Here is a 72,089-nt window from a genome sequence, read left to right on the forward strand (position 1 = left end):
CCTCACAGGTGGGGAGAGAAGCAACCCAAGACTACAAGAAAAATTACAAAGCTAGGCGAGGATGAGTCTCTTGCTAGAGTAGCACTTTAACATTATCTCCTTCCAACATTTCTGTTTGTGGCTTCTTTGGGTAGTATGTAAGGGACAATGAGAACAATTTGCATTTGCCTAAACAAAAGGAGGATAACTTCTTGAGCTGGATGGCAAATTTCATAGCATTCTCCTCTACTTTCAATTGAGAAACAGCTTTAGTTCTTTGATTCCAGCAAGCCCATAGGTAGGATAACCTCCAAAAATTCCATAAAGGTATGTCCAATCTATCACAATCTCCAATCTACAGTTCCTGGATAGAGATATGATTAGGGTGCAACTCCTTACAACAACTGCTTAACATATGGAGCTTTTTTATGTTAGCTAAGAACTCTACAAAAAGATGTTTGATGTCTTCTGGAGCACCACACCTGCTACACAGTCCATTTCCCAATATGGCCTTCAATGCTTTCTGAGCAATCCATACACCTTCATGTATAATTAGCCATTCCAAATAGATATGCTCGACAGAAATAGAGAATCCCCACGAACATTTAAACCTGTAGATCCACTTCTTAGAGCACCAGCGAGTGTCCATTTTTGAACTCCTCATCAAATTTTGGGATGTAGGAGAAAAGCTTGTATGCCTTATTTTCTTTTTCAGCGAGATCCTGATACTCTTGTAATGTCTCAATCTAGCTTGAGCTTGTAATTTCTTCAATTCCTCCATCCTACACAAAATTTCATTCAGACAGCCAGAGGAGATGTTAAATTGGTTAATAATCTTCTCTGGAGTAAACTAAATTCCATTTATTTTGGATATCTCCCTAGGTTCTTAGTCCAGCTTTGAAACACTTGTGGGCTTTGATAGACAGTGTTCTTCCAAATTTCTTGGCACACCATCCTATCTAGATAGAGTACTGACACAACATAGAGACACAAAATAGAGAAGTCAAGTAAAACCTTTTGGGGAAGATGCAAGGATTTTTTGATTGTGAACCAGGCATTCCACATTCTGATAGAGACAGTGGTTCCAATTGGTTTTACTTTTCACTTGGAAGTGATCAGATCCCATACTGAGAGGTTGGATAAGACCTTGCATTTCTACAAAATAAAGTTAGGTAAGTGTCTTTTGATTAGACATGCCCATAAAGCCTCACTTTCTAAAGATCTTACTATCCACTTTCTTGCCATTCTTTCCATGTTCAGGATACCAAGCCCCCCCCTCCCCCCCCCCCCCTTGTATTATGCAAAAAGTTCTCAAGGCTACCTTGGGGATTTCAATTGAATCTGCTGATCCTCCCCACAAAATCCTTTTGGACAGAGAAATAACCTCCAAGATCTGAGATTTGGAAGGCTTCTAGTAGTGAAGGAAATAGATCAAAGATGGCAACAGCAGATAGTGGTTCAACACAAAAGTTCTTGAGGACAAATGGGCTGATAAGAGCGCCACAATTTAAAAAAAATAATAATAAATTTATCCAAAATCCATTCCCATCTTTGATTCATTGTGACCTTAAACCGCACTGATATACCCAATAATCTAAATATTTGCCCATCAGGAATCTCTTGGCATCCTACAAGAGTAACAGAATTAGTGGTAATTCCATTGGAGGCATTAAAACCAATTTTTTGATGGTTTATTATGGAACGGCTGACTTGAAAAAATAGGCTGAGACACCCCATAAAAGAATTAGCCGACTCTTCATCTGCATTAAGAAGTGCATTAGTTTCATGTGGAAACATTTGTAAACACAAATCACTTGGAGAACCATTGACCTTGATCCCTTTGAGACTGCCATCTTGCATTTTCTTCTTGACAATCGACCCAAGAGCATCAGAGACAATAGCAAAAATCAGAGGAGCCAGAGGATAGCCTTGTTTGATAGACCTCATTAGAGCAATTATATCAATCATTTCACCATTGACAAAGATTTTAAAAAAGCGGTACCAAAGAGTACACGCACAAATTTAATGAATCTTCTGCCTAAACCCATGTCATACAAAGATTGCAAGATAAACGACCATTCCATTTTGTCATATGCTTTATCTAAAGAAAAAAATCCTATCCATTCTCAGCGGCATGCTCCGTGCCTTCCCACAAAGATATGATTGCATCCAATATGAATCTACCTTTAATAAAGCCTTTTTTCTCTTGAAGGATAAAATCATACATAAGAGGGTTAAGTCTCCTAGCTAAGGACATGGCAAAAAAATTATAAATAGAAGTCATACACTAAGTTGCATTGTACGTTATACAACGTATGTATAATACGCTTTAAACGAACGTATTATACAACACCTATTTTTATTCGATTGTATTATACGTTGCCACATCAGTAAAACCATCGTATCGTTTAATTTCTTGGAATTTCGATCGAAGAACGTTTTGATTGAAGTATTGTTTTGATCAAAATATTAGTTTGATAAAAAAAAAGGTCATTATATACCGTGAAAAGGACTGTTTTCCTCAATCCATTGAGCTCTCTCTCTTCCCCTTTTCTCATCTATAGGTGAGCGTCAACAACAAGAAAAAAAAATCAGTTTAAATTAGTTATAAAATTTTTAATAGAAATTTGAGCTATGGAGTTTTGAGTTTTATTCTAGGTTTTGGAGTTTTGAGTTTAGTCTTTATTTGATCTGTGTGAAGTATATCTTACACTGAGAGGTAAATTAAGTAAAGTAGTTAATGATTACTTACATTGTGTAGAGGAAACTCACACTTGGAAATGATTCAATAGAGTTAAAGTTAGCCGTTATTTGCTTTGGGTTGAACTATGTTCACACTTAGAAGTAACTTAAGTTAGATAGTTAAAGTTAGGAGTTACTTGTTGTGTGTTGAACTATGTTCACACCTGGAAGTAACTTGGGTTAGATTTATCTAATGATTGTCTATCATGTGTAGAGTAGTACTCACACTACAGATAATCTAGGTAGCTTAAATAACAATCTCTCTCTTTGTGTAAAGGTATTCTCACACCTAGAAGAGAATTATAGAAGTAGTGAATTTTGATTGCTTACCATGTGTAGAGTTACACTCACACTTGGAGGTAATTTAGATAGGTTTTTAAAAGATATCTTGCTATGTGTAGAGTTTAATCGCACTTGGAAGTTATTGAGATAGATTAAGCGATTTATTCATCATGATTCAGGTGTAAAGTGAGAGCTCACACCACTCGAAAAAAAATCTATTTTTGGTATTTATATTTAATTGAAGAGGTTGAAATAAATCTATTTTGGTATTTATTAATTGAAGAGGTTGAAAACGTTGAAAATGTTTGGGGATCCTTGGCATATAGATGCTATCAAAACGATGAGCGCACTAGTTTGGTGGAAAGAGTACGGTGGAGAAAAAGTGAAACTTCTTAGCACTTGAAAAAGAGAAATGGTTTAGAGAATTAAGCAATCCAACTTGAAATATTTTAAAACCTCAACTTGAAGAACTTTAAAGACGTAACTGAAAAGTACGTAGTTTGAAATATCACCACATTGCACACCATTAATGCCAAAAAAGTTGATTATTACTGGTTTAATCATCAATAGGCCTCAAGCCAGATTCGTTTACAATATCATAGCCAAAATTATGGCCTCCATTCAAACAAAGGCTTAAATCCCATATCTTAGGTCTATCTAAGGATTTGGAGGATTTTCCACTAGCAAGATGTTTGTTTACATTTCGTAAAAATTTGCGCTTGAGAACCTCAGTGGGCTCTGGAATACACGCAAGTAAGCGTCTAAGAATATATGAGAGGCTATATATATCATATGCCTTGCTGAATGGAAGAGGATTGGTGCTGATATTTTAAGGGGCAGTCCATGGATAATCTCGCTCAAATTGAGCTCTACATTGAGGGGTGAGATTTGACAGCTTGGGGAATGTTGCTAAAGTGTTTGATGGTGTACTGTGTCCCCAGTCCGCAATGCCAGCATACAGTCCTCGCTTGCCAAAATGGAGTAGAATATTTCTAGTGTATAGATCATTGTGAATAAATTCGTGACTATGCACGAATTTAATCGTCTGCAGAAGAGCTTTGTAGATTGGCAAAATATTGTCTGTGAACTGCTGTATAGTTCCAGACGTGTGTTGGAATTCTTTGATTGTAGGCTTGCTTCCATGATGATGACATGTCTGAATCCATGCTCAAGATGACCTCCATTCCAAAGCGTGAAGATCAGCATAGGTCTTTTGCTATACCGAACAAGAGCACGGGGCAATATCATGCCACAATGCTAAACAGTTGTAGCAGTTGCCTCCTCTAGCACGATCTGTAATGTCGGCTTGCTTCCTATTTGTTATGTGTATATCTTCACCGCATAGACATGATCTTTGAAAAGAGGATGAGCCACTGAAACTTTTTTGACATTTGCAAAACGTCCCTCACCTAATTGGGGTGCTTGCAAGTGAAAGATGGAATGCTCCCCAAGTAAGTGTAGGATAGGAGGACATATCGTATCATTCAGGTGTACAACTAAGGATTGGGCACCTGATGGAGGAGGTACATCCTCTTCTGTCCTAGGACGTTTTGAAGAGCCTTTGATCTTATCTTTGCTCTTCAATTCTGAATGTAGCTGTGCTACAAGCTGCATTCGCTCTTTGATTCCAGGTTTGGTTTTGATTTTTGGATGAACCATACTTTCAAAACTTCTAGTGACCTGGCCTAATACTTGCTTTACTATGTTATGCATCACTCCATTAGTGTGCACAGCTGGGTCAAACGAAACTGCGAATGCACTGCACAGCTTTAGCCAACACCGTTCCACAAGTTCAATCACAAAATCATCAAACTTTTCCTGTAGTGGATCAAATGCTCGAGCTCGTCGCAAATAATCATCTGAAGCTCCATAGAGAGACAAAATCAGAGCATCACTAATGATTTTGCGATGCTAACGCGATAACTTTGTCTCTACCATGACTGCCTGAAAATACATGAAGCAAATATAAGTAAGGTAAATCTAGAATAGATAAAAATTTGACATATATGATTGTAATAATTCTAAACAAAGACATTTCATGGACAATAATAACCTTCAGTAATGAAAGATCTAAATATTTCATGCACCATAATAACAACAGTCATGAAAGACGTGATGGTCTGGGCATTTAGGATTGAAGGATGTAAAATATATATCTCCTCCCTGCAGTGCAACACAATGGTCAGCAACAACAATAGACGAAGAATCTATTAAATCCAATCTCCTTGCACTGCGATGCGATGGTCAGTAACAACCAAGAACGATGGATTTAAAAACTCTAAACCCCTCCCTACAGTGCGACACGATGGTCAGCAACAACTAGAGGCGAGGAAGCTATTAAATCCAATATCCCTGCAGTGCGACGCGATGGTCAGCAACAACCAAGAACGATGGATTTAAAAATCCTAAACCCCTTCCTGCAGTGCGACACGATGGTCAACAACAATCAGAGACGAGGAATCTATTGAATCCAATCTCCTTGTAGTGCGACGTGATGGTCAGCAACAACCAAGGACGATGGATTTGAAAACCCTAAACCGCTCCTTGCAGTGTGACACGGTGGTCAACAACAACCAGAGACAAGGAATCTATTAAATCCAATCTCCTTGTAGTGCAACACGATGGTCAGTAGCAACCAAGGACAAGGATTTAAAAATCCTAAACCCCTCCCAGTAGTGTGACACGGTGGTCAGCAACAATCGGAGACGAGGAATCTATTAAATCCAATCTTCTTGCTGTGCGACGTGATGGTCAGCAACAAGTAAGAACGATGGATTTGACAACCCTAAACCCCTCCCTACAGTGCGACACGGTGGTCAGCAACAACCAGAGACGAGGAATCTATTTTTTTAAAATCCGATCTTCCAATAGTGTGACGCAATGGTTAGCAACAACCAGGAAGAAAAGATGTAAGATAGCTAACTCCTCCCTGTAGTGCGACTCGGTGGTCAGCAACAACTAGGGATGAAAATTAATTGTACAACCTAAGCTACTTCCTGCAGTGCGACACGTAGGTCAGCAACAGTCAAGGACGAAGCATCTACAGTCTAATCCCCTTGCAATGTGTCATGAGGATCAACACAGTCAAGGGCGCGTGTCTAAACCTGCAGACTAACACTGAGGTGTGAGCAAAGCTCCACAACAACGGCACTGGTAAAAAACAAAATACAAACTAACACTGAGGTGCGAGCAAAGCTCCACAACAACAGCGTTAGCAAATAAATTGCACAAAAAAAACATAAAATAGTACAAGAAAAATCACCTGCTCTCTCTCTCTGTGTGTGTCTTGGCTCGCACCTACTCTGCTCTCTCTCTACTACTCTCTCTCTAGAGCTCCAACAACTCTCTAGCTCTCTCTAGCAATCACAATCATGGCAGTTCGTTCGAACTATCGTGATGCCTTTTTTTTATAAGTCTAACCATATTTCGATCTAACTATATTTTGATCGAAATATGGTTTATTCGAATATACGCATATAATACGGATATACAACGTATAACTCCGTATATACGTACAATTTATAATATACGGGCGTAGAAATGCAACTTAGGTCAGACATGTAATGGGTCTCCAAATACTGAGATCATCCCTGCCTCCTTTTTTATGTATAAGTTTAACGACACCAATATTGATATTAGCAGGAAGAGCTCTTTTTCTAATAGCTACTTGCCACACCAAGAGAATATATGGGGCAATGAAATCCTTGTACTGTATGTAAAATTCATTGAGAATGCCATCTATTCCAAGAGAGTTACCACTCTTAAGGTTACAGATAGTTTCTTTAATCTCCCCAAGAGAGATGGGCTGGTCAAGGAAATGTGCTATTCTAGGAGCCATAGTCTTCCTTCTGACATGAGCTACGTAAGCTCTAGCCTCTTGAATATACCTATCTCTCTTTGGGAGACCATAGAAAATATTTGTAAAAAACTCATGGACTATTTGAATATTGTCTTTATAGACTTAGCCAAATTTCCTGAACTGTCTTTCAAATAGGGGATGAAGTCTTTGGATTTTTTCTTCTTCAGTAAATTGTACATGGCCTTAGTAGGCTTGTCTATTTTACTAGCTCAAAATTCTCCAGTGAAAGCAAGGCCACTGCTAGCCTCAAGGAGCTCTTCTTGCTTGAGAGAAACTCTAAGACCTAGGAGTTTGACAAGGGGAGGGTCAGTTTTGGAAAGAGATTCTTCTAGTTGAAGAATCTCCCCACTTGGCCCTAATGTCCTTAGCTAGCCTCTTATATCTCGTCAAGGTATTTTGAATCTCTTTGATAGAGTACTCCCATGCTTGGCAGGAGAGGAGTACAGTGCAAAGGTGCTTTCAAGAATACCTTCCACTTTCTTTTTAATACTTGCAATGCAAAACAAAGATTGATGAAGGTGAGGCCAACCAACCTTATATGCATTCTCAGATGTCAAAAATTCAAACAGCAATGGTTTATGATCATAAAGTAAAATGGATGAGTCAGACTTGCACTTTACTAGCCAATGTTCCTGCAACGCATTTGCAGACATATAAATTTTGTCAAGTCTAGTAGATCTGTAGCATGCACCTACTTCGTTATTGCTTCAAGTGAAACGAGAATCTTCATACACATCAATCAAGTTTAAGGCTTCAACCATGTCAATCCATTGATCTCTTTTATTACAGAGATTACATGTCCTTGGGAGTTGGTCTGTCAACAATGTGTTCAACCATATTGAAATCTCCTGTTAGAACAATGTTCCTAGGAAGATTGACTAGCTCTTGCCAGCAGAAAGCTCTATTTGTAATGAAATTAGGAGCATACAAACTGGCCACAATATAGTTAATGGGCTCTAAGAATGTCACTGCTTACCCAAAACCCTTTTTTGATTGCTACACTTTGGTAATCGTGTTTGACCATTTGCAAGAAATCCCAATAGTTGCACCTCCTCTTCCGGCTTAGTGGTTAGTGTTATACCATTGATAGCCAGAACCAAGCCTTTTAAGATTGTTATCAAGGTCATTACCTTTAACCTTAATTTCTAGCAGACATATGAAATCAAGGTGCATTGATAGATCATGCATCCACTTTTGATTATTAGAGGTCTAGAAGGGTTTGTAAGGCCCTTACAATTGAGAGATATACCTAACAAATCGGAACACTTCATTTTTCTATTGTGTTTTTGAGGTTTGGCCATAGACACAAGAGCTCTGTTGGGGTCAAATTTTTTTTCCACATTTCTTATAGCTTTTGATACTTGCATGTTAAATAGAGATTCCTCTTTAGCTTGGGTCATTAAAATATCTACTGAAGGATCTCGAGAAGAAGTCAAAGCAGGTTTGGTTTGTGCATCGCGTGCTTCCAATTCTTGAGTAACCTGCATGATATCTTCTTTCCCTCCATCAGCTTGTTTATTCACCCGAGTACTTTTGATGCAGTTGTCCTTACAAATTTCCATTGGGACTATCTCTTTACCTTTCTTAGGATATCTGACCTTAGGGATATCTGCATCTGGATTATTCTCTGAGGAATTATGAAGAAGCAGCAGGTTGGAGGTTAGAGCCGGGTTGCACCCTATGCAAGGTGGAAATTTCATCCCACAAGGTCGCACCCAAATTTGAAATGGGAAAAAAAGGGAACACCTAGTTATAAGGGAAACATGGGAGGGATTTGAATGGAGAGGAGAGGCGTATAAACTAGTCTTGCTTGGTGGGACTTGCTTGATGTAGTCATGCATATGTGCTTCATCTCTAATACATGCACCCAAGGTACAATTGATCTTATCTACAATTGGTTTTCTTTCACAAATAATGGTCAAGAATTGAAGCAATTCAGGTTCCGTTGCATGTCTTATAGAGCATGACATCCTATAGAAAGTTACATGTAGACAGTGGACCGAGCTTGTGATATGGCATGTGTTACAAAGCTCCCGTGCGTGAATACAAAATGGGGGTAGTTGGGAAAGATCACCAAGCAAGAGAACACATTTGTTGTTGAAGGGATCTGCCAATGTATTGCTTGTTACGTTGACACTTTGTCTTACGATAAGGTAAAAAGTCGTTTGGATTAACATGGATAGCTCCTCTATAATTATAATATCTCTCCAAATATCGCTCATCGATGTCATGAATAGAGAGGGGTTATTGTTGATTCATGGTTGGTATCTTGAACTGGTAATGTATTTTAGATGCAATGCTGTCAAGTCTTGTTGTTTCCGCAATGATGGCAAAGCGCCCAACAATAATACAGAAGTGAGGACAGTAGGAGTATCTGTCCAAATATCAATCATCGGTGTCATGAATAGAGAGGGGTTACTATTGATTCGTGGTTGGTATCTTGAACTGGTAATGTATTTTAGATGCAATGCTGTCAAGTCTTGTTGTTCCCGCAACGATGGAAAATCACCCAACAATAATACAGAAGTGAGGACAATAGGAGTGTCTATTTTATTTGTTTGCCGACTTGGTTTATTGCTATATATGTGGTATGCCACCGTGCAAGAGGGACATATTTCTAGATTGTGAGCAAAGATGTCAGATTACATGCTCCTAGCATACAGACGGTAAGCTAGTTTTAAGTTGGTTGCAGTTTGCTCCCTACCTTATTGATACTTGAACTGTAATCTTTTAGGTCTTGAGAACTTCATATTGACATCTAGTACGAGAGAAACGAGGACATATATAGTACTAGTACGGCCGGCCGTCTTCGGCGGCCTCTCTCTCTCCCCCTCTCTCCCTCTTTATCGCGTGCAAAGGGGCTTTTTTAGTTTTGGACTTTAGCCTTCAGGTTGCAGATTGCGACACATGTAAAGGGCTCCCCCCTTCCGCCATATTATGTTAGTAGATGATATTAATTATTTCGACGCTTCATTCACTATTGTAATACATCACATGCATTGGCTAGCAATTGCATGTAAAGAGTTGTGTGTGTAACTAACATGTGCAGAGATCGACATCAAGTGTATAGTCTTGAAAACGAGATCCAAATAAATTGAAGCAAAGAAAGTAATGCAAAAAATTCTAAAACAAACAAATAGATAAAGCATAAATGACCTGCAACAATAAATGAGGTGCTTTACTGACTTGCAATGTTGTATTGCTGCTTTTCGAGTGTCCAATCTACAGGCCGATTTTTTAGTCGAGCTACAAAAAATCAATGTGAATAGTTAAACATATCGTCTTGCAATGAAATATCATAGATTGAAAGTGCAACGTATACAGTGCATGTCATACAGAGGTGCCATACAAAAGTATGGTGGAGAGTTGGCACTGTGGTCTCTCCAAAAAATTATAAGAAACGGAAGCCGTGCCTTGCCCCGTAGCATTTATGTGTTGCGCCAAGCAAACGCATGCGTGTGGGAAATTGGATGCAGATAACGAACGTTGCAGTGTTGTCGAGCTGGAGTCGCGCTTGTGCAATTGGATCGTGTAGTGTTGTAAAATGTATGTCCTCCCTGCCATACACAAAACACGCTGCTATAACTTTATGTTCTATGTCCTTTGATCAATATTACCTTCTCTCTCTCTCTCTCTCTCTCTCTCTCTCTCTCTCTGTGCGTGTGTGTATTGTAAGTTGCTTCGGTCAGCAATTATGTCTTCTTGCCATAGAGACGGTATACTCATGCTCGTCATTAACAATTGTAAAAGATCTATTGATTCCTTTGACGGCGATCTCATTTTTAAGAGCAATAGATTTGTTTTCTGTATTGAGCATCTATTGCTGAACTTTTGTGAGTCCCATGCTTTCAGCAATATAGCGAGCAAAAAACAACTCTAAAGATTCATCGATTTCGGGCCTCCAATAACCACTTTCCGCGCGCAAGGGACGCAACAGCCATCCATTAGAAACTAATAGCTCTAGTCAAAACATGCAACTTGAAGGCTCTCAAGGTGCGATCCCTCCAAAAAGATGCAGAAGTCAGACGGACAATATGTAGCACAGGGTTTTTATATGTTGCACCAGTTGCCGGCAACTAGATCGTATGGAGAGCCATCAAACGGACATGGCGTTGATGCAGGGGTGAAACAGTAGCCTGGATCTGCTTGGCATCGCTAATAAGTCTCTTCCAAATCGCTTACAACCTCGTCCCTTGAGAGAGAGACAGGCATTGACTGCTCCATGTTGTAACTCAGAAACATAAAATCTATAGCACACCGTTGTTGCGCACTAGAATTGGGTTGACCCAGCCACCTCACATCCCATAACCACGAGATCCGCTCACCAAGATAAGGTTCAATTGAGCCTTTGCTCCACCATGGAAGTCCCTAAGTTGCCACGACATCTCCTATGAAGAGGACATTGGATTGATTTCTTTATTCGATGCTCAGGATTGAGCCAAGTGGCTTAATGCTGTGGGATTATTTGAAAAAACCACCTTTGCTTACCAAGTAAAACATTCAAACCACGCCTTTTCTGTTGTACTAGTTAACATCCCTCAGAGTCAGCTACTACGGCAAAGGAAGGTTCTGCTAATCGACCTGGGTACCACAAACTCCTGTCGACCTGGGTACCACATACTCTTGTGTAGGTGTGTGGCATCATGATCGTGTGGAAATCAACATCAACAACCAAGGAAACCGAACCATGTCTTTCTAGGTGGCCTTCACTGAAACTGAGCACCTCTCAGTAACCCGGCCAAGAACCAGGTCGCCATGAATCCCATTAATACCGATTTTGGTACGTTCTCATATCCTGATTTGATTTGATTTGATTTCTAGGATATGCATGATCTGCAGCTAGTATGCGCATGGATATGGTTTACAAGTTGTTGGTTGGATTTCCATGCATGATTTGTAGCTCTTTTACTTGTCATTCATGCAATCTTGCTCTGCTCTTAGACTCTTCCATGTTCGGGTGTATTACAATCACCTGGTACTTTTGTATTTTGTTGTTTCCATGTACCTATGTGCGGAAAGTAGTTTCTCATCGGAGGCTGCCGCACGTCCTGTAGCTCTTGCCCTAGCGGTGTATCAATAGTATTTGGTGGGGCAAAATATATTTGACTTGCTCTTTCTGTTGGTTTCTTTTACAGATGCCAAGCACCTCATGGGACGACAATACTCCAATCCTTATGTGCAGAGAGATGTGAAGCTATGGCCTTTCAAAGTAATTGCTGGCCTAGTGACAAGCCATTGATTGAGGTGCACTACAAGGGTGAAGAAAAGCAGTTTGCTGTAGAGGAAATATATTCTATGGTGTTGATAAAGATGAAAGAAATTGCTGAGGCGTTTTTGGGCGCCACAATTACGAATGTCATGATTATGGTGTCTACATATTTCAATAATTCTCAGAGGCAAGTCACCAAGGATGCGGGTGTCATTCTCGGCTCGAATGTGATGAGAATCATCAATGAACCTACTGCTGCAGCGATTGCTTATGGTTTGGACAAGTCCTGATTTTTTACCTTGGAGATGGCACCTTTGATGTCCCTCGTCTTACAATTGAAGAAGGTATGTTTGAGGTGAAGGAGGTGAAGACCGGTAGACAAGGACTTTGAGCATCGCATAGTCAACCACCTCGTGCAGGACTTCAAGAGGAAGTACAATGTAGACGGCTGGATAATCACCATGTGGGAACGTGTTCTTAGAAGATGGGCAGCGAATTACTTAGTAATTACAAGAGTAATTACTACAGTAAACCCGAAGTGTATAAATAGGGCCCATTACATCATTATCGGGGGGTAATTGTTATCACTTGTATTAGCGCTTCGGCCTATAATTGTAATGGAGCATCAATGGCAATGTTGTCGGCTATACTTTCTCTCTGTAATCATATTCGCTGTAATTTTGATCTGTAATCTCAATCATGGTATATATTTCAGTGATACTTACTTCTCGACCAGTCTTCTTAATCTGAATCTGAATCTGAACCTTATTCCAGTCTATAAATCTGATTCTTATTTCAGTATCCACATTTCAGTCTAGTCTCTGATTTCTGTCTAGTCTGCTGTCTGAAATCTTTCCACACTAGCAGCTGAAATCCTTCAACACTGGAATTAGCTGTCTCAAGAGATCGGCTCCAATTCCATTTTGGCGATCACGGTGGCTCGAGCTGAAGTTCGAGCTGAAGTTCGTTAACTGAAAGACTCTTATCCCAGTTGAAGTTTTCAGCAATGGCACCAAAGTCCAATCGTGGCCGGAAATCTACCAATCGTGTGGACCCCATTCCTGAGGAGTCAGGAAGAGAGTTTGACCCCAAGCAAGAGAAAATGACTGACACTGAGGCTCAGGAGGAGCATAGTCATCAGGCTGAGGAGGCGCAGGACTCACAGCACTCCAGTCATTCTCGACGCCGACGGGCAGAACGGGAAGCACGAAAGGCAAAGAGTTCCAAGAGTTCTCAGTCTCGCCAGAGAGATGGGCATACCAAGGGCAGAAAGAGAAGTCATCGTACTTCTAGCAGACAAAACAGAGAAGATACTGATACTGAGACAGAGACAGAGACAGAGATTGATTGGGATGTTGACATTGACAATTGCAAGAAGGCTCCCAAGCGCCATTCTCAAGCCAAGAAGAGAAGTGGTGGGATCAGCAGTAATCAAAATGATTACACAGCTTCCTTGAAGATTTCCTTTCCCATATTCAAAGGAGGGAAAAAGGATGATCTCGATTGTTGAGCCAGCAGAGGATCACACCCACATTTTTGCTCACACCCATCATTTTGTAACCATTGATTGTAATAAATGTCTTTCCGACATTAATTTTGATTTGAGCCATTCATTAAGTAACGGGACTCAATTGAGTTTCCAGCTTGTAATCCCAAGTAATTTCACCTGTTGATGTAAATAATTAGAGATGTTCTCACCTCCAAGGCTGAGGTATATAAGCCAAAGTTTTGTAACCTAGGGGGATTCAATTATTAATCAAAGTGAATTTTTGAGTGCCGTGACTGTGTCTGAGAGAGTGAGAGAGAGAGAGAGAGTCTTATCTTCTTGCTACGCGAGCTACGGAGCCGCCATTGGAGAAGCGACACCGCCATTGTGTTAGCAACGGCGAGAGCTAGGCACAGATACCAAGAGTGCGCGCTATCGGCTTCTATGTGTGGTAAGTTCCTACGAGCTTCGGTGTGAGTTTTCTTCCAACTCGTGTGTCGGAATAGAGCGTGCAGCATATCTATAGAACCACAACGAGTAGAGCTACACATTGGTACCATCGGGGTCAAGTTTCGGTCACCTGTATTTTTTGGCCTGTCTTCATACGCGTTTACCGCACGGAGTGGTTATAGGTTGATTTTGCAGTTCAAGTCTTTAGGGTGTTGTTCTTACCTAGTGTATAGACTTCCCCTTGAGTTTGAGATCGATTCAATGATTCTAGATCCTGTTTCGTATAGCATTCGTTCGTAGTACGGATTTCAGTCACTTGCGTGTTTTAGAACTTAGATTTGATTTCCTTAGTAGTGATTGTCATTAGAAGGTCGAGTAGGTGATTTGACACCCACCTAGTTGTTTCCATGCGCCTGCGGGTCAAGCTCCGTCCTCGTCTGACAAATTCTGTTGTTGGTTGAGTTCTCGCTATTTAGCTTCCGCTAGCGGCGTAACCGCCTTAACATTTGGCGCCGTTGCCGGGGACGAGAGCCCTAAGTAGGTGACCTTAGACTAATCCTACGAGGTGAGTCGTATAAACTACTTTGTATACTTTAGTTAGAAAAGATCTAGGAGTGGTGGACTCCGAAGGTCTCGAGAGATACTAGGAAGTGGGGTATTCCTGGGTCTTCGTGTTGACAGTATTTTTAGTTTAGCTTAGATTAGATTGTTTTTGATGGTGTTTAAGTGGTTGTTGACATAAAAAGCATTTGCTACTCCTTGTGTGGTAGTAAATCTCTTTATATTTTCAATTGCAAAAAATCCATTTTATGATTAGAAGTAGCTTAGGTAGGGCCTGATTTGATCCTGATCTAGAGCTATCAATTGGTGTTCTATTTGCTTGATGTGTTTGATTGCATGTTAGATCACTGAAAAAGTCGCTTTGGTAGTGAAATATGCAATAAACAAAGTTCAGAAAAATTTTCTGTGTAACTGATTGTTGCTGAGCACTTAAAAGAGCTATTGGAAGAGTTCTGTGCTGAAAAACTGGAAATCTGCAACTTTAGACATCATACGCGTATGATGTCTTAGGACCTAAACAGAGACTAAAATTGAAAATTTGACATTGCCAGAGTGTTTAGAAGGGGGGTTTTACCCTAAGATCAACTTAAAACAAGAACATTAACACTCAAAGAAACCCAAAAAGACAAGTCGGAGTCCAAGAAACGCAAAGAATAGGAAATTTTGGATTCAAATCTTGTTTTTACATTCAAACCTGACAAAAACACTTGAAACTCAATTATAAACATTGGAGAAGGCTTAAAACCAAAAATAGTCAAAATCTGGGACAAAATACATCATACGCGTATAATGTCTTTTGGCACATCCACTGCTTATTTTTGATATCTGACCTGACAAGATTGTTACAAGCACTGTAGGAAGCATAAATATCAAGTTTGGACCCAAATTGATGAAAAAGACATCATACGCGTATGATGTCTTTGACCTAATTTTGGACATATTTTGATACTTTGCTAACACAGATCCATTGTAATAGCTGTCTAGAGGTTATATTTCAAGTTTCATCCCATTTGGATCACAATTGACCCAAAAAACAAGTCAAAAGCGGAGAATTGCCAAGAAAAGCCTAAATTAGCCATAACTTGCTCAAACAGAGTTCAAACTGAATTTTGTGAGTGAACAGAGCATAAAGGGGCCATTGAGAGTGAGCATAACCAAAATAGTCAAAATCTGTGAAAAAAGACATCATACGCGTATAATGTCTTTTTCAGCATAACAACAAAATTCTCACTTGATGAAACAGAAGTTGTCCAACTGACAAGATTAAACAATTGACCAAGTATCAATCAGTTTGGATCAATTCTGACCACAAAAACTTGGGGAAAACAAATTGCCGAGACGGAAAAGTTACAGTCCTTTAGGGAAATTGATGAATTTGAGATCGGGCAGGAATCTCCGGAATAATCAACCAAAACAAGGGGAACCAGCAAGTGTCATATCAACCGAGGGAAGTGTAAACCAAAGTTGGGTGCAACCATTAGAGCCGATCTTTGAAGGAAGTGTCTCTGATACTTCTTCGGAGAGATCTTACGAGATTTTCACCGAACACTTGGAACACTGAACAGAACAACAGAAAAATATGGCAGCAGGATCATCAAACCCTTCCGCCACCATGAAGCTATTGTTCATAAAATACCAGTACGACAATGAGCAAGGTGCAAAGATCTACAAAGATGGAATGGACCGCTATTGTGTAAAGATAGAAGAAAGACCTAGTGAGTTCAAGGACTTAGTGCCTGTGAGCTATAGCGGAGATAGATATCTAGATGACGAGGGTACCATGTACTTGGTAGTCCTAAACCCTAACATTGTGGACAAGTGGGGATTGATGGGCACCAAAGCCAAAATAGATGAAGAACTCGAGGAGAAAGCACCAATAATGAACTTCCCTAATGCGAGGTTAAGAAGAGAGAATGAAACTACAAGGATCAACACTGATAACATCTATGTGGGGCTATACAAATATAATAATGGGGAGCAAGATCTCTATTATAGATGTGAAGAACCCTACACTGGAGAGTTGACAGACAAAAAAAGACTCTATGTCTTTACCTACACAGAGGGATCGGAAGTGAAAATTGCCGCTTACGACAAGTATGGGAGGCAATACTCAACAATGGGCAAGAAAGAATTAGAAGGATATACATACTTTGGGGGACCACTACATCAGTATTATGTTACTTCTAGCTCACATAGACCAGCACCAACAACTGGAGTGCAAAACTCAATGACAACAGGAGGACAAAGAACTCAGGTTGCTGACTCTTTCAGTCAACCTTGGGACTCGAAGCTCGGACCAATGGGATCATTACATTCCAGAGAGTCAATGGAGACGAATCGAGGTAGTGCAGTTCCAATCCCCACCTATACCACTCCAGGTCCAAGGTTTGAAGCGGAACCATCACATTTACCTCCCAGTAGTAGATTCAGGGCAGAGGAACCGACAAGGGTAACCCATGAAGTCCATGATGCTAGAGAAAGCTTTAGCCGAGACACAGGAGCAATGAGATTGGTAGCAGACCATAGACGTATGAGACCATCTCAAGTAGCCAAGTGTATGCCAAAGAAGTATGGTGGTTCAGGAGATCCGTATGCACATGTGTCACTCTTTAAGCAAGTCTTAAGAGCTGAGCAGATAACAGATTTCCATACACAATACGAGGGATTTGGTCTTACTCTAGAAGGTACGGCATTGACATGGTTTCAACCACTGAACATAGGGGGATTCCATGACATTGACCATTTGCTAAGAGAGTTTGCTGAGGAATTCTCAAAACGAGGGATTAAGCACAATACGGTCTCACAAATATATGCTTTTAAACAGAGAGAACACGAAAAAGTGAAGGAAGCTTCACTTCGCTTCAAACAATACATTGAGAGATGTCCAGTACGTGAACGACCACAAGATGACAGACTATCTGTTCTCTTTATTGAGGGACTGAGAAACGACACTCTCAAGAAGGACTTGCACTTGAAAGCTTGTACAAGTTTCGAGCAAGTAACGAGAGAGGCATTGTACTTAGTGGATAACTGTACGGTTTATGGAGAGGTGTCAGCGGATACAGATTTTGCATCCAGTAGCTCCTCCTCCGTAGCGAGCGAGACTACCACTAAAAAGAATGTTCAAACAACAACCATGCCAAATGTAGAGCAAATGATAGAAGATGCTCTAAAAAGGATGGCACCATACCAAAAACCATTGCCAAAACCACTGAAATGGTGTGCTATTGAACAAAAATGGACAAATCATCCAACAGAGGAGTGCTATTACAACAAAGGGTATGTAAGGGAGCGTCAGTATGCACCTCCTGCTCAATTAGCACCACCTCAGGTACATCCAGTACCTCGATACCCAACGGGAAATGTACCAGGACCTATGGGGATAGAAAGACCGCAACCGGTATTGGGACAACAACCACCTTTACCAGGAGCAAGACCAGTGGGCATTAGATATGCACCAACCTTAGAGAATCAGGAAGAACAAGCCTTAGTGCCTGTTCAAGCCTATTATGAAGAATCTGGTGCACACATGTCTCCAACTGTATATTACCCACCAGAAGAACCCAAACAACCAGAACCATGGGGCATGATTGGGAATGTTGGAATACCAACAATTACAAGTGCTTCTGATGAAGAGAGATACAATTTGGACGCAAGAACATTGATGTTCATAGCTCATGGAGGGTTAACAGGACAAAGACCATCCTATCCACAAAGGACGAATCAAATGGGACCAAGACCAGCACTAGGACCCTGTTACAAGTGTGGAGGTGACCATCTGATGAATGTTTGCCCACATACGGAAATCATTAGAATTAACGCTTATTGCACTGAGTGTGGGGTTACTCACTTCATTGAGGATTGTTCAAAGAATCCAAACAAAGTGCAAAAGACGACATTGAATATGTTAGAAACTATTCCTACCAGCAGTGGGTCTGAAAATGAAACTCTGATACCAACGCAAGTTGTTACTAGAGCTCAAGCTAAGAAAACCACTAGAGAACCTGAGAATGGAAAGTTAGCGACTGAAGTGGTTAGTCCAGGACCGCGGAGTCAGAAAAACACATGGAAAGCTAGAAAAGCACGCATGAAGTTGAGAAAAGAACGTGAAGACGCTATTCTAGCTGAGGAACTAAAGCGAACTAAAGATAGATTAGAAAAACTTGAGAGTCAAAACGGGAAACGAGAGATGAGCCCGGAAAGAACGAAACAAAAGAGTATCAAAGAAACAACGAGCTTAAGCTCAGGGGGATCAGTGCTAGTCGACAAAGTACACGAACCATTGGACGCACTGATGAGAGCTTACGAAGCTAGGTTAAAGAACAACCAAACACAAGAACAGAGGTGGATGACATACCCAAACGCGGAATTGGAAAAGCAGAGACTTGAAATGTGCCAGAGAATGATCGAGACTGCACAAGCTTTATTAGAACCACCAAGAGAAACAATGAATTGTGGAACGGAAAACCCAATTCAGCAAGAGACTATCGTTTCACGGGTAGCTGAAAAGACTCCCAGTGCACAAAAGCCTGAAAATACACACAAGGATGACCGCATAGTGTTGAACACAACCGATCAGGAGATAGAGAGTTTTCATCCAGTCATACAGAGGTCTTACGGAAGAGATGAGGATTACAATGAATTTTGGAAACAAGTGAGAGAGGCAAACTTTGCAAACGAGCTAAGTTGCCAAGCTAATCAGACAAATGGGGAAAGGGACATCAGAAATCCTCCCATTGTGGAATTTGAGGCAGGATCTCAAGTGGACTTGGATCTGCAATCTTACTGGGGAGATGGGGGCTCTGTTAGAACAATGGAGAGCAAACCTCATTCACTGAAAACCTTACCTTCATACTTAGGAGAGTATGAAGCAAAATCCGAGATTAGAGCACTTCCCTCACGAAAAATCTCATCAGAAAAAGTCATGGACTCACAAGGATTGATAGAGATCTTGTCAACACCAGTGACATGCACTATCACTTTAGCTGAGCTTTTGAGGCTAAGACCACATATGTGGACCACTGTAGGAAAATGCTTGGAGAAATTCGGGATAAAAGATCCAACATCGAGATTGCAAGAGGGCATACAAGAGCTGAGCAAACCACAAAAGAACGCTAAGCCTGTACCCTTAAACAAGGTCGGAGAGTATTGCGAAGGTGAAGAGGGGAATACAACCTTACCAGTTGAATTCCAAGGAGTAAACACGATGGCAATGCTAGACAGCGGAGCTGGGGTAGCCATTGCTACAAAAGAAATCTGGAAAAAATGGGGGAAACCAGCAATAAGGAAGACTAGGTTGAAACTCCAATTAGCAGATGGACACATGGAGAAACCTATGGGGTTATTAGAGAAAGTCGTAGTGACTTCTTGCGGCATTGAATACGAACATACTTTTGCTATTGTCGATTTTGGCAAGGAGAATAACTATGATATCATACTGGGAAGACCATTCATGAGACAGTTGAAAATGGTCCAGGATTGGGGCTACGATCACATATACCTGAGAAATATGGAAACCACTACACGTGTGAACCTGAAAGACCATAGCTACAAAGATGTGAACCGAACACCGGTAGAGGAGTTTGATTCAGCTACTTTGGCGGGATCCGAATTTCCAGCTTGGTTAGGTAAACCCAAGGAGTTATGGATGTGTGGAGCTTCGAAATGTGGAAGTCTGAAACGAGAAGAATGTGTTTTAGAAAGGGCTATCGAAGACGAAACTTATATAAGAGAACCCTTTCCAGAGGACACGTTTGAACCATTAGAATGGACACACATTCTAGCAACCCTAGATGTTTGTGCAATTCCGGATGGTCCCACAACGAAATTTTGCGACAAGGACGGGTACGACGTGGTTCCGTATTTCATGTTGAGAACTGTACTCGAAAAAGAAACTGAAAAGAACGATACACTGGAAAAGGAAGATGAAGAAGAGGTGTTTCACAACATTCCCAATCATCCAGAGTGGGGAAATGAAGCAGACAACGAGTCAACAGACAATTCAAGCGGAAACGAAGAAACTATAATGGATGTTCGATTTTATGATTTTCCGAACCAAACTAAACAACGCCAGAAACGCTATAGAGCAAAGAGAAAAACAAAGGGGGTTAGAACCAATCCGATGCCTAGAATAAGAGGAAAAAATCAATTCCTAATACTAGTAAAGGCTGAAGATTGTGTTAAGGATAAGATTTCTGGAAGAATGAGAGGCAGTGATCAAAAGAGCTTACGAAAAGACAAAAGAGGCTCAAGAAATCAAGTTCAAAAGAATGGAACGAAAACTGAAACAGAAAAATCAGAAAAGAACAAGCGCAACAGAGAATACACGGAGTCCAAGTTAGAACGTAGAAACAAGTACAGAGAGCTCAAGAAAACTCTGAAGGAAGTTTGGACGACAGAAAGAGTGGAGAGGACGAAAACGTCAAAATCAAGGAAAACATGGATGTTCCCTCTCACTATAGGAAATTCACAATAGAGGATAGGAAGGTGGTATTAACCCCACCTATTCGAGAGAGAAAGGAGAACGAATCTTATGACGGACCGGAGGATGCAAAAAAAGTTGATTTAGCAGCTCCAGGTGAGCCACCTAGACCGGTGTACATAGCCACAGATTTGTCTCCAGGCGAGGAAGAGAGACTTTTGAGTCTTCTCAGAGAGTATAGGGATGTGTTTGCATGGTCTTATAAGGACTTAAAGGGAGTTGACCCATCGATATGCCAACACTCAATCCCACTGAAACAAGACGCAAAGCCTAGCTGACAGAGACCATACACATATAATGATACTTTTGCTAAGCGAATCAAGGAAGAGATAGATAAGCTAATGGAAGCTGAATTCATATACGAGATTGAACACACCGATTGGGTATCTCCGATTGTGGTAGTACCTAAGAAGAACGGAAAACTCCGAGTGTGTGTCAACTTAAAGAAAGTGAATGCTGCAACAATCAGGGACAATTATCCCCTGCCGATAACTGATCATGTTCTAGAGCGTGTATCAGGGAAAACAACATACTCCTTTCTTGATGGTTTTTCAGGATATAACCAGCTAGCCATAGCACCAGAAGATCAACATAAAACAGCTTTTGCAATGGAGTGGGGAATTTATGCTTATCGGGTTATGCCTTTTGGTCTAACCAATGCTCCCGCAACCTTCCAGAGGCTGATGACGCATGCTTTCAAAGAATACTTAAGGCTGTTTCTAGAAATATACATGGATGACTTATGTGTACATTCTCTACTGAGAGATGAGCATCTAGAACACCTAAGAAAAGTATTTGAGAAATGTAGGACATATCGCATTTGTCTCAATCCTGAGAAATGTGTGTTTATGGTCCGACAGGGCAGAATTCTGGGACATATTGTCTCACAAAACGGAATATCCACGGATTTAGAGAAGATAAAAGTTATAGTGGATATGCCTAGACCAACCAATGCGAAACAAGTACAGAGCTTTATGGGACATTGTGGATATTATAGACGATTCATTTACATGTACGCTATAATAGGCCAACCACTTTACAGGCTAATAGTGAACTTTGAATGGACAGAGGAGTGTGAGGAATCGTTCAAGAAATTGAAAGAGGCACTCATTACTGCTCCAGTCTTGAAATCACCAGATTGGGAGAAGATATTCCATGTGCATATAGATGCTTCGGCATATGCAATAGGATGCATTCTGGCTCAGCCAGAAGAAGGAAACATGGATTTTCCTATTTGTTACGCCAGCCGGCAGCTCAACAATGCAGAGAAGAATTACACCACAACAGAGCGAGAAGGATTAGGAATGATATATGCTGTAAAGAAATTTCGGCATTATCTTCTAGCCAACAAGTTTGTGTTTTTTACGGATCACCAAGCCTTGCTCTACCTAGTGAATAAACCATGCAATACCGGGAGAATAGTGAGATGGTTCATTATCTTACTGGAATTCGACTTCACGGTAGTTGTAAAGAAAGGCAAAACACATCTTAGAGCTGATCATCTTTCGCGATTGACGAATGGAGAAGACCCTATAGGAGTAGATGACGACATGCCAGACGCGTACTTGTTCAACATAGAAATGATACCGAGGTGGTCTCAAAATGTCGTTAACCTGTTAACCTATGGAGGAGAGTTTGATAGAAGAGAATACAACCAGAAACATATTGCTATTCAGCAATCCAAGAATCTTCAATTGATTGCAGGAAGGTTGTATCAATTGGGAAATGATCATGTTTTACGACTATGCATCAATCCTGAGGAATATAGTATATATCTGCGCGAAGCACATGTTCAGGAATGTGCATTTCATTGTTCAAGAAGGAACACATATAGAAATTTGTTACAATTGGGAGTCTATTGGCCAGGAATGAAAGAAAGCGTACATGAATATGTCACTGTATGTACTGTATGTTCATCAAGACCGCCAGCAGAGTATTCGACATTATATCAGATAATGATTTCTCCGGAATGGAGTCAGTATATTGTTGAATATCTCACAAATAGAACTTTCCCAGAAGGAACGTCAAAAGCTCGTCAGAAATCTGTAGAGACAGAAGCTAGAGATTACACTTTCATAGGAGATCAACTCTATAAGAGAGGTAAAGACAACCAGCTTAGGATTTGCGCATCAGAGTCTGAGTATGTGATAATCCTAGAGCAAGCTCATGGAGGAGTAGGTGGAGGCCATTTCTCAGGTGATAAGACAGCAAAACTAGTCTTAGCTGCAGGAATATGGTGGCCAACATTACATATGGACGCTGAGGAATACGTTAAACAGTGTGATGACTGTCAGCGGACCAAAGTACCACTTAAAAGAGATGATATGCCGCTTAGACCAATGATGGGGGCAAGAGCTTTTGCAAAATGGGGGATTGATTATGTCGGACCCATTTCACCCCCTGCATATAAGACTCATGCACAATACATCATTGTGGCTACAGACTATCTAACAAAGTGGGTCGAAGCAAAGGCAACTCAAAAAGCAGATGCCAGGACCACGGCACAATTTCTGTATGAATACGTCTTTGTACGATATGGATTGCCAATAGAAATTGTGAGTGATCGAGGCACACATTTTATAAATGAAGTGATAAAGATCCTTCTAGATGAATTCATGGTAATCCATAGGAAATCAGCCCCGTATCATCCACAAGCAAACGGACAAGCTGAAGCAACAAACAAAACCATATGCACGGTCCTTACGAAGATTGTATCTGAGTCGAGAACTGACTGGGACCAAAAGTTACATTCAACATTATGGGCATATAGGGTAGCGTATAAAACATCCATAGGAACGACCCCATATAACATGGTTTTTGGGCTAAATGCTATCTTGCCAATAGAATTCTTGATTTCAACCTTAAGGGTGGCTAAGGATCTAGAATGGACAGGGCACGAGCTCTCTGATAGAATAGATGACCTAGAAAAGCTAGATGAGCTTCGCCTAAAAGCAGTAGCTTCCATCTACGCTCAAAAAAGGCGACAAAAGGAATTTTTTGATAAGCATGTGCGGACTAAAGAGTTTAAAGTTGGGGACTATGTCCTAGTTTACACTCTGAAACAGCATGCTAAGAAGCTTAAAAAGCGAGGGATGGGACCTCTGGTGATTAAAGATCTATCACCAAGTGGAGCCGTCAAGCTTGCTACATTAGACGGAGAAGAAATGCCCAATTGGATTAGTGGATGCAGAGTGAAAAAGTATCTGTTGCCGCTAACACAAGACATGCTTCTCAAAATACATCAAGAAAAGCTGCGTGTCCAAAAAAAGAAAAAGATTGTAGAGGAAGCGCAAGCTGAGGCGAAGGAAAGAATGGAGAAAAGAAGACTACTGCATCAGAAACAGCGCAATGAAGGAGCAATATGAATAAACGCAGTTAGTATAACAGGAATGGGGAATGACAGAGAAGAACCCATCATTGAATGCAAAGTAGGGACCAACCAAATTAAAGCCAGAGCACTATTGGATTCAGGAGCTCAAGCTAACCTACTTTCACTCAGTTTGTATAGACAATTGACAAATGACACGAAATTACAAACTGCCAAGCAAGAGTTAAAAAGTTACTCTGAGAACTCAATCAAAACTGTCGGATGCACAGTTTTACATATACAGATTAACCAGTATGTGTATCCTCATATGTTTTACGTGGTTGAAGACCAAGCTACACAACATCCATTATTGCTAGGACAACCATGGCAGAAGCAATACAATGCAATGATTGACTGGAGTTCTAAATCAGTGCTTATCAAATACGAAGGTGAAAGTCAATCAGTTAAGTTCACCAAAGGAGCAGAGCCAACTCCAAAGGAAGAATCCACGAACAAGGGCAAACAACGACCAGAGAAAAAGAAGAAGCAATGGCAACCAAAAGTTTCTATACAACCGGATTACTCTTCGACGAGGAATTCTCAATAGTGGATAAGGAAGACAAGCAATAATATAACAGCTCAACCTTTGGAAAAAACGGAGTCAAAGTTGGTATGGAGACCAAAAGAGGTTGTGCCAGAGAACACAAAGGTGGAAAACAGAGTCTTCAATACCAGACAACAGAGTGATCCCCGACAATCAAGGACAGTGAAACAGATCTGGATTCCAAAGAAGTTCATGACGGCACAAAGCTACAGCAAGCAAATTTGGATCCCAAAGATTTGTAAACAGGAACTCCCTTCAGTACAAGCCACGAAAACTCCTAGGTATTTCAAGGCGAGGAAATCAACACACAGAACAAAGCAGGTTTGGGTCGCAAAGAGTTTGTGGCAAGCACAAGCAAAGCGGAAGCAGATTTGGATTGTGAAAAAAGACAACAAGGTAACGAAGAATCCATCTACTGATTCTACTACCAAATTGCCAAAACCAACCCAAAACCAGACCACCAATCCATCAATCAAACAAAGAGCAGCTTTATTGGAAAGAATGTTGTATCGTCGCTCTACAATTACATTGGGAATTTATGACCAAAACAACTACAAGGCTTCGCCCACAGACACTTCATAGTCGTCCGGGAGGACTCAGACTAGGAGGGGGGAGGTATACAGGAGCTACAAAGCAGCTACAAGAGAAAAAAAACAAAGAAAAACAAAAATTATATTACAAGGGCAGTGTCTTACATGATTTTGCAATTTTTTATGTTTGATTGCAGATATTGATAATATTTATGTCCTTATATACCTTGTTTTGCAACAAGAAGAGATCAAATGATGAATTTGGGTCTCTAGATGTGTAAATATCACTAAATAAGAGTGTTTTTGGAGCTAAAAAGTGGTAATCCAAGTCCAGAAATCACAAAGAAGTGTATATTCATATACACAGGGTTACCAGCTATTTATTGTGTATGTTTGGAATTTTTTGGCTTCAATTTGCTATTTTCCTTTATTTTTTTATGATTTTCTTAATAACAATAAAAGAAAAATAAAAAAGCAGGTGAAATGAGATCGGAAAAAAGAAAAGAATAGACGGTGATGGTCCTAATGACAAGGGCAACCCAGGATAAAAATTGGGTACAATTCTGAAAAAGTTGCGGAAAGCCCGAAATGACAGAATTTTGGCAAAGTGGACAGATTTCTCAGAAACAGGTCAAATGGAGTCCAAATTGAGAAATTTCAAATCCTAAAGTGCATTTCACGACTAGATAGGAGCACATGTCAAATTTGGTAACAAGTGATCCGGGAAGCCCGAATATAAGTATTTTTCACTTCAGTATCAAGCTCATTTCCACTATTACCTTCTTGGAGAGAGCAAAGAGCACACAGGAGCATCCGACCTTCTACCGCCTTCTACGACTGCTACGAGAGCTCAGAGGACACCAGACATGAGAGGTAGACTCGTTGCCATAAGCTTTTGATGCTTATCGTTAACTTTTGTTGCGAAAACTCACCAAAACCAAGAAACAAGAGCAGACGGGGAATGGGGAAGAACGCTAGGTAGGGGCACAACCGCCTAACCAAACCTTACAAGAACTTAGAGGTGGGTTACCCTAGTATAGGAGATGAGTTTCTAGCACTCAAAGCTCGAGAAAGAACGACTGGAAAAACCCTAGGTCAATAGAGCCTGCAAGAGGCAAACAGAAAAAAGTTGTCGGAACGACACAAAACTTCTCAGGAAGCTTAACAACATCGAGGGCAATGCAACCATGGAGTATCTCCGGGTTTGGATCACCAAAAGTAGGTCGGAACAACCGATTCGGCGGCGGACACACAAATCGTCATTTTGGCATAACGGCTAAAATTGACGACCAAATGACATGAAACTTCACAAGCAGCTTCAAATATACATGGATGACTTATGTTTGCAAGCAAAACCCAAAAGAAAGCTGATTCACTTACCGATGGTGAAAAAGACGCTTTAGGGCAACCAAATGGAGAAAGATGGAGAACGGGGAGCCAAAGTCAAGTTCAACCAAATAGGTGGCTTCACAACATATCCAATGAGCTGGAAATGCAACTCTCAAGAAGAAAAGTTGAAGAAATTCAACTCCAAGGCAAAAAGACGACTTCGGAGACTGAAATGCCTATAAGGGGGCTTTTTGGCTAAACTTATGACTTTTCAAGTTGAAAACTAGTTAGCAGGGCTTAGGGCACTAGCACAAAGCACTCTTTGCACAAAAAGACCAACATTTCAAGAAAAGACATCATACGCGTATGATGTCTCACAGCATGAAATTCACACCCATTTCAACATTTGAGTGCATAGCCTCATTCCACATGTTAATCACATCCTATGAACCAAGTATCATGAGAATTGGAGTTAGAAAACCCAAGGAAAGCCAAAAAGACGCAAAGTAGGCCATAAAATTGATTTTTGGTCCTAATTTTGTCAAAATAACTCCAAACTCATTGAAACTTTGTAGGATTGTTGGTTAACACATCTACAAGCTATCTGGAACCAAAAAGCACCATTTTGACACAAAAGACATCATACGCGTATGATGTCTATTTGCACTTACAGAGCCAAAAATGCTCATTTGACATCATACATCCATTATATATATCTAATACATGTTACAAATGAAGTTTGGAACCATTTGGTCAAGTGGATCACCCCATTAGCCCAATTGAGGGAAAATCCTTCACCTAAAGCCTATTTTGACCCAAATCCAACATACTCAAGTCCAAACCAAGATTTGAGTAGATATAGTCCTTCACTAGTACATGGGGAGTCCACAAAACCAATCCCATGAAAAATTGATGAAAAAGACATCATACGCGTATGATGTCTCCAGAGCCATTTTTAGTCCAAATTCTATCCAAACTTCATAAATCCACTGAATAAGCCTATTAAAAGCCAAAACCAAGCTTATAGAGAAAATTGGTTCAAAAATGCACTAAAAGACATCATACGCGTATGATGTCTCACTATGTGATTTTGGCACCTCAGGGCTTCAACCACCAAACAGAAGTGTTCTACATGCCATTTGAAAGTAATCCACCAAGTTTTATCCAATTTGGATCATAAAATCCAATTCCCTTTCAAAATTTTGCCAAGATCTGGACTAAACTGGCCAAAACTTGACCAAATGGGATCCAAACTCAAATCCAAGCATATGATACTCATGTATACACTATCAGCTACAAGCACAACCAATATGAAGTCATTCTGACACAAAAGACATCATACGCGTATGATGTCTCAAGCATGTTTTTGAGCCCAGTTTGCATATTTTTTCACCTACATTGCATCCTTAGGCCCTGAATAGCTCATGTTTTCAATTTTCAAGTCATTTGAATAGTTAAAAGCTTCATTTCGGCTTTCAGTACTAAAAAGACGCTAACTTCTGAAATTGGAGTTACAGAATCCATGGATTCCGCTAAGTCATCGGCAACTAAGAGAAAAAGACCAACCATCAAGGATGCTCTTGCAGAAGCAGAACCTTTTGATATTCCAACAGAAACCCTCAAGCCAACCAAGACTTGGGTGGAGGAAGCAGTACTAGAAAAAGAGGGTATAAAGATCTACTAAGGGACTTTCAGAGATCCTCAAGGGCAATCGGTCGATGTACCTATGATCCCACGAGAATTAGTGGATTATAGCAGATCAGAGAACATCAGCAGATACCTCGAAAAGGCTGACTTACACAGGTTCTTCACCTCGAGACCATCAGGTGTAGACACAAGAAGAGTGTATGAGTTGGCAACATCCATTCAGAAGGATGGGAAAGCCACGTTGACAGCCATAGATGGAGAAACAGTTGAAGTACAGATCACTCCACAGCTCATTGCAGATGCATTGAAGCTGCACAACAAAGGGAGTTCTGTCAGAGAAAGAAGGGAGGCCATAGAGGTCTATGGATCAAAGAAACAAAATACAACCTACGGAGATATGGCAGATCAACGAGCGGCAACCCTTTGCCGATTATACAACCAGTTTTTCCATGTGTGCAGTAAAAGACCGCAGAAGTATACTACACCACCCCATGCCATTGCGACAACCATCACATGGGCATTGAAGAGAAACATGCCAAAAGAGGTGAATTATGCTCAATACATCCACGAGCAAGTAATCGCCATGCACAACCAGAAGCCAAAGTATATAGGAGGAGCTGAAGTTCTGACAAGAATAGCTTATGAAGCTATTGGAGCCAGAGATCAAGGGCCACGGGTTCCCTCCCAGAATGAGTGGCTTAGAGAAGCCGATGAGGAGGAAGAACAGCAAGAAGTATCCAAGAGGGCGTCCACAAGAGCACGCCGAAAACTAGAAATAGTTTCAGAACCTGAAGAGGCTGTGGACGAGCCGCCCAAGAGGAAAGCGAAGAAGAAGGCTGATCCCAAGCAAACCAAAAGTCAAAAAGCCGCAAGAATGGAAAGGCTGGTGGAGCAGTTCAGAGCGGAAAGAGCTTTAAAGGGGGACTTTGAAGAAATGTGGGTGCCAGACCCCACTAAAGTCGGAACCAGCTCAGCCAGGCCACATGTTGATCAATATGATCAATATATTAGGGCTTATGAGGAGTCGGAGGCCATACTGGAGCAGCAACCTGTCGAGCCTTATACTGAAGAGGAAGTACAGCTTTTAAAAGCTGAGCTGCAAAAGGACGACAAGGGGAAGAAGAAAGTAGATGAGTTTACTGAACCTCAAGGGAAAGACGGGCAAGCAAACAAAGGGAAAGCCAAGATGACTGAGGACAATCAGCCCTCTTTTACTGTTGTACCAAGCCCGAAGAAGATGGAAATTATTGTGGAGGAGACCACAATAGAAATAGAAACAGAAGTTATGGAAAAGCCGGAGGCCGGGACCAAGGAAAAGGAGATAGATCCAGTTCAGCAAAAGAAAGATGATTATGAGGATCTGGTAGCGATCGGATACAGTGAAGAAGAGGCCCTGGAGGCAGTTTATGGGATATCCCTACGAAAACAAGATGATCGGAAAGGGACGAAGGAAAAGAGAAAGGGTACAATGGAGAGTGAAGAGAAAATGGACGAACAGAACATACTAGAAGAGCCGAAGCCATTGGAGGTGGTGGCAGAAAGAGCTGTCAAGTTGACAGATGAAGATGAAAAAGACATGCACATGGTGCATGAACTGCTCAGCAAGATTAAAGAAAGATCCAGAGCAAAGGAAGTAGCAATTGAGACAGCAAAACAAAAGGAAGCAGAGTTGCAGAAGAAGTTAGAGAATGCTATGACTGAATCTGAAAGTCATAAAGCATCACTCTACGACGCAGAAAACGAGAGAGACGGCTTGATACTCCAACTAGCCGAAGCTTCAAGAGAGGTAACAAGTTCACAGGAAGCAAAGGAGCGAATAGAAGATGAGCTGGAGGCAGCCAAGAATGAGCTCATTGATCTAAGGGAAAGAGTCGAACTTCAAGAAAGGACAATCACGAGACTCAGGACCACCCCTAGAGCTAGCAGAGCAGGAACCGAACAAGAGGGAGCTCTTGTATCAGCTCTGGAAGATCAGGTCAGAAGTTTGCAAAGAGAGCTAAGGTTAGAGCAAGTGCAAAGATTGCACATGGCGGAGGGATCATTGGCTGCAGAGGAGAGGCTCACATCAGAAAACCAAACACTAAGGACAGAAAATGAGGCCCTCCGCAAACAACTCCAAGACCTCCAAGAGCAACAAAGAAGAGAAACAGAGACACCACAAGAAGAAGCAGGGGGAGCAGCCATAGAGCTACCAGAAACTGGAGAGGCAACCACAATTGAAGATCCAGCCCCAGTTCAAGAAGTGGCCTCGACTTCAGGAATCTCTAAAGAAGAAGAACAAAGGCTCCAGGACCAAATAAAAAAGTCAACAGAGGAAAGTGCCAAGGCAGAAATGGAATGGGAAAGGAGACTCCTCATCTCCATTAGACTTCAAGGTTTAGACACAAAAGTGCTCCATGAAGAGTGGATGCAACCCAGCCCGCCTTTCCCTCTGATGAAATTTGAAGTGATAAAGACGAAAAAGAGAATAGAGGAGGAGCAGTATGTCGCTCTTTACGAAGGCGACATCACAAAGGATGAACAATCAAAGAAGATTGTAGATTCTCAACCTAGATGGAGGAAAGGTTGGCTGAACAAATACCCAGCCTACCTCATCTACTTAGTAGAGGCTCCAAAGGAGATTCGGGAGGATGCAACCTTCTGCCCGGTGCCAAGAGTCAGAAACTGGAAAGAGCATGGCAGGATTGCAGAAAAGAAGCCAAATTGGCTTAATTATCCCAGGATGCCAGGACCAAAGGAAGGAGAGAGAATAGGTAAAGCCTACATGGTGAAAACCCTAACGGGCACCATCAAACTCTTTACTGGCTCTCCTGACCTTTCGTGTCAGATGCTAAAGAAAATCTGCAGGACTCTCTTAGCATGCATTGAAGTGTTCGCGCCAGATAAAGCCACGACCTCGAGTCTACTATCGACGGCCGACACAGTGACGGATATGATGTATGATCTTTCATTGCATCCATCACCAAAGGTGTTAATCTCTTATACCAAAGAATTATGTTTTTGCCTAGCTTCCACATGCAAACATTCGAAGAAGCTTTCTACACCGGCTTTTTCACTCACGAAAGCAAAATATTCGGCCCAACCTTAACCATCGGCAACCTACGCTACAAATCACATTTGCAGATGCTCAAGACGACAGGACTCTATTGACCAAGCCTAAAAGTCATGTCAGGGACGACACGAACGCGGAGGGGGGGAGTGTTGAGCCAGCAGAGGATCACACCCACATTTTTGCTCACACCCATCATTTTGTAACCATTGATTGTAATAAATGTCTTTCCGACATTAATTTTGATTTGAGCCATTCATTAAGTAACAGGACTCAATTGAGTTTCCAGCTTGTAATCCCAAGTAATTTCACCTGTTGATGTAAATAATTAGAGATGTTCTCACCTCCAAGGCTGAGGTATATAAGCCAAAGTTTTGTAACCTAGGGGGATTCAATTATTAATAAAAGTGAGTTTTTGAGCGCCGTGACTGTGTCTGAGAGAGTGAGTGAGAGAGAGAGAGTCTTATCTTCTTGCTACGCGAGCTACGGAGCCGCCATTGGAGAAGCGACACCGCCATTGTGTTAGCAACGGCGAGAGCTACGCACAGATACCAAGAGTGCGCGCTATCGGCTTCTATGTGTGGTAAGTTCCTACGAGCTTCGGTGTGAGTTTTCCTCCAACTCGTGTGTCGGAATAGAGCGTGCAGCATATCTATAGAACCACAACGAGTAGAGCTACACATTGGTACCATCGGGGTCAAGTTTCGGTCACCTGTATTTTTCGGCCTGTCTTCATACGCGTTTACCGCACGGAGTGGTTATAGGTTGATTTTGCAGTTCAAGTCTTTAGGGTGTTGTTCTTACCTAGTGTATAGACTTCCCCTTGAGTTTGAGATCGATTCAATGATTCTAGATCCTGTTTCGTATAGCATTCGTTCGTAGTACGGATTTCAGTCACTTGCGTATTTTAGAACTTAGATTTGATTTCCTTAGTAGTGATTGTCATTAGAAGGTCGAGTAGGTGATTTGACACCCACCTAGTTGTTTCCATGCGCCTGCGGGTCAAGCTCCGTCCTCGTCTGACAAATTCTGTTGTTGGTTGAGTTCTCGCTATTTAGCTTCCGCTAGCGGCGTAACCGCCTTAACACCGATGTTCACATACAAGCTTTTGAGCAGTATGCTGAACTAAAAAACATTGATGAAGATGATTGGGTGGAATATTTTCCACAAACCTTGAAGGAGGCAGCAAGGAAATGGTATTACCATTACCCTGCATGCCAGCTGAGATCATATAACAAATTACTTAAGGCCTTCAGGTTGGAATATTCCGACAATCGAGGGGACGAGGATATTCTCTGTGAATTGGATCAGATCAAACAGAGGAATTTGTCAGTTCGCAGCTATGTAGGAATTTGTCAGTTCGCAGCTATGTAGAAAAGATATAAGAACTGACCAGGCAGTTGCAAGAACCGCCGTCTGAGAAGAGATTGAGGGCATGGTTTCTGAATGGGTTCAGAAGCAAGAAGCTTGGGGAATAAGAAGTACCAGCCCCTACAAAAAAATTCAATGATCTGGTCCAAAGGGCATTAAAGCTGGAACACCAGGCTAAGAAAGAAAAGAGCCACAAGAAGCGAAGGACCAGTAGCAGTAGTTCGACTACTGAAGCTTCTGACTCTACTGCAACGTCCAGAAGCTCCGAGAGCAGCTCCAATGAACAGAAAAAGGAGAAATCAAAGAAGGGATCATGGACCAAGAAAATTGAAGAAATGGCTAGGTAGATTGCAGAAATTATCCACACAAGAGAGCCGATCCAAAAGATGGAGACTTGGTGTTCAAGATGTAAATCCAAGGACCACATCTCCACTGAATGTCCACAATGTACCTACTGCAAGGCCTTTGGTCACCTATGGAATAATTGTGGCATCAAAATTCACCATTTTAAGAAAGGAAAGGATCTATCAGTGGTTGCCTACACTGAACCAGTGCAGGTAGAACCAATCAAAGTAGCTCAAGAGGAAAGATCAGGTACCAGTGGTACTGGTCAAGGACGTGGCAGGTACCAACCAGGAATGGGCAGAGGAAGAGGAAGAGGAAGAGGAAGAGGCAAATTCCAGACTAGGAGTATGAATTGCTATACCTGTGGGAAGTATGGTCATTTTGCAGCCCAATGTCCAGATGCACCGGTAACGACTGCTACTGAGGCTAAGGCACCAGAGCCAGTCCCAGTCAGGGTGGTTACCAGGAGCAAGGGAGTAATCATTGAAGAAATTCCAGACATTTCAAAAGTACCAGTCAATCCTAGCAGCAGTAAGTGGGCTCAACAAAGAGAAGTTTGAAAGGCCAAAGGGAAAGAGAAGGTGGTAGGTGAGTGGCAAGAGCAGCGAAAACTAGCAGCTAAAATCACAGAGGATTTAGCTAAGAAGCTGCCAGAGCAGCCAGAAAGTTCTGAAGCTAGAGTCATTCAAAAGATACCAGCCCAATCGACTGATAAAGATCAGTCAGTACCGGCCATGACAGAGACCATGTTGGCTGTAGTACATGGACTAGCTGATGAAATGGGATTGGATGGAAATAGTAGAAGTACTGCTAAAGAATGGTAGTGTGAAGACACCGGTTCTTCAAGCTCTGACAATCAGTCTGACCAAGAGGGAGAGGAAATTCATGTGAAAATTTGTGATAGAATCCAGAAGCTGACTGTAGAGCTGGAGGATATAAGAAAGACCTTGCCTGAGGTGGCCAACTTTATCAAACAACGTAGGAAGACTGAGGCAGAGGCCAGAATAGTGGACCTGACGGCTGTCCGGGATGATGAAGTTCCACTTATTCAGGTAGACTACAAGGTCAGGAAGCAGTGGGAACCTCTCTCAAGAGTCATACTGGATGGAGGAGCAGGAGTCAACATAATGGGAGCCTATCTTCATCAAAGAATGGGTATCACTAACATGAAACCAACACCATTCAAAGTAAGAATGGCAGATAATCGAGTTGTACAGGCGACGGGTATGATTGAAAACATGCAGATAAGAGTTGGAAGGGAGAAATTCAAAACCAGTTTCCTAGTCTTGGATGTGCAGGGAGCATATGGAATGCTACTAGGCCGCCCATGGTTAAGAACAACACATGCTGTTCATGACTATGCAAACCAAAATTTGACCATAGAACGGACCAGCGGCAGAATCAAAATCCAGACTAACAACACCAGGAGCTGGAAAAAGGAACTGAGGCCGAAGGAGTTGTGTCAGAAATACAGATCCAAGAAAATTGAGCGAATGCTAGAAGCTATGAACATATTTACTTTGGTAGAAATCGATTTGAATGCAGTCCTGCTGAACAAAGAGCAAGGTGACAAGCAGAAGAGACAATTCCCTGATCAGTTTACTGAAGTCAATGCAGGGGAAAGAACAGTTCAGCTAACTGGAAGAATGGAGGAACCAGCTGATATAATGGAAGAACCAGTATGTTCTGAAGAGTACCCACTCGATCAGAATAATAATTCAGAAATGAATGGACCTTCTTGGGACTCCGCTGAAGATTCGACCAAACGAAAAGGAGGCGTACCAAACTGGTTGCTTCCAGATGATCAGGAAGTAGAGGAGTGGAACCTGGGATCAGAGGAAAATCCCAAAATGATCAAAGTCAACAAGCACCTGAAACTGGCAATGAAGGAAAAGGCACGGAAAATGTTCCAGAACTATTATGATGTGTTTTCCTGGGAACATACAGATTTGAAGGGAGTAGATCCTGAAGTTTGTCAGCACCGAATACCACTGAAACCGGATGCTAGACCAGTAAGATTGCACAGATACCGCATGAACCCCAACTATGCAAAGAAGGTCAAGGAGGAGATTGATAATCTTCTCAAGGCTGGGTTCATTACGGAAGTAGCAAGCAGTGATTGGTTATTTCCCATAGTCGTCGTTCCTAAAAAGAATGGGAAATTAAGAGTTTGTGTTGACTATAGGAAACTAAATGCCCAGACCATTAAGGATCCATTTCCCTTACCTTTTACTGATATGTTGCTTGATGAGATCGCAGGATATGAGATGTATAGCTTCATGGATGGTTATAGCGGTTATAACCAGTTATAGATTGCTCCTGAATATAGGGCCAAGACCACTTTCATCACTGAGTGGGGAGCATTCATGTATCTGGTGATGCCTTTTGGCCTGTGCAATGCACTGGTTACTTTTCAGCGGTGTATGATGGAGATGTTTAATGAATTTCTTCATCGGTTCCTTGCCATTTTCATGGATGACTTTACTGTCTATTCAGATGAGGACCAACACCTTTTATTCCTAGAAATGGTTTTTAAACGCTGTCAAGAGAAGAGGATTTGTTTGAATCCATAAAATCTGTGTTTCTAGTATGGAAGGGACAACTACTGGGACATGTGGTTTTCCGCGATGGAATAGAGATGGCCAATGACAAAATACAGTGTGTCCAGCAAGCTAAAGCACCCAGAAGTGCTTCAGAGTTGAGTTCTTTCTTGGGTTATGTGAATTTCTATAGAAGATTTGTACACAAGTTTTCTGCTCAAGCAGTACCACTATATGAGCTTACAAAGAAGACCAGTAAGTTCAACTGGACTGCTGAGTGTGAGGGAAGTTTTCAGAATTTGAAAAAAGCCATTACCAGTAAACTAGTCCTTAGGCAGCCGAATTGGGATATTATTTTTCATGTACATGTAGATGCTTCAGGATTGGCAATGGGGGCAATATTAGCTCAGCCAGATGGCAGAACAGACTATCCGGTCTATTTTGCTAGTCGTAGATTCAGTCAGGCTGAACAAGGCTATACGACTACTGAAAGAGAAGCTCTCGGAATGGTTTTTAGCGCTACGAAGTTCAGACATTACATGTTGGGAAATTATTCCATTTTTATGTGGATCATCAAGCTCTTCTGTTTCTGATTAACAAAGTCATTATTGAAGGTAGGCTGATAAGATGGATGATGTTCCTTATGGAATTTGAATTCAGAATTTTCCATAAACCTGGCTGAAACCACTGTGGAGCTGACTTTCTCTCTAGAAGTACGGAGGGATATTCAGAATCACCTCTGAGAGATGAGCCAGTGGATGCTGAGTTATTTCAGTTAGAAGCAGAAGAATCAGTGGATCCTGAATGGTATGATATTTATCAATTCCTTTCCCAAGGTTCCTTTCTAGATGATTGGAAACAGAAGCAGAAGAAAGCTCTGATTATAAAAAGCCTGAAATTTACCATCATCAGAGGAGTACTTTATCGACTAGGTGTGGATGGTATACTTCGATGATGTGTCCCTATGGAAGGGAGAATGTAAGTGATTTCAGAAGCGCATAATGGTGAGTCTGGTGGACACTTTTCCAACGAAGTAACCTACAAGAAGATTCTGCAAGAGGGTCTGTGGTGGCAAACACTGATTGCTGATGTCAGAAGTTTTTGTAAGACTTGTGACATATGCCAAAGAATGGGCCGACCAACAGCTGTAGATATGACTCCATTAATGCCAATACAACCATTAGGAGTATTCATGAAATGGGGATTGGATTTTATGGGAACTTTTAAGAAAGTGACTCCCAGGAAGAACAAGTACATTGTGATGGCTACTTGTTATGTTACCAAGTGGGTTGAAGCTAAGGCTCTTCCTGACAACACAGCCAAGTCAACTGCAAGGTTTTTGTTTGAGAATATTGTCTTCCGATATGGATGTCCAGTAGAGATTGTGACTGATCAAGGCACACATTTTATCAATGATACTATGGAAATCCTATTGGATATGCTTTCAGTCAAGCATCGGAAATCTACTTCTTACTATCCTCGATGCAATGGACAGGCTGAAAGTAGCAAAAAGACAATAAAGACTATTCTCACTAAGGTGGTGCAAAAGAAAACAGACCAGTGGGATTTGAAGCTTCAGACTGCTCTATGGGCTTATAGGACAGCTTATAAGGTAACTACTGGAATGACACCATTCAGAATGGTGTATGGTACTGAAGCTGTGGTTCCTATGGAGTTTGTCATCCCCAGTCTGAGAATGGTTGTGAAGTATGGATTAGACTTCAACCATAATCTTAAGAAAAGGCTGGATGAACTGATGCAGTTAGATGAACTCAGGCAAAGAGCTATATTGGAATAGGAGATTGTTCAACAAAGAAGGAAACACTGGCATGATCGCCGAATTAAAGTTCGAGAATTCCAGAAAGGAGACTTAGTGCTTCTCTATCAGTCTAGATTGGGTCCAAAGAAGCCGAATTTGAAGATTGCCTGGGTAGGACCTTTTGAGGTCGATTGGGTCTTCTCCAATGGCACAATCAGATTGAAAGATTTATCTGGACTGATGTTGCCGGGAGTATATAATGGAGCAAAGATCAAACTTTATTATTCAGAGACCAGAGAAACTGGGATGGAACAAGGTACTAAGGAACTGGAGGTTGTTGATCAAGAGATACTGGAATCAGACGTTTTTGGTCTTCTCCATGTGTAACCAATTCCATATTCAGAACCAGTACCAGAAGAACCAGATCAGTCAGGCTGACCTAAGAACCAGTACCAGTATGGTCCAGCCAAAGTGGGAATCAGTTCAGAACCAGTATGGACACACTTTCCAATTTTTAAGTGGCCAACAGTAAAGTGGTATGCCAGTGGTAATTATTACAAGGATGGGTCGCAGTCTTGTCCAATGCATGTTTGCCATGACAGCAACGGTGCACACAAGTCTAGGAGCGGCGAGTGGTGGAGCTTTTATGGCGCGAACACGTATAACAGTCAGGAGAGTTAGCATTTTTCCTCATAAATCTCCTGCGCGACGCTTTCCTCTTGTCAACCATTCGCCATCATCGGGCTCCGAGGTTTCTTCACTACAGCCTCAAACTTCGACCTCTGACGAGACAGCTGACTATCAGACAGTCTTACCAGCGACACCAAGGAACGGCTTCGACACAAGTAAGTCATCTTCTCCTTCGCCTGTTTCATCGTCATCGACCTCACAGTGTATGGGTAGAAGGAAACGCTCAGAAAAGATGCAGGAAACTCTTGAAGAAACCCAGGCTATAGTTGCTGAGGCAAAGGCAAGTCTTCCCGTTCTTCCCTATAGTAAAATCCAACGATATGTATTTACTGATCACGCAATGACTCTGCTACAACTCTGGGATCTGCGAGTTGTGTTGCAAGCTACAAGGATTGCTTTTGATTCAGATATCATCAAGCAAGTTCTTGACTCCTTTGATGCTAAAACTTACAGTGCTATGGTAAATAGCAGGAAGGTGTCAATAACACCAGAAGCCATTGCATTTGCATTTCGGATGCCTAATGAGCCCAAACCGTCTGTGGCAACTGCGCAGCAAATCAACATTACTCTGAAGGAGGATGAAATGGCTCGAAAGAAGCGCAAGGCAAGTGCTCAAGGAGTTCCAGTAGCAGGACTGGAAGCCTCAGTTGCTTACAGGTTTGTAGCCGAAGTAGTAAGCCTTAAGAACAACCCAACATATGTGTCAGAAAAATTGTTTGCTATGCTATTGGCCAAGATACTGGATCCACAAGTCCATATCAACCTTTGTCAAATACTCTCGCATAATGTACTCCAACAGACTGCCAAGCTGAAATCTCAAACTGTTTTCAAGGCATGGTATGTCTGGCAATTCCTGTATTGGGCTACTGCTGTAGATGTTAATGAGCAGGTAAAACAGGCTTGGAGTGAGCAGCCCATTTCTGAACCAAAGAAAATTGAACTGTCCTCAGACGACGAGGAAACAAACAGTCAAACGATTTCCACTGACCTGAAAAGGAAAGCCACGACGGAAGAAGCTGGCAGTTCAAAGAAGCCAAGAATCACACTGACAAAAAGCAGTGAATTTTGAAGCAAATAGAAAGCCAGGTTAAGGCAGTAAGCACTGAGAAAGCTGATATGAGTAAAATTGAGCAGCAATCTGCTCAAAAGATTATGCCTGATCAGCCAGTTGTCAAAAATACAGTTGCTACTGTATTTGGGAAAGATCATGTCACGCCAGCCACTGTTAAAAAGATACCAGACCAGTCAAGGGACAAAGGCAAGAGTCAACTGGACAAAGGGAAAGGTCCAACGTTCTCAACTTTGTCTGGTGGAGTCCCTGCCATTACTGAAAATCCTCTACAACTGGTAAAACATGATAAGTTGCAGCAAATGCAAACTCAGAAATTAAGAGGGCATCTTTTGCTCAGCAAAGTTGATTATGAAACTTTACCCTACGTGGCTCCAGTGGCAATGTATGAACCTGTTGATTCTGATCCAACCAAAGTCAAAGACAGATGTTCAGTACTGATACGGTCTTCTTGGAATACCATTGTCAGTTGTATGTGACAATTGGTGGAGGCTGCTGGATCAGAAGACGAAGTCAAAAAGCTTAAAGCTGACTTGGCAGAAGCACAACATCAGATTGAAACACTCCAGAAAGCCCAGGAAATGCAGAACATACAACACAGGGTACTGGAAGCTCAATCAGAAAGGACTCAGGAGTTGTTAAACAAAAAGTTGGCTAAGGCCGAGTCTGAAATTATGATCATGAAAAGTCAAAGGAATGAAGCACTGAGAGCTGCCGAACGAGCTGAAACAATGCTCAAGATGAAGCGGGCAGAATTCAGAAAGCTGCTATTGCACCATACAGCTCTGAAGCGTTCGCTGACTGATAGATACATATACAATAGGTTGTCTGAAATTTTAAACCCCTCAGGCAATGCTTTTTTTGACTTAGAAAATTTAAAGTCCTTGATGGAAAGTATGCAGAGCGATTTGCAGGACAAGGTGGGTGAGTTCAATAATGCTCTAATGAACCAAGCTATAATGGATTATATTGAGCAACAGACTTCCGCGGATGAGGATGAAGAAGATCAAGAAGATGAAGTTGATCAGGAGGGGGATGATCAAGAAACTGGGCATACGAAGGACGATGATGATGCCCCACCACCATCTCCACCTCCAGGACCGGGTACTGGCGGGACAGGGCCAGATGAAGGAGGCCAGTCACAGCCAGCAGACCAGCCAGATTAGAATGAGGGTCAGCAGGAAGGACATGATAAAGAGCACCAGTCGGGTAATCAGCAGGATAAAGAGCAGCAGCCCAGTAACACTGGGAATCAGCCAACTGATCAGTCCCATCACAACAGAGAGGCTAAAGGGAAAATGAAAGTTCAGGATGAGGGACCGGTGACTGATCATCAGCATTCACTGCAGCTCATTACTCTGAATAAGCAACTGAGACATCAACAGGCCTCCATTACCAGACAGTATCTGGAAGATGATGCTCTCTAGACTGACTTGGAAAGATTTCAAAGACTATATGTGGGAGCCAGGGAAATGGTAGAACATTGGAAATCAGCTGCTTTCCATGATAAAGAAGCTTGTAGACTACCTGCACATCCCAGTACAGTCTAGTTGTTGGAACGAGTTCCGGAATGGATACTCATGCTGATGAGAAAGTGGTAAACCCGCACTGGCAAAGGCAGTCTACTGCAGATTGTCGGTCCTTGGCTCTAGAACTGGAACTTCTGCTGGGTAGCAAACCAACTTACCGCTGCATGAAGGATGTTAGGGTACAACTCAAGGAAGTTTTGGTACAAATGCAAGCTGCCAGAGGTGTTTTGGATCAGAGAGTCAAAGCCATCCTTGAGGACCAGACAGCCACTAGCAGAGGACCTCAAACACGAATGTCACTAGGAGCACAGGCAACTGCTCTCCGAACCCTGTTCCAGCTAGTGAGAATCACCAGAAAGATGATGCAGCAAGAGAACCAGGCTGTTCTCAATTTCTTGGAATTTGTGCCTGATTCTCCAGTTCTCTTGTATGCTGTTCGAGCAAGAGAAACTGAGCTGCCAAGATTCTTTCCAGCGCTGTATCCTCAACATCAAGAACCAGTTGATCGACTCACATATTTCAAAATAACTGATGAGATTCAGGATTGGTATGAGTGATCAACTGTGGAATGGAAGACTTGGCGGACATTGCTCAATGATGCTCTCCAAATCAATGACATTCAGGCAATGAAAGAGGAGCTGCATAGGATTCAACTGTGTATGGGCCAGTGGAAGATTTAGGTCAGAGGATTAACCAGGATTACTAATCAGTTGCTACAGCTTACGATCGAATCTTCCAAACTGCCTGAGAAAGACATTGCAGCAAAGCTGGGTCTGGCACCATAGTACAGGGAGATGGCTGAGATTCTTTTCGAAGCTCGCGTCAAAACAAATCAGCCTCTTCTTGAAGGCTGGATCCATACTGCTTCGCATTGTCATAAGCTGGCCAGAACCAGACTGAGTAAGGGCAAGCGTACACTCTATGATCCTGACACCAAAACCTATCATTCTCTCATGCCTTATGAGGTAGATATGACCACAGACCGACGGGATCAACTTGAGCAGGAGGCCATTTACCGACTGATTGAGAAGGAGAATGTTGGTGCTGGGACTTCTCAGGCACCATCCCGGTCAAAGAGCAAAGGCAAAAGGAAGACGGTCCAATGGAAGGATATTGGGTAGTTCCATCTCAGAATTCAGTGGCGACTTTTCTTCTCAGTAGGCAGGGAGAGATGACAGCTCTACCTTGGCCTGGTGAGAGCTCCACCTTGGCCTTTTCCGCTGCCTCCCGCAATCCTTGGTCCTTCTTGAACTCCTGCACCCCAACATCAGAACCAGATAATGGATTTTTCAGTTCCACACCAGAACCAGACGATGGATTTTTCAATCTCACATCAGAATTAGACGGGAATTTTTCAGAAATTTTGGAATCTTGCCAAAATTCAAGAAAGAAGGGAAGGATGTCGACGGCTAGATAATCACCATGTGGGAACGTGTTCTTAGAAGATGGGCAGCGAATTACTTAGTAATTACTACAGTAAACCCGAAGTGTATAAATAGGGCCCATTACATCATTATCGGGGGGCAATTGTTATCACTTGTATTAGCGCTTCGGGCTATAATTGTAATTTAACATCAGTGGCAGTGTTGTCGGCTATACTTTCTCTCTGTAATCATATTCGCTGTAATCTTGATCTGTAATCTCAATCATGGTATATATTTCAGTGATACTTACTTCTCGACCAGTCTTCTGAATCTGAACCTTATGACAGTCTATAAATCTGATTCTTATTTCAGTATCCACATTTCAGTCTAGTCTCTGATTTCTATCTAGTCTGCTGTCTGAAATCTTCCCACACTAGTAGCTGAAATCCTTCAACACTGGAATTAGCTGTCTCAAGAGATCAGCTCCAATTCCATACAAGGATATAACAAGCAATGCAGTGCCCTGTGCAGGCTCACGACAGCTTGTCAGAGGGCAAAGAGGGTATTGTCATTCGCCGCTCATACAACTATTGAAATCGACTCTCTCTATGAGGGTATAGACTTCTACTCCACTATCACAAGAGCCCAATTCGAGGAGCTAGGCATGGACCTGTTCCAAAAGTGCATGGAGCCAATGGAAAACTGTTTGCGAGATGCAAAAATTGGAGAAGACCCTGTTTTTCAAATCAGACAACACTGCTAGAGATCCAAGGCATTGGAGCAGTTGGATATACCAGCTGGCCTAATGCTAGGGCAGCCCAGGGCTTCCTGTCCCAGCACATTCAGCATACATGTTGACCAAGGCAGTGGCAAGTTTTTTTTCCAACAGATCCTGACTAACAATATCGTCATGAGTTCTTTTGTCCATCTTAGCGTCTTTCAAGTTGCCACATGACTTCAAGATGTAAGCATAGGTTGCATCTGGAGAGATGCACTCGCTTTGTATCAACTAAAACATCCCATAGCTTCTTGGCCCCCCTCCTATTTAGAATATCCTGCAATCAATGCATTCTTAGAGTTAACATTCCGCAAAGGCAACTCCTCAAGAACCTTTTGTACTTTTTTGAAGCACACCACATCTGGCATACATGTCGATCAAGGAAGTGCCAAGCACGTAGCTTGTCTCACGATATCATCATTTCCCATCTCACAATGTCATCACTGCCCATATTGGAGTCCTGTGTAGGGCCACATGCCTTCAAGATGCAAGCATAGGTGATTACACCTGGAGAAACACCCTGGTTTTGCATCCACTAAAAACAGCCCAAAGCTTCGCAATCAATGCGTTCCACGACACGACATTTCAGATAGGAAGCTCGTCAAGCACTTTCTAAGCCATCTGAAATATTTGGCATACATGTCAACCAAGCAACAACATCTTGTGTAATGCCACATGGCTTTAAGATGCAAGGTGATTGCATCTGGAGAGATCCCATCTCTTTGCATCTGCTGAAAACAGCCCAGAGTTTCCTGGCCCTGTCCCTGTTGGGCAAATCCCACAATCAATGCACTCCAAGAGACAACATTCCAAGACATTAGATATTAGTCTTGCGTGACACCACTAGATAGCATGAAATGGAAAAAATTCAGTGCTTCCTTCTCATGTCCATTCTCTATCAATACAGACAAGGGTGCGATGTTTTGAGCAAAAAAACTATCCAAAGAAGTCATTGCCTTCCAAAGGTCCCCACATCTTCCATACATGCTGACAAGTGAAGCTTGAATAAAATTGTCGAGTTGGTACCCAAGATAAAAGAGAACCTTTGGAAGCGATTCATGCAAGAACATGCATCGAGGACAGAGGCATAAGTGATATCATCGGGATAAACCCTTGGTTCTACACGGAATGAAAATACTCCAATGCATCCTCAATGTGATTGTTACTAATAAGAGATGCTATCACCATATTCCACGCAACCACATCCATAGAAACCATTCGCCAGAAGATCTTTTCTGCACTACATAAAGCCTTGCACTTGCCATACATGTGTATAAGAGCAATTTCAACCATGCTTTCACTGCAAACACAATCGACCACAATGGTGTTGGATTGATTCCCTTCTTCCAAGGCCTGCAAACTTGGACAAGCATTAATAGCAGGTACAAAGGCCATGTTATTGGGTCCAACTCCTGCACCTTGCATACCATCATACAAACGAAGGGCTTCATAATATTTCTCATTGTGATAAAGAGCAACAACCATGGAAGTCCAAGACACCGTATCTTGGAATGGCATACTCTCAAAAACAACCCCAGCAAGATAAAGGCTCACACATTTCCATACATGTTGAGAAGCACATTTTCTAATGTACAGTCTGGCAAAAACCCACTCCCATTAACAATGGCATGAATCCTTTGTCCCTCTTAAACGAAGCAGTGCCCTACACAAGCTTCGACATCACCTAAAAGAAAAACGCTCGCTGGTTCAATCCCCTCAGTCAGCATGCTTTTCAAGAGAGAAAGAGCAGCTAGTTATGGCCGTTTTGAGTATAAGATGTCATATGAGCACAGATAGGCATGCAGTCAAAAACATTAGCTGCATAGAGCACTTGTCCACATTTCCCATACATGTTTATAAGCGCAGTTCCACATACAATGTCAGATTCAAATCGCTCAGCTACTCTAGAGGCATGCAACGCAATTCCCTCTTTCAAAAGTGCCAGATAGGAGCATGCATGCAGAACACAAACAAATGTGATCTTGTCTGGCTTGATGGATCCTGACACCAGCCCTTTTCTCTGTATCTCAACCGTCTCCTTCTTCCCCTCATCCAGCCGGCCGTTGGCCCTTCTCCACGATGTGACGGATTCATCGTCTCCTTGCTCTCGGCGAGGTCAACATCAGCTACATACAGACAAACCCCTCTTCTGACACAAGCATGCGGTGGGTTCTGTAGTACTGTACCCTCGGCCTCACCTGTTGCATCGCCTGTTTACCATCGTTTCGAACGATGTCTCGCTTAAGGTTAAATTGCATTCTCGTGTGCTTTTCTACGAACAGCCGAGATTTCAATCATCGGGTGGTTGAATTTGAGCCAAGTGGCTCACTCCATGATCCAGAAAGTGAAAAAGTTCATTAGGCTCACCAAGTAAAGAGGAGAACGTCTCCCTTCCTAAAAGATAGCTTAAACCTTTCCATTTTGAAAGTGCTAGTGGGGTTAAACTCAAGCTTAGATATTTAAGGAGAAAAACATGGACTTGGTGTTATTTAGCAAGACTAACCCTGCTAGCCCACGGTGCGAGTCAGCTCTTATGACGCTGAACTTTGGAACTTTGGATTGAACTTTGGATTTTGGACTTTACAATCAAGGGTGGTTTTTAATTAAAGGATTTTTGTAACCGATGATGTAAGGCTTTTTGTAACCGATGATGTTAGGCTTTTACTCTAGTTCTGATTGGTCAAGAGGCAGTTCTACTGGGCCAATAGAAACAGAGTACGCATTTGACGCTAGAGAACAAGTAGGTGACGGTACACTGTCTCTGTACAGAGAACGTGGGCACGAAAGCTCGTTCTCTCATTGGCTGATCGAATCTTTGAGAAGCCGCCCCGGGCCCCCGCCACTCTTGCAATCACCAGCTCTCCACGAAAGCGTCTCTGATTCGCCGGTTGGCTCTGCGCCTTTAGGAGGGGAACAATCGATGATGAGCACGTATGCAAGGCGGTCTCTCATTGGCTAGCGCTTGTGTCGGCATGGCGATAGCAAAAAAGCGTCCTTCCCCCCAAAAAAACACAGAACACCTCTCACAATCACACAGCCGACGGCGTTCTTGCCGATATTTCTGATATTTTGCTTCTCATCGTGCATATAAATAGGCAGCGCTGAAGCTTCTAGAGCAGAGAGCTCCGCCCTAACATTACAAGACAATCTTTCCTTCCCGTCTGGGCTGCATCCAGCAGCCTGTAAGTAGCGATGGCGGGCTCGAAAGCGAGAGTGGGTGAAGGTGTGCAGCCAAGGATGACTTGCCGATCCTCACCTCCGCCAGTATCTCTTTCCTTTGCGGGTGGAGCCGCCGCTGGGCAAGCCGTCCTTGGCTACCCATCCTCACTCATCCCCCTTTCCAGCCCTTCTCGCAGTCATATATGCCAGCTTCCAGAACTCGGATCAGCTCATCGTGATTATGCAGGCGGCGTGGCCAAGATCAGGTTAGCGTACTTGGTGTCTCGCTTTCTTGCTTTTATCTACGTTGCGCGTGTGAGCGGGCAGAGAGAGAGAGAGAGAGAGAGAGAGAGAGAGAGAGAGACTAGATGCGCTTTCTCATCCTCATGATTTAACTGGAGATACCTTTCCATTGTCACTCCCATTGGAGGAAATGCAACCAATCAAATGCCAGCTTTACGGGTCGAGACCGTTGGGCCAGCGATTGAGTAGTGAGTAGTGAGCAGTGAAGCAGGCTTCTTGCCACCACTAGGCAGCAGGCTAGGCCTCCTGTCACAAGTTCAGAACGTGCAGGGCAAAACTGCCCGATTAAAAAAGCCGCGCGGTCCTTCGGAGAAGATGAAAGCCCTCTCATTAATTATACCTATGAGTCTGTGACTCAGAGAGTCTCTCTCTCTGTGTGTGTGTGTGAGAGAGAGAGAGAGAGAGAGAGAGAGAGAGAGAGAGAGGGGGCAATGGGCATACTCGGATAGTCACAGTGAGTCCCTAGAGCTTGAGGCCAAGATTGTCGTTCTAAGTTCTAACCTAGTTACCAGGGGGCTAATACAGTAGGCCACCAACCGGCAAACCATGCCCAGTGACTTCAAGTGTGAAAAAGCCAAGACGCTTTTATGCCTATCTGAGAGACCTCTCACAAGAGCTTTTCTACGAGTCTTATTTATATGTGTCTCATGTTATAAGGCATGTCCACACAGTCGGGTAGAACCCCCACCACTCATTAGCAGGCAATGGTTAACTTTCGGGGTGTTTGCCCCCGTGTAGGTACAGGTGACCGGTCCAGCCGGTCACAATAAATTTGGGGGGCGTTGCACTTTGCTCAAGCATATAGTTTGTTGCGCACGCTCTATGGGCACAAGCGTGTGTGTAGGTGAGGTGGTAGAGCTACGGAGCCTTGGAGTTGGGGTGATGGGTTCAATGCCGTGTGAGCACCGCGTTGACTAACATTTTGATCAACAGGCAGTAGCTCGCTAGGTGTCACTGGAAACCGGCTGGGGCATGCTTGCCACGATGGCAAGCACCCCGAAATCTAACCAACGCCCTCATGGCAATGGCATTAGCACTTCTATCGCTTACGAACAACTTCTGCCAATGTGAAGGAACCCTTTGTCCAGACAAGGCAGAGGTAGCCTCCTTGTTTTCTAACTCTGCCGATTTCGACAGAATTGAGCCTCGTGATCTTCATTTGTTGACGTCTACGGGCTGGGGGTCCACCCCCTCCCGTACGGATTTGTCCTTACATGAGAGCACTTCGGCTACATTTTTGTGCTCAGCCTACATGAGCATGTAGGTTAATAGGCAAAAGTTCCGAGTTCATTGATTTAAAGACGAGCTCTGAAAGTTGTTACATCTAACAAAGAAGTGCTATCTATAATCTGAGGACCAATAACGTCTCAAGGCAAGGGAAGGAAGTAAAGGCATGACATAAAGATACCTGCAGGAATATATGAGTGTATAAAATTATGGTTAAGAGAATGATACCAACTAAGAGCTCGAATACAAGTCCCAAAGGACCAAGGAAAACACGTTCATTACCCAAAGAAAACACGGAGACTTAAGAAGTCTATCCACCTAGGGTAAAGGGGCCAATAAAAAACCGGCCCCCTTTAATGGGACCCAGGACTCCCCAAGTTTAAAATTGTAAAGGTCCAATGTAGGGACACAAGTGGCCTTGTGGTGAGGTGGTTAACTCAACTCAACTTAAAATCAGTGACGTTGGATCTGGGTTCAAGCCTTGTTGGCTGTCATGTCCCATAATAATCCCCTCGTGTGGCTTGCCACTTACGTCTATTTTTGTTACACATAAAATCTTCGACGACCTTGCACATCGTTGTAGAAGCACCGTTCGTGGGCGAGATTTTTACTGTAGGTAGGCGTTGATGAGCTCTTCCAATTGTGCTCATCCAAATTGAAAATGGTGGAGTATGCTGGCTGCAATTTGCAAAGCCCCTTAGGTGGCCTTAAGTTGGGGGTTTTACCTAAATTGGGGGTTTTACCCTAAAGGTGAATCGTAGCCCGTTCCAACTATGAATGGTTTGTAAGCTTGTGGGAAGGAGGGTATTGGCTTAAAAAGATTCAACTTAGGCTATGGTCACTCCAGCTTAGTTATCAATTAAAGATAACTAAGCCAACTATGCTCAGACAGAGCATTAAATGAATAACTAAGCTTTTTGCATGATCACGCGAGGTCTAATTATTCATTCATTCTCCCAACTAAGCCTCGAACCTCGCAACTATGCCAAAATCAACATAGTTACAAAGGGTGGGCATAGTTATTCATTTAATGCTCCTTTTTATATGTGAGGCTTAGTTATTTGTTCAAATAACCGATAAGTAAGCCTCGGGTGACCATAAGATACATAGGTAGAAGGCCAAAGATGCTAAGTCAATAATATTGCACATCTTGAACAAACGTTCTTTATCATTGGAGTTCTCCCTTGTGAAGTAGGATAAGCTCTATAGATAAGATGAACAACATGACGGAACATTTTGATGTGCAACCAAGCAGTATAGGATGTTTGGTTTATGTATGATGCAGCACTAAAGTGCCAAGGTAATTGTCTGTCATCTTGTCGACTTTCGTGGGAGCAACTAAAAAAGTTGTTGGTATCTATGGAAGGAGTTCACATTAGGATACTCATTCTAGCGATTGATATAGAAAAGTTCTCAAAGTGAGAATTCACAAGAAAAGAAACAAGGAATTCTATAAGGTGAACTTAGTCAAGGAATGGGAGGTCAAAAGATGAAAGTGTATAATGAGTGTTTCAAAAGGAGGGGTATTTTAATTCGTAGATTGTATTTATTTTATTGTTAAAAAGGTCTTATTAATTATAAATTTTAAAAACCGATAGATTTAACGTAAAAAGGGTTTATTTTATTGCCGTAGAATATGCAAATATAGGGTTCTTATTTGGTGCCATTTGAACGTACATGATATAGATGGTTTCTTATAAATAAGTGCCTTAAAAAGCAAGGAGAGGTTTGCATTTTATGATTTATTCTCTTCATGTGTCCCATGATGTTTTGGAGGACGTAAACTTTGCTTAAGAGGGAGATAATTTTACGTCATTTGCATGAGCACGATCGTGGATCACACATAGCATTCACAGGTAGAGTGCATAGAAGTGCACCATGGATGTGGGAATCTTGGAGGGGGAATTTAAGGAAGGGCAAGATGGCTACACCAAATGTCATGTGGTTGAGGATGATGTAGCTCGACACACAACAGAATTGGGTCAAGCTTGGTCAATGTGCGTCCAAGTGTAAAATGACAAAGACCATTTGTACGTACTAAATTTCTATGGTTAGGTGAAAAATTCATCCTCAGTGCTCCTATGCTAGGGAATCTTGGAGAGCTCTTCTAGGTATCTTAAGGTAGAGGGCTATGATGCCTTCATATTAATTTTCTCTCCACTAGGAAAAAATATGCCGTAAAGGAAACACATATAAAACTCAAAATCATATTCGTTCGATCCTCGTAGATCAGGTGGAATCCCATGAGATTCCACACCTCCCCCCCCCACCGCCCCCCCAAAAAAAACAAACTAGAAGCCATCTGGTATAATGAAAGATTAGTTGTCTCGAGCGCATAGCCTCAATGCTTCAAACTAGTCATCACAACTAAGCCGGTCTGTTGTGACAGTTCTGCTCTCCTTTACGCAAGGCATAAACATTAAAAAATATGAGTTTGTTGTGCCTTGCTTTGTCGTGCATCATAGCTACCCTATAGGTGGCACACTATGTGCATTGGCCTCCACCATTTGTATGTTGCCCTTTCTCTCCAAAAGAAGACTTCTCCAACCTCAAAAAATAGGCCTCCCCTAGGCGTGGACCAAGCCCCTTCTATTTTTGTCAACCACCTCCTATTTTCGGCTTGCATGGCGTGTGAAAGCTCTTGCTAAATCTGACCTCTTTGCTTGATCCCCTATCCATCTTGAGGATCACCTCTTAAGCGTGAGGCACCGACAGTGCCGTCGGTTCCCTCACCCTTCTTTCGCAAAAAAGTAATGGGCCTGACACGAGCGCGTGAACATCGCCTCCACGTTGCGTGCCTTGTTAGCATGTTGCTACACCAGACCACTGCTGTTTGCCAGCATTGGCCACAATGCCGCCTGCTATGAGCGCAAAACCTCCACAGGGCCCGCCCTCGCCACACGCAAGTAGAGCCAATGGGCATCGCCAAGCCACGTTAAGAGCTCCACGAGCTCTCTTCCACTTGTAATCCGAATTGGGGTGCTCACCTGCCAACTTGGACTTTATACAATGCGTTCACAACTCCAACCTTCGCATGTGGGGTAATAGAGTCACCACATGGCATCCCCTCGTGAATTGGGCTTCAAAGGCCTCTAAAATCCCCCCAATACCATCAATAAAAATTGTCTTTTTTCCCTTGAACTTCAATGCTGGCCATCTTCTGCACATGGCCCCGATTGCTGAGCTGCAAAGATCTCAATGAAAGCTCTAGTCCTTGACTTCGCTTTGTACCGATCTCATCACTTCTCGAATCTGCTAGGCACTCCAATTAATGCGACAAAAACATGAGAAACCCATCTAGCATCACTCCAACGTCATCTGGCATCGACTTGAACGAGCCATATCGCATTGTCCAGGCATCCAATTAACAAGCAGACACTTCTTGCTAACTCACCACAATGCACACTACCTCTGCCACTCTCGTGGAGCTCCAAAAAACATTTGACAACATGCTCTCCAAAGTGACTAAGCTGCCTTAGAACCGATCCCCGTCAACTTACTTTAAATGGCAATATCTTGGTAATGAGAACTCAGATTGCCGATTTGAAGAGACCGACAGGCTCCATAATTCGAGTTCTAGACATCCATACGTTGAAACCCACTCTAACCACACGTCATCACCTACCCTCTCCGTCTCAGATATGCAATGCCCTCTAACTTCAAACTCAAATCTCTTGGGCCTTGTAGCTCTGTTTGACGAGCCATTTGGACCAGCTTCTTCAGCACTTTGAGCTCTACATTTCCAAGCAAAAAAACCTGCATCGAAAACCTCCTTCACCTGCCACCATAATTAGCTCATTCTGGAGCCCAACTGGTCTAGGAAACCGCATAAAGCATACATATCTATTGTCACTTGCCTTATCAGGCCTTCCACACCTGCTTTAGCACTCCACCATGCATCTGTTAGCATACATGTCAGTGCTTGTGCCATTACTAGGGTCGACACACTTTGGTTGCACCAACATGAAAAGAGTGGTAATTTTGGGTTTCAAAGTAATCGTTGTAGAAAGCACAAAAACACAACATTGTGTAGCCAAGTCAAGTAGTAGATGTGACAATTGTTTCCTTCTTGACCTTTTCTCTCTCCCAATAAAGTAATCTTTATCAAGTATGTTATTTGTAGAAGAAGTAACCCTAATTACAACCCGATTTGTAGAAGAAGTATTCTATTAGGAGAAGATGTGGGCCTTCTACATAATTACAACCCTAGCGTTGGGAACCTCACTCATAATAAATACACCTAAGAGGGACATTGAACACTATCCTGAGTACTTAAACAAGCAACATATGGTAACAAGCAAGCGAGGTAAAGCTTCACAAGTCAAGCCCAAAGGAAGAAAAAAGGGAGTGATTGAGGATCTCATTGCCCCCCTTTTATGTAAGAGCTCAAAACATTGGACAATGCATGTGCATGTAGAAGAAACTTATGCACATATAACATGTATTCCAATGACAACTCCATTGACCTTCCTCTCTACTTAAGCTAAGCAAGATATGCTGCCAACCAAGCTTGGGCATGGCTTCATAAAACTAGCCCAAATGAAGAAAAATTGGGGTCATTGAGGATCTGACTACCCCCTTTTGGCTGAGTGTGATATAGCACAAGCAAGTGTTCACCAACTAGCACAATATGGCGATGATTTAGAAGATAGCCTAAATGAAGCATTATTGGGTGAGTACAGATCTCCCTAATCTCCTTTTTCGCTTTGTAGGATAGTCTCGTTGTCCCATTTTGTGCTTTGCTCCATCTTTCCCAATGCTCTAGCTCTCTTGGCATAATCTACATTTGTAACTTTAAAATGAAACAAGTTTTGAATCTTTTGATATCACCAAGGCATGTGGAAAAGGGGAATGAGCTCCTGAGAGAGGGACAAATGAAGAAGTTCTTCACCCATCTTAAGAAAATAGTTGGGAAGGGGCAAGGAACTATTGCCAATCAACCTTTGAACGCAAATGGGGAGCTAGTAACGGAGCCAGAGAGGCAATTACAAGTATGGGAGGGTCACTACTCGAAGGTTTTTGCGGATACAAGATGGAACCAGCAAGGATCCGCTTGCATGGAATAACAAACACGTGCATATTTAGCCTGGTATGCCTGAGGTATGTGACCCATTGAATTGGTATGAAGTACGGGATTCCTGTTGGTGATTGAAGAGACACAAGGAAACGGGTGGAGATGGGTTACCACCCGAATTCTTTAAACTGCTTGTGAAAGACAAGGGGTTGCGAACGGATCCACATAAGCCATGAACGAAAATGAGCAAGGCTTACTTGTACATGATTGAGGGTATTTATGGTATGGAGATATTTCGGCCGGAGCTAGCGACGTAGTGATTGTGTCGATCGCCAAGAAAGGGGATTTGACCAACATTGATAACTATCGCGAGATCGCTCCAATATCGGTCTCCATAAAAATTCTGACCACGGTTGTGATTAGGTGGATCATTAAGATATTTGAAAAGAGGAATTTCATCAATCCCGACCAAGCTGGATCCGTACTAAAGAGGAATGCATAGGGCAAGTTGCATGCTTGAAGGAGATCGTGAAACTCCGTCATAAGGAAGGAAACCAACCTATGTGGCCTACATTTATCTCCAGGCATATGACATAGTACCATACGAGGTGCTGTTCCTGAAGCTCGCTGCAGCTGGCCTCCAAGGTCCAACGCTTAGATTTTTGTAAGCGACCTCTCTTTAAAAAATATATAAATGATATTTTGGATGCAGATGGGGAAACATGGGGTCTGGAAGTACCTAACTTCCTCAAGAGAATTAAGGGACTCCTTTTTACCGACGGCCTGGTTCTACTTGCTGACTCTTTTGAAATCCTAGAAACGAGCCTGGACAAGGTAAGTGAATGGGCCAAGACCTAGGCATGACGTTTGGAATTGATAAATGCATGGTCATGATGTTCCATGAAGACCTATAGGATCTCTCTATGAGGATCTTTCTTTTGGGGGGACAAGATGGTTGTAGTAGGTGAAACGTACAAGTACCTTGGCATCGATTTAGACTTGATCTTCTCCATTGAACACATGGTCAAGGAGCGAGCCAACAACGGTAGGAAAAGCCTATTGGCATGCCAGGATCAGCTGTTGGCAAACCGAGCCATCCCCATCTGGTCTCGACTAACTATTTTTATGGCATGCGTGTACCCAATGATTTGTTATGGCGTAGAAATTATGGGGGCCCATGATCAGTGTGTCCTTCACTCTCTGCAGTGCCTTGTTGTCAACGGGATGCGAATGTTACTCGAGAAGGGAGCAAGGTCGACCTCTGTAGGGACGACAACTCTCCACCACGAGTTTAACATCCCACTCGTACTTGCTTTCTATGGGGGACAACGAGCAAGGGCTTTTTACAAGTACTGCTCGGTTTCATCCACCTGGATAGGCTCCTTGGTAAACAAGAAGCCTAAGAACCAACCGTTTTAAGAAGTGGACTTGGATGACGAGAACCCAGAACTGGATGAAGCAGTATATCCAAGCGGCTGACTTTAGCTCAGTCCGCTACCATGCATGGGACAAGTGGGACGAGAGGCATTCGTGCCTGGCGTTTGAGCCCTACAAGATGGCCTGCTTTGAACAAACACATGGGTACCTGCTCCAGCTCAATAGGAGCACTGTCTTGATGAATAGGAAGGAAGAGAGAGTGTTGGCTCTCGTGAGAGTAAGAGGACTCAAATTGGTAGATAGTTGGAGGTGCGGACACAACATTTTCTTGTTGTGCTCCCAGTTAGAGGGTCGTTCGCTTTCGTATATACTGGTGTCTTGCTCGACGATTGATGATTCTAGGAGGCGATGGCTAAAACGATTCAACTCCACTTTAACGATATTGGCTACCCTTCTGGGTACGTCGTGATCCGCACTCGAGGAACGAAACTGCAAGGCACATCCCTGTGGGGTGGCGAAGTTCCTCGGTGAGGTTGTACCCCGATACTTGGGTGGGAGAAACCACCAAACTTAGCAGACGACACCTGTGAGCCAACACCCTTCCAAGAGGGTATGACATTTTTCTAGGGAAAAATCGTCAGGTTACAAGGGCAGTTTAGCATGGTGAGCGATAAGTACTTGGAGGAGGAAACTCCGAAGGGGAGGATCAAAGCAAGTCCCATAGTACTTGGGCCTTTGAACAGAGGTACTTGGTTGCTGTCACACCCATAACTAGTCATCGAGATGGGTCTCTCAAGGGAACTGCCCTAAGAGTGTAGATAATTTACGCCTCTTGGGGAATCAAAGCCTCACATAGTCTAGAGGAAACTAGTGACAAAAGCGTATGCCCTAGGAACCTGGGTGCATAGTTTCGGTCGTTCTTCTTGTGCGCTTTTTTGGTGTATGAGGGGAACGACCGAGAGTGCGCAACGTGACTCTTAAAACAAAACAAAAAATTTGAGTGCTGGTTACCAAGATATTGCCGTTTGAAGTTTTGACGAGTGTCAGTTCTGAGGTAGCTTGGTCACTTTGGAGAGCGTGCCATCATATGTTTTTTAGAGCTCAACAAGGTTGGTAGAGGTAGTGTGCAACACTGTGGTGAGTTAGTAGGAAGTGACTGCTCATTAATTGGATGCCCGGATAGTGAGATATGGCTTCTTAAAGTTGGTGCCATATGATGTCGGTGCGATGCCAGATGGGGTTCTCAAGTATTTGTTGCATTGATTGGAGTGCCCGACAGATTTGAGAAGCATTAGGATCAGTACGGAGCAAAGTCAAGGACTAGACCTCTCATTGAGATCTTTTGGCTCGACGATCGGGGCCTTGTGCAGCAGATGGTAAGCATTGAAGGTCAATGGACAAAAAACAATTTTTATTGATGGTATTGGGGGATTTTGGAGGCCTTTGGGGCCCAATTCACGAGGGGATGCCACATGGTCACTCTATTGCCCCACATGCGAAGGTTGGATGTGCAAACGCGCTGTATAAAGGTCACGTGGGCACCCCAAATTGAATCACAAGTGGAAGAGACTCCTCGTGGAGCTCCATGCGTGGCTTGGCGATGGCGGTCGAACCATGGTACTCGCATGTGGCGAGGGAAGTCCTTGTGGCAGTTTTGCGCTCATAACGGGCAACATTGTGGCCAATGTCGGGAAACAATGGTGGTTGACTGGTGTAGCAACATGCTGACATGGAAAGCACCATGGAGGCGGTGTGGACGCGCTCGTATATCAAGCCCATTACTTTTGAGAGAGAAGGGTGAGGGCACCGACGGCACCGTCCGTGCCTCACACTCAAGAGGCGATGCTCACGATGGATTGGGGATCAAGCAAAGAGGATGGATTTAGCAAGGGCTTTCACATGCCATGCAAGCCGAAAATAGGATGTGGTCGACAAAAATAGAAGGGGCTTGGCCCCTGCCTAGAGGAGGCCGATTTTTTGAGGTTGGAGCTTCTATTGGAGAAGATAGGGGTTGTTTTTGGGACTCGAAGGGAGAGCTTGTGGGGGGTCCTTTGTCAAGCTCAATGAGGAGCTTGCAGGTCCTCAATAGCTTAGGGAAATCCTACCAAGGCCATAAACTCGCAATTTTGTGTAGATGCTTGACCTGCCTCCCTTCTATAGAAGGGACAACTCGCAAGCTTCCTAGTTGCCTTTGCTACTCTGGGCTTGCATGAGAAGTTGTCCACGGCCATGACTCGTCACTTTGATGAGAGAGACAAGTTATTTTCTTGAAAACACCAAAGCCTTCATGAGAGAGAGAGAGAGAGAGAGAGAGAGAGAGAGAGAGAGAGAGAGAGAGAGAGAGAGAGAGAGAGAGAGAGAGAGAGAGAGATCATGCATAGCCATGCAAGGACGCCTTTCCCCTCTCTCCATTGCTCCCCTCTCCCATGAGCTCTGATACCAATGTAAGATAGAGGGGAGATAGACGTGCATATAACCACCCAACATGTCCTATATATAGGCTCCTGGCCCTCTAGCTCTTAGCTAGATATAGACCCCTATAGTGAAATTGAGTTCGACACTTTACTAGGGTTGTGCCCTCCTAATCCTACCCTTGGCACATCTTGGGTTTGATTGAGAATTTTCATGGAAGAGTTCTCTTGCATGGAGGACTCTCCATCAGTAGAGTGGACTCCGAGAGTCGGTCAACCTTTGTGGGGAGAAGAAGGCTATAATGGCCAACAGTTTTGTAGCATTGATGGGGCCGAAGAGGAATGCCTGTACATGCTCAACAATTTTCGTGCCTTGGCCAATTGCAAAGGACCAGCACAGGGGACATGCAAGCGGATTTTCTTCTTCTCTCTCTCTCTCTCTCTCTCTCTCTCTCTCTCTCTCTCTCTCTCTCTCTCTCTCTCTCTCTCTCTCTCGTCTTCCATCGCTACAAACCTTCAGTTCATACATTTTTAATTTTATTTTGTTGAGCTTTGGAAGATTCTAGGCAATATGACGTAAATTCAAGCTTTGCTTTGCATAAGTTCATCAAGGAGATGAGATAGAATGGACGTGATTTGCTCTTAGCTAACAGATGCTTGGGTTGACACATAAATGTCAATGCAAAAGAGATACCATATTGAAAATCTTTCATAGAGAAACGGCCTTGCCAAATCATGCAACTTATTGAGAATCATGAGATTGCCCAATAGAACAAGAGGCAGCTCTTGAAGCTTAGCTATCAAATATCATTGAACTGCCAAAATTGATTTTTGTAAACCACCACCCCTAGCATTAGAAGTCGGAGCATCTTGTGGCATGATTGCACTTTCAATGTACTTTGTGTACCTATTTTTCGTGCACTCTTGCAACTTGTAATTTCTTTGGAGTAGCCATGCCCCCAATGCATAAATATAGGTAGGGAGTTGTGCTTCTAAAGCCTTGCTTTTCCCCTTTGCTTAACAACACAAAAAGGATACATTAAAGAGATACTAGTGGACGTAACACAAAAGAGAGTTTCTTGAGTATCTTTATATGGAGCCTTGCTCTCGTGATGCATCTTATGGCATGTTCATACTCGAGATAGCTAAAAAAAAAAGTAACCCTGCCAATTGTTGACCTTGTCGTGTAATATACCTGACTAAAAGCTTAGAAAAACCTATAGTAATTGTAGAAACAAAGCGTGCTTGAGATTAGCAATACTGTTGCATTTACATGTTTCCAATTATCCTTGAAAACCCATCGAGTCTGGATTGCCGTCAATGGGTTGATTATGATTGTTTTTTATTGCCTTGATTGCAATAAACTTTCTTGGGAGCCATGCACTAGCAAATCCAAAACTCTTTACCTTACAAGTCACATGCCTTGCCTGTACTTGCCTTCTTTCATGCTATAATGCATAATAAGGTTTGACGTTGCAAACCAACTTTGGGTACTCATGTTTTTGTTATACATTCATGCCCATACAACCTAGACAATCAAATCTTGTACAAGTCGTTCTTGTGAGTAGTCCCATATGGAGCCTTGCTCCTTAGTCCAAATTGTGGTAACCACAACTTTAGTTGGACGACAACGGGATGACCATGGTCATACTTGAGCCCGTATGTAGTCCCTCAAGGCACCATAGTCGAGATTAACATAATGATACGCTCCTTCAATATACATTTATATATGAAGCTATGGAAACTTCAAAAACATGAAATCTTAAACCTTATGATATGTTCCAATTGTGCTCAGATAGCGTCCAATGAGCAACCAGTCACCTTGATATAGGTCCTCTATAAACGACTCAAGTGCATTTGACATGCAAACATGATCACCCTTGGCATGAGAGATACTATAGAACTGTGTGCCTACATCATCGCCCTCGACAACCATGTCTTCTTCTTTTTCATACCTTGCTCTTGAAAGCATATCCGCAACTGGATTATCTTTCCCTGCAATATGCTTAAATTCTGGATTCAAGGACTTTATGTAAGCAATCCATCTCAACATTGCAATGTCGGGAGTTGAGCAACTTGTTATCATTCCAAGAAGGGGTAGACAATCAGTCTCCACTATTACATTTGCTCCTATCAAGTACTCTTTGTCACATTTCAAAGCTATGACTACTTCCCATAACTCTATTTTTACGTGTGGATAGTTGCGTTGACGAGCACTTGGGACTTTTGCTCCAAACCTCACTACATACCGCTTGCCATCATCATCATCTTGCCCAATCGCCCATCCAATGCCTGTGGGGCTAGTATCCACTGTTACAATTACATATCTTCCACATTCATAGTTTGCTTTCCTCAAAGTTGGAGACATAAGTAGCAACTTCTTTAATTTCCTCATGGCATGTGTATGCACTTCTTCCCATTGAAACTTTTGGTTCTTTCTCAAAAGTTGATACAAAGGCTCTGCTATATGTGCATAATGCGGAATCCAGATAACATAAAACACGCATGCACCCAAGAACCTTCGAACCTCAGTGATATTTATAGATTTCTCTTTCATTCTCTGGATTACATCAATCTTTGCAGGACAAGGCCTTCTACCATATGGCCCACACATATGTCCCACAATAAGAACTTCATTCACACCAAACACTGACTTTTGGCCAGACAAGGTAAGGTTCACCTCTTCTAATCGTGACAAGATCTCATCACAATCATGGATATGGTTTGCCACATACTTGCGGCACCCCCTCGAGTCTAGAGCCACATCTTTATCACTTACATCACATCCTTTGATTGGCACATCATCAAGGAAAGGCATTGTAGTTTGCGGTATGAAGTCACGTAGGACTTTGTTCATACCATTCATCATGTGTGCAACTGAATTCGTTGCCCCCTGAGGTAAGGTGCACATCCTTACTAAACCCAAGGGTGTCCTCATGGTAGTCAGATCCCTGCTTTCCATTGCTAGTTGGAACTGATCATACCCTGAGTACAAATCTCCCATAGAATATATTGCCCTCCCTGCAAATGCCTCTGCAAACTCATCGACAATTGGCCCTATACCCACATTTCTGATTGTCACCTTATTTACAGGTTGCATATCCTGAATAAAGCGTAAAGAAACATTTTCTTTGGAACTGTGAACCACCTGTTTGAATACGGAGAACAAGAAGGCTCCAAGATACCCATCTTGATCTTTTCATTAAGCAACTCAATGAGTTTTGGCAAATGAGTCTTTGGAACAGGAATAGGCCTCAAGTTCCAAGGTACATGAGGGATAGTGAAGATCACCATAGGAGCAAAAATGGATGGATCAACAGACCCTATCTCATAAGGCTCGAATGCAAAAGCTTTTCCGTGTTTGGCAATCATATCTCCAAAGCATATCTTTTCAGCTTTTGTCAAACTATCCTCGCAACCAACCTTTAACTCTTTCAAAGAATCCTTTGTGAACTTGTGTCCAATCTTGCTTGGGTTACGAAGGCTAGGTTGCAAAGCAGCTTGCTCCATTTTATTTGTGCAGTCTTTTGGTAGAGGTAATGCCACTGGTTTCACTTTCTTTGCCACAGACTTATACTTGGTCTCCACTCGTGCATCAACACTTTGAGAGTTTTTGAAATCCTCAATGACTTTGTACATTTCTATTGAGCATACTTTCACGACCTCAGTTCCCATATGCAAATTGCAATCCATTAAAGACTCCAAATCCTGCATAGTATCCACAAAAGAACACTCATCAAACACACCTGCAATGCATTCTTCATCTTCTAGCAAACCATTCATCTTCAAACGTCTTTGTACACTATTTACATGTTGTCGTTCACCCCACTTTAAGTCCTCACACTCTGTAAAAGCAATAGATCCATAGTATGATAATCCTACAAAACCTGTAGTAAATGTTTCCTTTGCATATACATCATGCGAGAACCTTTCTCTTCTTGTACCACTGCAATCCCGCTCTACAATGGTACATGGCCAAAACCCCTCATATCCCTGTAGTCCTTGAATTCTTTGTTCATCTTTGGCAAGGGTTGCTCTCTAAGACTTTCACGGTTCCTTTCATGGTCTACACAAACAGTAAGGAACTGTACTGCACGCTTTCCATCCCTGTTCCTTATTCTTGCATAAGCTGACCCATCATCCATCACCTTGGTTTCCATGCGAGTAGCAGTGATGTATGGCTGCCCAAGGATAAGAGGATATGTAGACATCTCCTGTACAAAGAAATTTTGGTCGTCACATCCCCAATAGTCACCTTTACATTTGGACAAGCTCCGTACAGCTCCCCTCATGAGTTGTTTGCTGCACGAATCATCCATCCATGATTTATATCAATTGGCCATTTTCCTTTTTGATAAAGACTCTTTGACACGAGGTTAATTTCCGACCCATGATCTATTAACGCAATGTATGGCTCTTCTAAGTCTCCCACTTTTACCAGCGTCTCAGTAGTTGCTCTTGCCCAGTGACTATTCAAGTAGTAGCTCTTGTGAGTGGTCTCCACTTCACATTCATCATCCAAGAAGCGAACATGTTTTACTCCTCCCCTAGACTTGTAGCATCCAACAATAGTTTCATCACCTTGTTTTCCATAGACCTATACACCCTGTAGATTTAAAGTCTCTTCTTCACCCTGTACATGGATAGATTCAGTAAGAGACTGCCGCTTTCTCTTTATGATATCAATTATTTCTTCGTGGAATTATTGCTTTGCTATACCAAGGACCTCGCCCAATGTAATTCCACCTTACTGTTTAGAATCCTCTCTTCCAAAACCTTTTTGAGATCCATTGCTACCTCTATATCGGATTGGAGTTTGTAGGCCGGACCCTTTGCTTTGGTTTTTGTTGCATCCTTCTTCTTTTCTTTAGAGGCTTCTTGCATAAGCACTTCGGGGACATGCATCTGTTGCGGGGAAGGTGATCAGGAGGCACTGTGTCATTTCTACCTCCACTCCTCGTTGCCCGCTTTGAAGGCCCTTCATCCCCATTCTCGCGCCTACGTTTCTCTTCAAAAATGGCCTCATTTGCTTGACATTTGGCAATATATGCATGCACTGACAAAGAGTTCATGGGGTCATTCCAACCTGTTTCAAGCCGAATGCAATCTCCAGCTTCATGTAAAACCTCTCTATTCATTTTACCCTTCATAGCAGACTCTATAGCGCATGGCCATAGCTCTCCAATGCCATTAGATTCCTCTTCTCCAAACTTGATTGATCCTTTTCTTTTAATATGATCCACCTTCAACCCAAAGGCGGCTGCCTCAACCATCGAGATGGCATGGCTTGTAGCGATGTCCTCAACTAGTTTCTTCATTCCGCCTTTGCCAAAGTTTGTTCCCAAGAGCTTACCTGTTTCACTTAAGTGAATTTTTCCATCTTTAAAGAAAACGAGCTCCTTTGTCAAAGCATCTTTAAAAATTTCACAATCCCTCCTTCCATGGTCAGTACTATTGCACCATATGCATCTATTTACAAAGCCTTCTCTGTTTTGAGGCCTTTGCCCTGTAGATTGTCCTGATGGCTGCCCCTTTTCTTCTAGCCTTGTAAGCTTTAACTTGAGCTCTTGCATCCCCTTGACAATATCATCTAGAATGGATTTGTCACTCTTTGGAACCACAATCACAGGCTTTATAGGACTCTCGGGAACACTTGGGGATTGAGTAGGGTTGTTGACTATCATCTTGTCTCTTCGTCGTTGTCGCTTAGCTAGCAGTGAAATGGCATCTTCGACCTCATTCCAATCGGTCTTCAAACCCTGTTCTGCATCCTTATCCTCAAGTAGTAGCTCTAACTTCTCTTGAATCTCTTTACCTGCTACCTGCAAAAAGAGCTCTGTCTTCTCTGAGTTTAGCGTAGCCTTTTCAGTCCTTCACAGTTGATCATAACGGCGTTCGAATTCCCTTAGCAGTTCGGTAGGTGAGAGCCCCTCTTTTGGCCGAACTACCCACTCTAAGAAAGTCCTCTTTGTTACCCTTTTGGAGTCTTCCATGAAATACTCTTCCTTCAAGGCTAATTTGAATGCTTCCCAAGTTGCCCCATGCTCATTTCTAATTCCCCTTACATGCTCTCTGATCTCGGGAACCACAGCTAGTTCAAAACTTTGCACCATCTCTGCTTCGGGTACTTGATGAAGCTCCATCTCCTTTACATATCCACAAAGATACTTTGTTACATCTTTACCTTTAAATTGGTCCAATTTCTTCACCACAGATTGAAGCGCCTTGGTTGAGGAGAGCTCCCTCCTTTCTACAGCTTGCTGTTGCTGCATAAACATTGCAAAAGCTTGAAACATTTGCATTGTGACTGGATCAAACCGAACCCCCTGTTGCTCTTGTTGCTCCATAGATTTAAACCTTTGTTTTGGACCTACAATGAAGATTTTGAACCCTCACCCTAGCCTACTTCGCATCGGGTTCACCAAAAATGTGTCAAGAAGTGCGCAGAGCGACTAGAAAAGCGTCGGGCCTCTGACTGTGAGGATTCATAGCAAAATCAAGCAAGGCATAGACGATTTGAAGCCAAAAACACACTAAAAAAGAACAGAACGCCAGCCATGAAAGCTCCACTTTGAAAAAGAACCAATACTAACTCAAAACTCTTGTGTGTGTGAAGATTAGGTGTAGCCTCGCTCCCAATTGCACAGATGTAGTGCTCATTCGACCTGTTAAAAATCCTAAATTTACGCTTCGATTCTTCGTCGTGACCATTTCATGGAAGCTTCAGTAATTCATTGGAGAAGCCCAAGTAGTTATTTGAGGAGGGGAAACCCTAATTGGAGGCCTCACAGCCTCAACCATGTAGTGGAAGCAGCACGGGACTGCACTAGCACCCTATAGAGGAATGGCTGTATCTCCTTGCTCATGTAACCAAATGAGCTAATTCTTGGCTCTAAAAATTCCTACACAACTTGAGCAACAACGCCAGCATCGTTGATGTGGAATTTTGAGCTATTTTGAGCATTTTAAAGGCTATTTTTGACAAATTTTAGGCCATTTTTAGCCCAAAAATGTCACTTTTTGTCCGTAAAAATCCCAAACGAGCTGGGAAAAATCCCTGAAATTGTGGAAAAATCCCATTGGGCTCAAATTTCATGTTGAACCTCATTTTCCCACTTGGTAAGCACTTTGGACACGTCTTTTACACCAGCGCACGAAACCTGCTATTTTTTGTCGAGATTGCCTGCATTGAACTTTCTAGGCAAAACGAGCGTGCCACTTCGAAACACTTGACATTTGTACATTCCCAAAGAAAATTAAGCATATATTTATGTGTAAAAGCATTCCATGGTGCCACGTGTAGGGCCTCGCCCGCCCGACAAGGTATGTACATGACTGCAACCGTGGCATCCATTTTTACATATATCACACTATGTACATTGTAGCATTTGGTCCCACACATCATAAACATTAAGAGTGAGGTAGATTATTTAATTTCACATTATGAACGTGCCATGGCACGACAACGGTTCAGTAGGAGGTTCAATGAAACCAAGAGTAACATCTTGAATTTTCACATGGTTGTCCATTTGCAACGATCTTGTGTTACGGGCTTCGATCCACGGGCTTCGATCCAACATAGTGTGTAGACTTGACCTTTACCATGCATTGTGTATGCAACAGGCCGCCTTGCCTAAACACTGTGGTGACATTTGTCCTTGACAAACATCCCTTGGAACAAGCTCCCCCTCCACCATAAGTCATGGGTTCGAAGCTTGCTTTTACTAATGCAAAAACTGTTGCAAAATAAACTCCAAAAAGTTAGCTTTAAATAAATCTGCATATTAGCAACCTTGTCGTCCCACTAAGGTGGTTGAAAGCTTGCATGAATATGGCGTGCTTGCTCGTGAATTGTCTACGGTTGCTTGTAGCTACACCATACCTGAGGATAACCTTCTGTTTACCTTGCTTTTTTTCGACGCGTGACGACTACCGCTATGGATAGACTTACCCGTCAAAAAAAATATCATGCTTCTCTTACTCTGCATCTGATGAAACTGATAGGACACATGCCACCAAAATCTCCCATTCTTGTTGCTTGCGATCGTGCCGATTTGTCCGCTAAAGCTCAAGTCTCTGGCTCAACTTGCTCGACCTGATCACTATGATTTTCAAATTCATAAAAGCTTGGCACTATTTGTGTGCCGATCATCCATATCAATGTTACAAGACGAATGCAATTTCCCAATGGTCAGGCTTGATTCCCCTTCACAACTCCTAGGGTGGCCTATGGCACCCTTAGGTATCCAAATCATGAAATTTTTTTTATAATTTTTTTAAAAAACGTGTGTTTGTGATGGAAGACTCGGCCGCCTGCACGTAAAAGATTGGCAAGAGAGAGAGAGAGAGAGAGAGAGAGAGAGAGAGAGAGAGAGAGAGAGAGAGAGAGAGAGAGAGAGAGAGAGAGAGAGAGAGAGAGAGAGAGAGAGAGAGAGAGAGAGAGAGAGAGAGAGAGAGAGAGAGAGAGAGAGAGAGAGAGAGCTTGCTCTGCACATCATGGACCTTTGATGAATTTTCCTCCTTCGCACAAGGTGAATCCCATTTAGCCTACCCTTGTTGGCTAACGATGCAGGTCGACCTCCCTCTCTTCCTTGCTGCAAGCGGTCGTTCCTGCTGCTCTTCTCCACTACCTGCTGTAAATAGGAGTCGTTTCGTACGGCCATGCCTCCTCCTCTGTGTTTTACAATGTAGAGAAAGAGAGAGATCATGCACACCTTGCTGCCCTGAGGATGCACGCCCTGCTCCATCATGGAACCCCCCTGAGAGGCCATGCCTCTTGGAGGAAAGAAAGAGAGATGCCCTTCCCCTCCTCCATGGCTCCTCCTTCCCTGAGCTCTGATATCAGTATAAGGTAGAGGGGACTAGAACATGCTAATCTCCACCCAACCATGCTCTATATAGGCCCTTGGCCTGCTAAACATAGAGAACCCCTTGATTGCATGTCTATCTTGGCCCTTGGCCCCCTTGGCATGACACTGTTTCTTTGACATTTATGTGTCAACCCAAGCACTTGTTATCTAAGAGCAGTTAGAATTTGTTCTATCTCATCTCCTCAATGAACTTATGAGAAGCAAGGCTTCAATTAAGGGCATATTGTCTAGAATCTTCCAAAGGTAAAAAAAATTGAAAAAAAATTGTACGAGCTGAAGATCTATAGCGATGGTGGACTATGGAGAGAGAGAGAGAGAGAGAGAGAGAGAGAGAGAGAGAGAGAGAGAGAGAGAGAGAGAGAGAGAGAGAGAGAGAGAGAGAGAGAGAGAGAGAGAGAGAGAGAGAGAGAGAGAGAGAGAGAGAGAGAGAGAGAGAGAGAGAGAAGAAGAAGAAGAAAACCTGCTTGCATGTCGCTTTGTGTTGGTCCTTTGCAAGCGTCCAAGTCATGAAAAATGTTCAATGTGTAGAGGCATTCCTCTTTGATCCCGTTGCTTTGTGTTGGTCCTTTGCAAGCGTCCAAGTCATGAAAAATGTTCAATGTGTAGAGGCATTCCTCTTTGATCCCGCTGGATGGGGGGGAAGGGAAACACTCCTAGCACACACATAGCAGGCCTCTCGATAGCCCATAATAACCACTGCACCCCGATCCACAAGAGTTCACCTTCGAAACTTGACAATTCGTCTACAAATCATGCATATGACCGTATACACACAGACCTTGCACTAACCTTGCCTGTTGAGAGCTCCCACACAACACAAACCGCTCTCTCTTTCTCTCTCACTCACACCACAGGTCCGGAGACGCACACACTTCTCAAACCGGCAGCAAACAATAAGGATAAAGCAAAGAAGAGCAAGGGGAAATAGGGTAAGGAGGTGACACTAAATGCGGCTATGGTTCCCTTCAATTAATGGCAAAAAAAAAACTATTATAACTCCAAGAAATCCTTGCTATCACACGGCTTGATTGTCTCCAGCGCACAACGAGAAACAAGGAGTATAGAAGATAACTGATGCCACCTCAGAATGATTCCCTTCTTGAGAACACAAGCAAGAGAGCGTTGAAGGTCTTCGCCAGCTCCAAAAGGCTTCAAAGTCGTCTCTATTCTACCGTTGGAGGCTCCCTCTTGAGCTCCGTGCCCAAAAACCTTCCTTTCGAGTACTCGGGAAGCTCCTCTTCTTCTTCTTCTTCTTTGCCTTCTGTCTCCCCAAAACAGTCCCCCGAAATTGAATTGGCCTCTTGATCTATTTTTAGCCCTTTCCCTTGCATGTGACGTGCCCCTTTGTGGCAGCCCTGCTTGGGCACCAAGTAACATGTGACACACCCCTTGGGAAGGGCACCGACGGTGCCGTCGATGCTCTCCCCCTTGTTTTCAAAAAACTTAGCACGGGATGCGACCCCCCAGTAGGCCTACCATGTCACCATCTGCCACGCGCAAGCGGCATCGCCCACGACTGCCAGCAGACGCCCACTGCGCCACCATCACAGCGCTTGCAGTGCACCACCATAGCCTGAGCTCCAATGGAGCACCTCATGTCATTATACCCCCAATGGGAGGCACCTACGACATATATACCCCTTCATTCACCCCTCTGCTTGTGCATATGGGCTAGAACCCTACCTCCACAGGGACCTCCCCTCCAAATTCCTCCAAGTCCCAAAAAGGTGCACCACAAAAATCTAAAAAACGCCCCATTTTGCCCCGACTTCATACACCTGCCATTTACTGCTTGCAACTCCAATCAGCGAGCAATTGAATCCTTATGCAAGCCCCAATCCTTGGCTTGAGCATGTGTAGACCTCGCAAACGTTTGAATTTACCGGGCACTCCAACGAAGCACGCCAAAATTGAAAAAAAGCATTTGGCATCACTTCACCAGAATCTCACTCCAATTTCAAACTCTTGTAACTTGCAGACTCGGACTCCGTTTGATGCACTGTAACTTCTACTAGCCTTCACTTTCTACACTAATAAAACACATACAATTCCTGGACGAGCTCCAAAATCATCACATCGCACATCTCGTGAGGCGGCCAACCCGACATAGACCTGGCCCTCGGCAAAACTTCGCCTGACCGTATCTTGGCATCCGGGACTGAGATTGACAATCTGAAAAGACCGACACGCTCCATAAATCAAGCACTAAACTTCCATAGCTCCAAACTAGCTTGAACTTCCTAGAGTCGCTTGGACTATCCGTCTCAGATCTGCAACCACCTCCAACTTCAAAGCCCCTTATCTTGCACATCGTGGTTCCGTTTGACGAGCTGTGTGGACCTGTTTCTTCAGCACTTCAATCTCTACACTTCTAGACCAAAAAGCAGCACCTTGATCCCCCTTCATGTGCCACACTGTCAGGCCCTATCTGGAGCCCTTTTGGCCTACAAAGCCACATCATAAAGCATACATCTCCGCTGCCACTTGCCTGCACAAGCTCTTCCCATCTTCTCTAGCACTCTGCCATGCATCTATAAGCATGCACATTACTGTTTGTTCCTCTGCTAGGGTTGACATGCTTTGGATGCACCATTATTGCCCAACCCCCTTGTTGAACATTCATGTTCAACCAAAAAGCATCTTTATCCTTCTATCAGCTGCAAAAACTGGCAAACACTATCCAAAATTGTGAGCAAACCAAAAACCTATTGTATGTACAAAGTCTTATTCACGGCTAGTGTAAACCCTGTTTAGGTTGGTTGCCCAACCCATTTTATCAAAACCTGATGCACTGCTGGCACCAACTCCCTCTCAAAGTATGTCTTGAGGCGCACATCATTCACCCTATTCTTGAGAAGATGACCATTCATCCGCATCAGCAAATAAGTAACATTAGGAAAACCCTGATTGACTTTGTAAGGCCCTATCCACTTCTTCTTAAACTTCTTCTGGAAGGTAAAATCCAGATAGCTTTCATACTTCATCACTAAATCCCCCTTCTCTATTTGCTTCTCTAGCAGGTGTTGGTTGAACTTCTCTACTCTTTTCTCCCGCTGTTTCACATAAAAATCTGCAGCTGCTTCTCGGTCCATCTTCAGAGCTTCAAGACTGGTTATCTTATTCTGCAAAACATCTTGGTGAGACTTATTAATCCGCCACATGACTTTTAGTGCACCTAGCTGCACATGAACATGCAACACTTCTTCCTTGCCATAAACCAACTCATAAGGAGTAAAGTTGGTAGCCACTTTGTAAGAGGTCCTGTATGCCCACAAACACTTATCAAGGTTAGCTTCCCACTCTTCTACCTGCTTGTGTATATACTTTGTGAGCATTTTGACTATATGCCCATTTGCACTCTCAACAACCAAACCGTTGCACTGAGGATGGTACGGAGATGAAAACCTATGTTGAATTCCCAACTTTTCCAGTAGTACACGCACCAGCTTGCTTCTAAAACCTTGACCTCGATAAAAAATGAGCACGCAAGGCACTCCAAAGCGGCAACACATGAAATAAAAAACAAACTGAGTAACTGTATGGGCATTTACCTCCTTTACCGCTTTTGCTTCAACCCACCTGGTAAGATAATCGATGGCCACCACAATGTACTTTTTACCACTTGCAGACTTGGGCAATGGACCGATGTTGTCTAATCCCCACTTTTCAAACGCATCCTGAGCTATGATAGCCCCTTGCAATTCAGCTCTACTAGTCTCCTTTCACCAATTGTTTGGCATGGATGGCATGTCTTCACCATTAGTGTACATCTCGCACAATTGAAGGCCATCAGAAACCACCTCTTAAAATGAAAAACAAAACTTGATCCTTACCTTGATGACCGCTTTCTTCGTGACACTGCTCCAATACCATGCCAATCTCCTCCTTGTAAAGAACTCTCCTCAACACTCCATGTCTTCCGTAGGTCATCAAATCTTCTCCCACCAGAGTAAACTTCTGTGCCTTTTGAACAACTCTCCTCTTTTGCAGCTTTGACAACCCCTCCGCCCGAACATTGACCTATACTAAAAAATAATCAAACTCCTTGAGAGTTTGCCTACCTGCATAAGTAGCTGGTGCCACATATAGAATTGATACTTGAGTCTACACACGACTGCTAGCTAACCGATCCGCCTCTTGATTCCGTTCTCTCCTAACATGTTTGAACTGTACTTCTTCAAAGAACTTCAACAATTTCTTTATGAAAAAAAACCAAATTTTGAGAGAATCTCTTTTTACCTGCAACTGCCCCAAAAGCTACTTTATAACTAGGAGGGCATCACCCTTAACTACTAACCTGGAGATGTCAAATTTGACACATTTCTTGAGCCCCAAGTGAAGCGTCAAGTATTCTGCTTCATTATTCATGTGAACGCCCTCCAAATCATAGGCCCTGGTGAAAATTACTATACCTTGGGGATCTTCAATGACCACACCACCCCTTCCCTTCTGCACAACCCTTCTATAAGCGCCATCAAACCACATGATAAAATCTTCCTTCAGATCTGGTTCTTCCGCAACATCCTCTTTCACCACCCTCGGGTAGATGGGTAGGTCCACATCCTTGTTGACTAAGATATCCGCCAAATGAGACCTACTCGTATGATCAATTTTGAATTCAAACTCAAACTCCTGCAATTCTAGTACCCATTCCTTATTCTTCTCCCTGGTCGGAGATGGAGCACCACTTCAGGCAACAAGTTTTTAGATGTGAGCACATAAAACTTCCGCACGATTAAATGTACTTTGAACTTGCAACAGGCAAAGACCAAGGTCATCAACCACTGTTAAACCTCTGTATACGATCTCTCCCCCTGGCTAATCACTCTGCTATCAAAATAGATTGGTTTGTAGCACTTACCCACCTTTTATATTAATACCACACCTATAGCAACCGTACCCACCGTCATGGCCACATAAAAAGCATCCTCATTGTTAGGAGGACACACCGTAGGCAACTGACACAATATCTTCTTCACCTTGTCAAAGGCTACCTATGCATCTTCACTCCATTGGAAACCGTAAACCTATTGGCTCAACTTTTGAGGGGGGTACACATACTTGGAGAGCATCCAAAAGATTCTAGCCAAATACTTGAGTTTGTGCAAAAATAAGCCAAACTTGTCGCATCGGTGGGAGGCTCCATAAAAAATAAAGCCTTCCCTTTTTCAGAATCCGCTTCAATACCGGTTTGTGAGACCACATGGACCAAAAGAGGAGCCCACGACTATGCCAACTTGCACTTCTTCGGGTTCAATTTCCCTCCTTCCTCATTTAGTCTTTGGAAACACAACTTCAACTTGGACAAGTGCTCCGCTCTAGAACTATAGCAACCAATATCATCCATAAAAACTCTAATAAACTTACCTAGATATGGCCCAATACCTTATTCATCCAATCCTGAAATGTCGCATATGCATTCACCAATCCAAAAGGCATCCTACGATAAGCAAAACTCCCCCATGGTGAGACGAACATGGTCTTTAGCTGGTCTGCCAACACGATACCGATCTGAAAGTAGCCTGAAAAACCATCCATAATAGAATACCGCTCATGACCCACGAGTTGGTTCAAAATCTCATCCTGAAACGGCAAAGCGTAGTGGTTCCGCTTGGTAGCATCATTTAATGGATTACAGTCTACACAAACCCTCCACTTCCTGTTCTTCTTTGGTGTAATGACAACAGGGGAAACCCACTCAGCTTCTTTTATGGGATAGATAATACCTACCTCCAACAGCTTGTTGATTTCCTGCCACACAAAGCTTGTTTCTAAATAACTCTCAGCCTTCTTAGTTTTTGTGCCTTTGGCTTGCATCCGGGCTTAAGAAGAAATCGATGCTCCACTCCTTTAGCTCCCCACAAATCCTTGTACTCCGTGGTAAACAAATTAGGATACGTGCACATAGCACCACAGAGCTTTCCTTTTCATGCTTGGTCAGGTCCTTTCCCAACATATTCTCCACTTCTCTAGCTTCCAGACCACAAATCAGAGCTTGCGTATCTTTAGAGGGTTTAGTAGAATCTACCATAACTCCAAATAGGTCCGTGTCCAGCTCTAACAAGTCTTCATCACTCGCTTCCTCTTCCACACTACTCAAGCCTTCATCATAAGTCGATTCCATCTCATACACATAGCTTGTAGTGGAGCCTTCTTGACTATCCTCAGCCCTTGGGTGAAAGCGGCTTTCTCTGGTCTTCGAGTCAAGCACAATTTTCCTGCCATTCTCTCGATCCGGCAAGGTAAAAACTCATGTTCGCCAATCCTGTTTGGCGTTGATTGCCAACAACCACAGCCTCTCAGAAATGATTGGATATGCATTCTCACCTACTTTCATAAAACAAATGTCATAATAATCAATATCTAATTCTCCTAAATGATTTTCTCATGTTAAACTGATCATTTAATATGGGGAAGTACCAGGGGAGAAAAAGCTAGAATATTGGTTAAGCTAGAACACCGGCCACAGTAGGGATCCAAAGGAGGGAAAATAGGGATCCAAAGGGGGGGCCATCTGCAAAAGAGCCATGTGCAACAATGGGCTAAAAAGACCCTAAGGTTCAGCCCATTAAGACTTCCAAAATGCTAAGGTTCCAAATTTCAAAGGTTGTGTCCAAAGGTCAACCTTAAGGGAATTGGATGCTTTGTGTGTGACCAAAAAAGTCTTTGTACATCCCTACATGGGAGGGGGAGAGCCTTTCTTCTAGGGGATGAGAGAGAAAGCCACACACACACACACACACACACACAAGCTCCCTTTACACAAAG

The 72,089-nt window shown here is 42.8% G+C and overlaps 2 pseudogenes; one reads left to right on the plus strand and one right to left on the minus strand.

Annotated features, from left to right (window-relative positions):
- Positions 1-11,456: 11,456 nt before the first annotated feature.
- On the plus strand, positions 11,457-42,945 carry LOC147424008 (heat shock cognate 70 kDa protein-like; annotated as a pseudogene).
- Positions 42,946-44,606: 1,661 nt separating this feature from the next.
- Positions 44,607-45,258, minus strand: LOC147424009 (pentatricopeptide repeat-containing protein At2g42920, chloroplastic-like; annotated as a pseudogene).
- Positions 45,259-72,089: the final 26,831 nt, after the last annotated feature.

Source organism: Adiantum capillus-veneris, chromosome 26, assembly GCF_014529385.1.
Source record: "Adiantum capillus-veneris isolate H3 chromosome 26, ASM1452938v2, whole genome shotgun sequence".
NCBI lineage: Eukaryota > Viridiplantae > Streptophyta > Polypodiopsida > Polypodiales > Pteridaceae > Adiantum > Adiantum capillus-veneris.